This window comes from Channa argus, chromosome 4, assembly GCF_033026475.1.
Source record: "Channa argus isolate prfri chromosome 4, Channa argus male v1.0, whole genome shotgun sequence".
Classification (NCBI taxonomy): Eukaryota; Metazoa; Chordata; class Actinopteri; order Anabantiformes; family Channidae; genus Channa; species Channa argus.
Window position 1 is genome coordinate 2,351,409 of NC_090200.1, and position 64,370 is coordinate 2,415,778.

General features: G+C 41.2%; 1 protein-coding gene and 1 pseudogene across 4 annotated transcripts; both read left to right on the plus strand.

Annotated features, from left to right (window-relative positions):
• The first annotated feature begins 3,101 nt into the window (after positions 1–3,101).
• Positions 3,102–29,911, plus strand: LOC137125470 (NACHT, LRR and PYD domains-containing protein 3-like). 4 transcript variants are annotated; one of them, XM_067500973.1, is made up of 14 exons: positions 3,471–4,158; positions 12,209–12,310; positions 13,194–13,313; positions 13,507–13,629; positions 19,395–19,517; positions 23,053–23,131; positions 23,294–23,507; positions 24,140–25,997; positions 26,166–26,339; positions 26,739–26,912; positions 27,171–27,344; positions 27,544–27,696; positions 28,834–28,880; positions 29,036–29,911. In XM_067500973.1, exons 2-14 carry the CDS (start codon positions 12,276–12,278, stop codon positions 29,566–29,568), a joined length of 3,807 nt encoding a protein of 1,268 aa, XP_067357074.1. In that variant the 5' UTR covers positions 3,471–4,158; positions 12,209–12,275; the 3' UTR covers positions 29,569–29,911. The 4 variants fall into 4 exon arrangements, with proteins under 4 accessions (XP_067357077.1, XP_067357075.1, XP_067357074.1 ...); XM_067500974.1 differs by lacking the exon at positions 19,395–19,517 and having other exon boundaries at positions 3,466–4,158; XM_067500976.1 differs by lacking the exons at positions 28,834–28,880; positions 29,036–29,911 and having other exon boundaries at positions 3,102–4,158; positions 27,171–27,393; positions 27,544–27,671.
• Positions 29,912–42,657: 12,746 nt separating this feature from the next.
• On the plus strand, positions 42,658–53,953 carry LOC137125488 (NLR family CARD domain-containing protein 3-like; annotated as a pseudogene).
• Positions 53,954–64,370: the final 10,417 nt, after the last annotated feature.

Below are 64,370 nucleotides of genomic sequence, written 5' to 3' on the forward strand. Positions count from 1 at the left end.
CTCTTCACCCTGCTGATCCATGACTGCTCACCATCACACAACTCCAACCTCTTCATTAAGTTTGCGGATGACACGACTGTGGTGGGTCTCATTAGCAACAACGATGAGACAAACTACAGGAGAGAGGTGAGACGCCTGGCCGGGTGGTGCAGTGGCAACAATCTCTCTCTGAACATGGAGAAGACGAAAGAGATTGTTGTTGACTTCAGGAGAGCTCACACTCAGCACACTCCTCTAACCATCAACGGTGCTACTGTGGAGAGGGTGAGCAGCACCAAGTTCTTGGGTGTGCACATCACAGAGGACCTCTCCTGGACCAACAACACTGCAGCACTAGCCAAAAAATCACAGCAGCGTCTCTACTTCCTCCACAAACTGAGAAGAGCCAGAGCTCGCTCCCGAACTTGCCCCCCTTCCCTCTTCTGCCTCAGGCACAGAACTATAACCCCCTACTACCTCATCTGTCAGCTTAATTTAAAGAACTGCTCTTGAGCCCTCTGTCACTTTAACCAGACTGAACAAGCTTTTTTTGCACTAATTCTGTTACCTGCACTGATGTATACTTTACTGGTCTGCACTCCATCTGCCATGTGCCTTGTGCGGCTTTTACTTTATTTTACTTTATTTTTATTAGTATACTCTTCAATGCCCTTATTGTATAGTTGTATTTTTATAATTTTATATTTATATGTGATCTAGATCTTAGGCTCCACTGTTAGAACTACCTGTAAGCACCATGGATCCGAGAGAAACACAATTTCAGTTCCCTGTATGTATGTATGTACTGTACATGTGGAAGAACTGACAATAAAGCTTGACTTGAATTGAATTGACTTGATGTGCTGCTCTGACCCCCCTCCTCCTTTCAGGGTGGAGCCTGGTGGAGAACGATGGCTGAGACCAGGTCTGAGGAAGTGTAAGTGTGTTTTTAATGAGATTGATGGAAACAAAGCAGCAACATTCAACCATCTTCAAACTGCCACATCACTCATTCACATCATCAAAGTGTCAAGAAATGAACAGATGATGGATTAATAACTGCAGCTGTTTGTGTCTTGTTCTCTCCATCAGATTTCTGTCAACTCACAATCGACACAAACACAGTGAACAGGAAACTACGACTGTCTGACAACAACAGGAAGGTGAAATACAGTATGTGGAGGACATTCAGTCATATCCTGATCATCCAGACAGATTTGTCTACTGGCCTCAACTGCTGTGTAGTAATGTTCTGACTGGTTGCTGTTACTGGAAGGTGGAGTGGAGCAGTAATGTGGAAATATCAGTGAGTTACAGAGGAATCAGAAAAGAAGAAGACAGAAAAAGATTTTAGTTTTGGAAGAAACATCCAGTCTTGGAGTCTGGAGTGCTCTGGTAATACTTATATTGTTTAACAAAATAACAAAAGAACATTGATCCCTCCTCCTTGTCCTCAGTCTCTAACAGAGCAGGGTATGTGGACTGTCCTGCTGGGACTCTGTCCTTCTACACAGTCTCCTCTGAGGAACTGATCCACCTTCACACCTTCAACACCACATTCACTGAACCTCTGTATCCTGGGTTTGGGCTGTGGTATCGCTCCACTGGTTCAGTGTCTCTATCACAATAAGCGCAGAACAAGCGAAGGATTAGGAAGTCAAATGAGTTTGTGCGCTAAGAGGAGAGGAGGAACAGGTGGACAGACAGGACCGCGGGGACCTATGGGGCAGGTGCTGGAGTATCTGAGGAGGAGAGAGATAGTGAGCAATGGCATAAACTCAATATAGACTAGAATGAGAGTGAGATTCTTACTGTAGGTGGGTGGCGAGTGATGTCCCTCTAGAGAAGTCAGAGCACAGGTGAGGGATGGAGGAGAACTGGACAAAGGGCGGCTAAGAGACCAGGGGAAAAAAAGGACAGTAACAGAGCCAAAAAAACAAAATACAACAAAAATACAAAGTAGCAACTAAACAAAGTACCAACAAAAGGTGTCAGAGAAAACGAACCAGAAGTGAGTCTGTTGGGGCGACTTACTCCCTGTAATCGATTACGTAAATACGTAATATGCATCAAGCAGGGCTCCAAGCTAACGGTGTCCCGTCGCCTGGGGAGAGTATAAATTGCACCTGGGACACAAACAATCGGGATGGGGGACAATTTGGGGACAATAAAGAAAATGAGGTCACAGTGCGGACATTTAGTTGTTAAAAGTGAACTAGAGCACGAGGAAATAAATCTTTGTGTTCTGACGTCACTGTTCTTCTCTCTGAGTCTGACAGGGGACGAGCTCAGACAAGTGTCCCTGTCTGCAGCAGAGACCGCGGTCAAACCTGCTGATTTTTTTTTTTGCGTTTCATTTCCGGTATTTCCGGTACAAGTACTACGAAGGGTCAGAAATGACGCGTAAAGACTCAGGGGATTGTTGCATACTGAAAAATTACGAGATTTTCATATTTCACGTAGTTCATAAAATGTATTATTTGACACATAGTTCAAATATGACAAATATGTTTGAACAAAATGCATAATACCAGTAAAATATTATAGTATGTGAAATGGAGTATTTCCTTTGCTGATTAACACATCTCAGTATTTGAAATAGAAATAAAAGTATAAAGGGGAAAACTTGTTTGAAAGTTGTAATTTATTCATATTCATATTGAACAAACATTGTTCTACCAACATGTTTAAATTAAAATATAATGACAGGTAAACAATAACACAACATTTTATCGTGTTTTCCGTCTGATAAAGAACTTTCCGTTAAAGTTTACCTGAAACGTTAAATGGATTCCTGCTTAAATTACAGAGAACTGTCACCATAGCAGTTTTAAAGCCATTTTAATGCACAGTTTTTGAATAAAGTAAAGTCCGCCCAGCATTTTAACTAACAATACACGATACACATATATTTTTTATCGTATCAGTAGAACAATACATTCAGCCAAGTATTTCAGTATATATTTTTATTTTATTTATCTTAGTCATATTTTAACGATGTGACCGCGGTTTAGAAACGACGGCTCATTTTAACACAGGGAGCAGACACATCAGGTAAAGTCAAAGTTACTGCTTAACTTGACCGGACAACATCAGTGCTCATTCGGGTTCCGGCGTAAAAACGCTCCGCAAATTAGCGATTTACAAGAGGAAATGAGGCAAACACTCGTTAAACGATCAGAAACGTAAAGAAAAGCGCTGTGCTGGCAGTTTCCCATCCACCTAAAGCTGGAAGTCATAAAAAGATGGATGTACCACAGGTTCTGATGGACCCTGAGACAGTCACAGACAGGACCCTGTATCACCTGTAGCTGTGAGCAGAGAGTCCCCATCAGCAGACAGAGGACGGGAATCAGTCATAGGGACTGATTTCATGTCCATTCTTCTTACACTTCACACAGTTTCCATTTGATTAAGGAGACATCACTCAGTCTATGTGAGGACTTTGCTGTTGTAGACATGATGAATAAATTCCCACTCAGTTGTACATTTATTAGGCTCAGATTAAGTCAGTCTAATCCAACAATCCTGCAGTAAATCCTCCTTCATCATGTACTTAATTAGGTGGACATAATAATAGAAACAGCTTCATGACACGCAGTTGCTGGCTATTTAATCATCCTAATATGGTTGGCTGGAAGTGGGCGGAGCAAGAGCGAGCGAGACTGCTGTCATCCGGAAGACGAGAAGTGTTTAGTCCAATCCTGTGGCCCATCGCTCGGACACGCCCACCCACACACCAAACACCCAGGAGCAGAAGATGTCAATTAAAATTCACCAGCAACACTAATGCTAATGCTAATAACCCCCGGGTATAATACATTTAATAATTTCATTCACAAAATGATAGAAAACAATTAAACGTTGATCGAGTTTGTCAGAATCTACAGTGATGTGTTCAAATGTCTCCTTCTGTCTAACTAATTTGAATTTACACTAATATTAAAGAGATTTGCACATCCACTTGAAAACTGAAGTGATTAATCAATTTACAAAATATCTGATGTTAACTTCTTCACTGAATAAATGTACTTAGTTACCTCCCAGCAGTGGAATAATACGGACATAGTCTTTTCCTCCTCCCCACAAACACACGCCCAGTTTGTTCGTGTCAATGTTTAGTTTCACTTTTACCGAAGTGACGCAGAGTGTTTTCTTCATCCAAACGTCCGTCTGAAGGTAAAAAAAACGGACTTTACTGTTTCACTCGTGAACATTAGTCGTTGTTGGTTTAGTTACAGTAGAAACTGTAGAAATCTGCTGTTGAATTGTTCACGTTTTCAGACTCACAGCTTCAACTGTGAACTGCGAGCGAAGCAGACAAACATCCGCGATGTTGGGTTAATATCAGTAAAAGTAGAACGTAGTAAAAGTGGGAAAAGTCAGTAAAATCAGCAGAAGTGTAGTCAGCTGATGGTCAGTGGGTGAAGACAGAGTCATTAGTTAATTATGTATTTCTAAATGTAAATAAGTAATATATTCGGAAAGTTGAGGACACTGCGTCACGGACATGGCCGCAGGACTTCTCTTCTCTGTGGTTTAGTTATTACTGCTACCGAGAGGCTTTATTCAAATACAACTTTACTTAAATGTTTATTGTAGTTCATGTTTTTTAAAGCTTGACGCAAAATAAAGTTTTAATAACCTATGTGTCTGTTAATTGATTTAGAAGCTTTCTGTGGTTTTTAGACACATTCATCAGCTGTTGTAACTTCCGCTGTGGGAAGTAACTAAGTAGGTTTAATCCAATACGTTGGGCCACGTTAGTTCACATTTGATGTTACTTTACTTGGATATTCCCGTGTTCTGCTACTTTAAACTTTAACTCCAGTACATTTTAGATGGAAATATTTTACTTTTTATTTACACAATCCTGTCAGTATTCACTGCTGCTTTGTTGCTGAACTTTATCTTTAGACAAAGCTGCAGATTTGTTCCTCAGTTTATAAATGTAACTGTTGTGGTACAAATAAAACCTGCAGTGACTTTCAAAAGCCCTTAATAAAGCGTGATAGTAGAAAATACTCAGGTCTCTAAATTACTATTTATATACAGTCCTACTGCACTTCACTGTGAATACAGCCCACCCCCAATACCCCTTGGCCACATGTGTGTTACTGTGCGTCATTGTTCTGTGTCGGAACATCAAAGAGTAAAATCCCACGTGCTGTGTTCAAGGGTTTTTTAACATTTTAAGATTGGAATTACAGGCATCACTGTAGGTAACATTGCGCACTGATTTTTACAGAGACCTGGCTCTCAGACAAAGTCCCAGAGGACGCCATTCAGCTACAGACTCACTCTGTTCACCGAGTGAGTCTGTAGCTGAACGGTCGCGTCCGATAAGGCTAAAGGGGGAGGTGGGTGTGTGTTTGTCAACAACTCGTGGTGTGGAGATATACAGATGGTGGATGAACACTGTTCGCCAGATGTGGAGTTTCTACTGCTGAAGTGCCTCCTTATTATCTACCGAGGGAATTTACTGCTGTGTTTTTGGCCGCTGTTTACATCCCCCCGCGAGCTAACTCCACGGCAGCACTCAGCAAACTCCATGATGTCATCAGCGCGTTAGAAACGGCTCATCCTGACGCTGTTTTTATTGCTGCTGGTGACTTCAACCAGTGTAGTTTACGGACTGTATTCCCCAAATACCAGCAGCATGTGGACATTCCCCCCCGTGATAAGAACACTCTGGACCATGTTTACAGCAACATCAATGGAGCTGTGTGAAGTCCCAGCTTGCTTTAAACGCTCCACCATTTTTCCGGCCCCAAAGAAACCCAAAATCACTGGATTTAGTGACTACAGACCCGTGGCTCTGACGTCTGTGGTCATGAAGTCATTTGAAAGACTGGTTTTGGCTTATCTGAAGGACATCACTGGACCCTTACTGGACCCCTTGCAGTTTGCTTACCGAACAAACCGGTCTGTGAACGATGCGGTGAACATGGGACTGCATTATGTTCTACAGCATCTGGACAGACCAGGGACTTATGTGAGGATCCTGTTTGTGGACTTCAGCTCTGCTTTTAACACCATTATCCCATCACTTCTCCAGCTCAAACTTACTCAGCTCTCCGTGCCCTCCTCTGTCTGCCAGTGGATCACCAGCTTCCTGACAGACAGACAGCAGCTAGTGAGGCTGGGTAAACTCTCATCCAGTACTCGCACCATCAGCACCGGTGCCCCTCAGGGCTGTGTTCTCTCCCCACTGCTCTTCTCCCTGTACACCAACGACTGCACCTCTAAACACCCCTCTGTCAAGCTCCTGAAGTTTGCGGACGACACCACACTGATAGGCCTCATCCAGGACGGTGACGAGTCGGCTTACAGACTGGAGGTGGAACAGCTGGCCGTCTGGTGCGGCCTTAACAACCTGGAGCTCAACACGCTCAAGACAGTGGAGATGATCGTAGACTTCAGGAGAACCCCCCCTGCTCTCCCCCCACTCACCATCATGGACAGCACTGTGACTGCAGTGGAGTCATTCAGATTTCTGGGCACCACAATCTCCCAGGACCTGAAGTGGGACATACACATTGACTCCATTGTGAAAAAGGCCCAGCAGAGGTTGTACTTTCTTTGCCAGCTGAAGAAGTTCAACCTCCCACAGGAGCTGCTGAAACAGTTTTACTCTGTAATCATAGAATCCATCCTCTGCACTGCTATATCTGTTTGGTTCAGCTCAGCTACCCAGTCTGATCTCAGAAGACTACGGAGAGTAGTCCGGACTGCTGAACGAATCATTGGTATAGCCCTCCCCAGTCTCCAAGAACTGTACTTATCCAGAGTGAGGAAAAAGGCAAAGAAGATCACTCTGGACCCCTCACATCCAGCACACTCCCTGTTTGAACTGTTGCCTTCTGGTCGACGCTACAGAGCCCTGAGTACCAGAACGACCAGACACAGGAACAGTTTCTTCCCTCAGGCAATCACCCTCATGAACACTTGACCATCACAGAACACATAACACTATTGCACATAAGCTAATTAAAATTCATACTCATTTACTTTTCAAGTTGCACACATTACTACTGAGTTAACATTTTGTCAATTTTATATTTTGTTTAGCTTTTTGCATTTATCTTTATATTGTATATTATTCCTTTATTCTTATTATTTGTTCTTGTATTGTCACTGTCATTCTGTTGCACTGTGAAGCTTTGTCATCAAAACTAATTCCTAGTATGTGTAAACATGCCTGGCAATAAAGTTCTTTCTGATTCTGATTCTGATTCAACATACGTGGTGCATACAGGGCTGCACCCCACCCCCACTTTGGACACTCAGACCACATCTCTTTGTTCCTGTACCCTGCTTACAGACAAAGACTGAAACAAACACACCCTGGCACCAAACAGGTTAAACTCTAGACCCCAGAGACTGAGACCACCTTGCAGGACTGTTTTGCTCTGACAGACTGGGATGTGTTTAAAGCTGCAGCCACTCTGGAGGACTCTTCCATCAGTGTACAGGATTATGCTGAGTATGTGACTGGGTACATCAGCACTTGTGTTGATAACATCGTGCCCACCATACAAATCAGGAAGTTTCCAAACCAGAAGCCCTGGATAAACAGTCAGGTACGTCAAATGCTGCGTACGCGCTCTCTTGCATTTAGATCAGGCAATGAGACCGAGTACAAAGCTGCGAAGTACAGACTGAGAAAAGCCATCACAGCGGCCAAGAGGCAGTACAGAGAGAAGCTGGACAGCTTCTACTCTACTACTGACTCAGGGCGGATGTGGCAAGGCCTGCAGCACATCACAGACTACAGGACCACCACCACCAACATCACCACCTCAACAGACAGCCTGCCAGACGACCTCAACACATTCTACACCCGCTTTGAGGCCCCCAGCTACACTGCAGAGAGGGGGCCCACACACACCCGGACCACTCAACCCCCCTCCCCTCCACCCACTGTCTCAACGACCCAGGTACACAAAGCTCTGAGGAAGCAGCAGGTCCTGACAACATTCCTGGGCAGGCCCTCAGAGCATGTGCCAACGAGCTGGCTGACGTTCTCACCTCCATCTTTAACCTCTCCCTCAGCCAGTGCACTGTTCCTTTGTGCTTCAAGACCACGACCATCGTCCCCCTGCCTAAGAAGAGCCCACCCACCTGCCTGAATGACTACAGGCCAGTGGCACTCACTCCAATCATTATGAAGTGTTTCGAGAGACATTCAGAGCAGCATACCAGACACTATCGACCACCTGCAGTATGCCTACCGGCCCAACAGGTCCACCTCGGATGCCATTGCTGCTGCCATCCACTACTCCCTCTCTCATCTGGAAAATAAGGACTCATACCTTAGGATACTTTTCATAGACTACAGCTCCGCCTTCAACACGGTCATCACCCACAAACTCACCCACAAACTGTCCACACTTGGTCTGCACCCCACCCTCTGTGAATGGCTCCTAGACTTCCTGACTGGCAGACCTCAGTCTGTCAGGATTGGTAACAGGACTTCAGCCAGACTCATCACAAACATTGGCACTCCGCAGGGTTGTGTACTCAGCCCCATCCTCTACATCCTGTTCACCTATGACTGTGTCGCCTCCCACAAGGACAACATCATCCTGAAGTTCGCGGATGACACCGCAGTGATTGGCGGTGACGAGGCAGCCTACAGGAGGGAGGTGGCCAGTCTGGTGTCATGGTGCAGAGACAACAACCTCACCCTCAACACGGACAAGACGAAGGAGATGATAATGGACATGAGAAAGGAGAGGAGAACGCATCAGCCACTGTTCATCCGGGAGCTTGAAGTGGACAGGGTGAGCAGCTTTAAATACCTGGGTGTCCACATCAGTGAGGACTTCACTTGGACACCTCACGTCACACAGCTGGTCAAGAAGGCCCAACAGCGGCTGTATTTTCTGAGGAAGTTTGGCATGTCGCCCAAGATCCTCAGCAACTTCTACAGCTGCGTTATTGAGAGTGTCCTGACCAACTGCATCACTGTGTGGTACAGCAGCACTACTGTCATGGACCAAACGCCTGCAGAGAGTGAAGACTGTGCAGAAGATCACCAGGACTCCACTGCCCTCTCTGCAGAGCATCTACCACCGCAGAGTCCACAGGAGAGCTGCTTCCACCCTCAAAGACCCCTCTCACCCCCAGCACGGACTGTTCACACTTCTACCCTCAGGGCGGAGGTACAGAAGTGTGAAATGCAGAACCTCGAGACTGAAGAACTCTTTCTTCCCCTCTGCCATCAGACTCCTAAACAGCTGACAGGAGTTTGCAACCATGAACATAACATAACATAACATAACATAACATAACATAACATAACATAACATAACATAACATAACATAACATAACATAACTGTTACACGGACACAACTGATACATGGACACAACTGCTCACGAATCACACAAATTGTTTTTGAATTGCACTACCGCACTGAGAACTGCACTACCTCACCTTATTGCTCTTATTTGTTTGCTCTTATTTTATTACTTTTTTATTTTATTTGTGTTTTATTTTATTTCTATTTTTTGTAAATTCTCATCTTGCTTACTGTGTGACATTCAGAGTGGAGGGCAAAGTCAGAATTTCATTGTACAGGGAAACATGCGTTCTATCTGTGCATATGACAATAAACACTTTGAATCTTTGAATCTTTGAATCTTTGAATGGAATCTAGGAGGGTAGGAGTGTAACAAGAAAGAACAAAACAAAGCTGTTCATGTTCTCCAAAAGTCTGGATTCCAAATTTGCATTTAATTATATAATCACCACTGTTGAACAAAATCACAATAATGGCAGCATAAAATCAACCTAAATTCAAATCAAAAGTTTCATCATTTATTTTGCTCATTCACTTGTGATATCAATGATTTGGCAGCAGATGTCGCCATATTTAACTCAAATGCTTCGAAACACTAAACCATTTTCAACACAATGTCCTAATATTGATTCAGAGCTTCAGAAAGCTTCCGTTTCTCCACCAATAGTGTTGACTAGTGCTATTTACAAGATATACAGAGAATACAGCAGCTATAGCACTAGGCCCAACAATTCAATAATTTATGTATCAATAATCCACAAAAAATGCACAAAAATGTTCAAGAGGGTTTGGAGGCCGAGGACCTAGTACATGTGCTGCTGCCAGAGAAGCCAGTCCAGCTGGTGAGAACTTTTCAAACCCACTGAGCTACCAGGCCGCCGGTGTCCTTTAACAGGAGCTGCCCTCCTCCTGTGTCACCAGACCAGCTGGAAAACAGCTGAAAAACATATTTTCTCATAAATCCACAATGTAACTGTATTTGTCTCGTCTTTGACTTTTAATACATTACATGTTAAAATGTGTCGTTATAGTAGTTTAACAGAAGATCAACATTTAACGTTAACAATCTGTCTTGTAATGAATCAAATAAAAGTGAGATTTGTAATATGACAAAGTTATACAGGCTATAGATTAAACGCAAGCTGCAGATAAACCAGCAGATAGAAGCAAACATAGAACATCTGACTGGGACCCAGAATGGTTAAAGAACCTCAAACACAGCCCATGTTGACCTCACAGGTTTCAAACAAAGTTTTAAAGAATTTAGTCACCAAAGAAAAATCTTCACTTTCATTAGGTGTAAACGGAATCAGGAACTGGAGACAAGGAGAACATTTGCGAGTCTGTATGAGAATATTAATAAATGGGTCCCATATGGGAGAATTTTTATAGATTTATGTATCCAGAAAAAATAAGTGCAAATAAGTTATTTTTCATGATGAGAAAATAAGCAGTTTGTTTCAATATGCTGTGGATTTCAAATTGCAGTTTGCACCAACTTCTGAGTTTCTAATAGTTTTATTTGATACATTTCATTATGTGAATTTTATCTTTTTATTAGTTTGTTTTGTTTGTTCTTAGTTCTTCTATTATAAAGTAATTGTTTTTGCTTGACCTCCAGTGTTTTTATTTATTTATTACCCAAACCAGAATGGTAATAAGGAATTAACATTTCTAATTTTATATCGTCTATCGTAGGAGGTTTGAATCCTTCAATTTTTTTAATATATTCTTCATTTATGTGTTACAAATTAAGATGGGAAAACAGTGATATTTCATTAAAGAACAAATATATTTAGATTATAAACCTTTGATATAATCTCAAACTTATTCTAATGGCAGCATGAAACATGTCCAAGTGAAAGTAACATTAATGTTATATTTACATCCACAGCTTCTGATGTTCCGTTTTTATAAATGTAGCATGTTGACTGCATCTTCTCATAGTTTCTCTTAGCTGTTTTGTTGCTGCTTTGTATTAATACCAATGGAGTAATTAGATAATATAGCTGACAGAAACAGAACCTTAATGAATGTGAGATGTTTCCTATTAACAGTAAAGTGGGAGGTCACTTTGGGAGGGAGGGGATATCACTGTTTTAGTAACCAGGAGCCACATTGTGTTATTCTATCGTGCACTAAACAAGACATTACATTAAAACAGTCATTAAATAATGTACAGTTACTTATTAAGTCGTGTTTTCATTGACAAATTAGGCTGTGAACAAATATTTTTTATTGAACAGTAGCTGTAGTTGATGATATGAACACTGCTATTAATAATCAGTAATAAGTAGTAAGTTCAGTTGGTTAGTTTCTCCCAGTTGCAATTATAGTTCTGTAACTAAAACCTTATTTACAGTAAATGTGTCACCAGCACACACATCATGAGGAGTTTAGCTTCCTGCCTCCATCTAGTGACTGATGGTAGAAGTGGAGCAGCTGAAGGCAGCTTCCTCTGACTGCATTCAGCTCCCACTGATCTGAAGAAGAGAAGAAGGAGAAATGATGAAGAGGAGGATTAATGACGCCAGTAGATCAGATTAGTTTTAATCCTTTCTATCAGTGCATGGATTTACACTGCATTTCCATTAGAAATAAACAGATGCTGTCGATGACCAAGGAAGATATTGTCCATCGTGTGGATGCATTGTCTCTGTCTCACATCACCTATTCTGCATGACCACCACTGGCTCCCCATCCCCCACCGCATCCAATTCAAGATTTGATATGAACAAATAGTAGTAGACAGTAGTAATGGCAGCATCTGGTAAAGACTGGCAGCAGGACCACTGTGAATGGTCTAAAGAGGGATCAGTAACTCAGTCTCAATGATTTTCTAACTTCAGTGACTAAAATAAAAAAATCTCTCTCTCTTTCTTTGCTGGTGTTCTCTTTGTACCCGTGTCTATGTGGTGCCCAGTTTCTTCTGAATTTGACTTTGAACCCTGATGTGAGTCATCGGAGACCCACTGAAGAGTCATCAGTTCATGGATCCACCGTTGGACACCGTTGGACCAGGAGGGTAAGTCATCTTCAATCCCTTTATAATTTCTGCAGCAATACAAAACATGTAAGGAACAAACTCCTCCTGAAGAGCAGCAGCAAGACTCCACTTTAAAACTATTCATAGTTCAGTAGAAAAGTGTCATCCAACATGTGATAGGACAGAAAAGATGTGAAGATGACAGTGTGGATTTCAGGCTGAAACAAGCTCTGTGTTGCTCAGCTGTGTTTGGATGTGGGATCCTTCCTGATCCAAACTGGTCATATTTAGATCTTAACTCTACATAGTGTCAATATGTACACAGTGGTTTTTCTGCCAAATCCTTTCAGGATTCAGTTAAACATGTTCATAGTAGTTAATGATCAGTCAACAAGCTGCTGTGGTGGATGGTGGATGAGAGATCAGGGGAAAGAGCTGATGTTATTCTCAACATGTGCTGATGAACAATTCTTGTTGTTTTTTTCTTCATGTTCTGAGCTGATGCACACACAGTAACAATTAACAGATGTTTTTTTTAATGGGTGGTTGGGCACAGATATCAGCCAATGCTGATGAATTAAAAATATAAATTGATTAAAACTACAGACACTTAGTCCACTGATTGTGCAGAGTTGTTGCTGAACTTTGTGTCCAATCAAGTAGTAACACAGTAGTTAACACAAAGCTCTAATGTAGGAGCTCATGTATTCAAAGCTACCTGGACTTCATTATATTTCTATAATATCAATTTTGTATTTATTTATTTATTTTAATAAAGACACAAACAAATGCTCTAAATCATTTAGAGGAAAGAAAGTTCATTTATTTGTTCTTGTTGAAAGTTTCTAGATTTTCCACCAGTTTCTTTGACTGAAGACTAAAAAATGAATTTTCCTCTCTGTTGGTCTCCTCTATTTACTAGGATCTATGGAGGACCAGACTCTGCTGGACCTGAACCAGAACCCAGCTGTGTCTCCTTTAAGAGTGACGTCTCAAATAATCGTCAAATTAATTTTAACAGACGACCCCCTGCTGCAAAGAGGTGAGCTGTTTGTGTTAATCAGTGTTTTAGTTTTAGTCCAGTTTTTATAGAGAAAATAATCTGAAATCGTTCAGTGAAGAAATGTACTTTTATTGATTTGTTCTTGTTGAAAGTTTCTAGATTTTCCACCAGTTTCTTTGACTGAAGACTAAAAAGTGAATTTTCCTCTCTGTTGGTCTCCTCTATTTACCAGGATCTGTGTGAGACCAGACTCTGCTCGTTCTCGACCTGAACCCAGCTGTGTCTCCTTTAAGAGTGATGGGTCAAATATTTGGCGAATTAATTTTAAAAGACAACAATCCTCTGATGGAAAAAGGTAAAATGTGATGTCAGTGACCTCACAAAGATAGAAACATGTCCTTGATAACAGCTGGACTGTAATCAGCTGGGACCCACTGCAGGATGTGGGTTCAGTGGAAACTGACTTTAACAGTGAGTGTGTTACTGGGTTGCTAAGTTACATGGAAGTTGTAAATCTTTCCCTTGATGCTCTCCAAAAGTCTGGATTCCAAACTTGCAATTAAGTGTATAATTTATTACTGGAACTAAGGGACAATGATACAGAAGTGAAGCACTTTTACTCTGCGTGAACCAAGGCCAAAACAGCAAACCACTGAATCTGTTCCTTGAAGAAAGTTCTGCTAATTCCTAAGATGAAACAAACTAAAATAACTGGGCTAAACCTCCCTAAGGAGAAAAACAAGAGAAAACCATGGAAAGAACATGGCAGTTCACTCCTACAGCATCATTGCCCTGTAGGAGCCTCTTTCTGTACTTGACTAGCAAGTGGAGCAGCTTCAGTGCTGTTGGGCTGATGAGGAAATAGGGAGCTGGTGTGTGAAGGGAATTGGAAGGTGGGGGTAACTGCAGGACAGGTGGGCATGGCATCGTCTACAAGTGTTACTGACAGATAGAAAAGCTGGGCAGGAATTAATGAACTGATTATCAAAGGGAATTGGTGAACAGGTGGTGATGACTTTCTTAGAAAAGTCCAGCAGCCCATTTTGGAGCACGTGATTGTTGGGGTTTTTAACTCCCTGGTATTTCTGTTAGCTCGTTTTTAAGCCTCCACTTCCCAAGACATGTTTGATACTTCATTAGGTACCTGTACAATCTATTATCAGTTTTTAAATGTAATCTGTCAGAAAGGTCAGTGTGGGTGCAGTTAGATGTATGAGAGTGGAGGGGATTGGACCTAGAGGACTGGTGGAAGGATGGTTTGAGTGCAGAGTGGATGTGTCTGTGTGGAAAATCATGTGATGTGCTGTTTGATGAATGGAGTTTTCTCCATCTAGTGGGAAGAACTGTGAGCTAATGGCTGCCACCTTGTTAGAGGACAGGCTGACAAATTCATCAGCAGTGAGAAGGTAGAAAATGGAGAATAGTTTACTGCAGAGTTCTGCTGCTTTGTGTCCAAACCAAAATAGATCTAATGTCATCAACACCAATCAGTTGTGTATTAATATGGTTCAGGTGTGTAGCAAACCATCTGCTACCTGTTACCCAACTGTTGACTTCACATTTTGACTAGAGTGTCTTTTCTTTGTCAGTCTACGAAATACGACGAAATACTTCCTAACAAGATCTGTAAGGGCAGAAAACCTTCCCTCCCTGCCTGTATAACTATCTGCAAGCCTACGTGCCCATTCTACGCTCTTCCCCTGCCAGAGTGTCACAGACATTGGGGTAAACGGAGGCTTATGAGTCAAACTCAAGACTCTGCTGGTAGCTTTGTCAGCTAGTCCTCACTCCTTCTGACCTGGAAAAGAGGCAGATGATCATGGTCTCTTAACCTGGCACTCTCTGGAACCAAAGTACCAATGGATTCCACCTGTTGTTCTGGATTTTTTAACATATGGTTTGCTTGTGTACGATGCTGAAATATGCAACGCTTACTTACTTCTGACCATAGAACTAGAGATGATGTCATTGAAAGTGTCTTTAGATGGTGTGTGAATACAGTGTATTGTCTTTAGGTGGCTCTCAGCTTCCACTCATACTTACATTAGTCCCTACTATAACATATTGTACCAGTAGTACTGTAATTGCACACCAACAAGGTACTGGAGTAGAAGATATATACAGTATAATATTCAAGACGCATTAAAACAGCAACTTTGCCTAAAAATAAAGTTTCAAGGCCACTAAATATGTTGTATTTATGCTGACTTTATTAAGTCAGCATAAATCAGAGAGAGAGATTCAGACATGATGGTTTGTTTTTAGTGTTTAGTTTTACTCTCAGTAATCAAGAGCTCGTGGTGCAGAGTACATCATGTTTTAACTCCCTTTCCATAAAGGACAAATGAGGTTTAAAGGCTGTGGCTGTACATTCAGCCGAATGAATGATGAATGATTTCTTGTAGATGTTTTTACAGGCCAATGGGACTTTGTAACATCTTTCTGATGGCAGCAGTGTGGAGGAACTATGTAGGGGATGCGAGGGGTCCTTAATAATCTGGGTGGCTTTCTTCTCCACCGATCGGCTATAAAGTTCAGATAGAGGAGTCTGTAGTGATCCAGTTATCCTGCTGGTCTGATTAATCATGTGGGAAAGTTTGTTTCTGTGTTTAATGGTAAGACAGTTATTCTAAGTTGTAATACTGAAAATGAGAATGGATTCGATGAGTGATCTGTAAACCAAACTTAAAATGTCCTTGCTGACTTGAATGACCCTTATCTTCCTCAGCAGGTGGAGGCGCTGTTGTGCTTTTTTGGACACAGTCAATATGTTGTGTGAAGGACAAGCACGTGTCAATCTCTACCTTTGGTACTTAAAAGATTGTACTTGCTCCACCAACTGACTAAATATTCAGTGGTTGGTTTAGCAACGCTGAAGTTTTTCCTCTAACCCCAAAACACATTTCTTTTGTTTTTTTTAATATTCAGCTCCAATGAGTTCTCAGGAAATATCTGAGCCATCCTGTCGCCTTCCTGCTGGTATAGAGACAGAGTATGGGTGTCAGTCACGTGAGCCACCAGGGCCATGTCGTCTGCATACTTTAGAAGTTTAATTCCTCTCCTGTTGCAACAGATGCTGTTTGTGTAGACAGAGAAGATCATAGGAGACAAAACACAGTCCTGAGGCCGTCCTCTGTTTTAAACCAATGTACTGGATTTAAAACCATGAAAACGCACATGTTGGGGCCTGTCCTGTCAGAAGTCCTCTATCCATAAAATCAGTGTGTGATGTGCATGAAGATTCGAGAGACAATAGATTGTCCATCTGTACAGTGTTAAAAGTGGAGGAAAAGTCCATAAATAAAACTTTGGTTTGTGGACGTGCAGAATCCAGCTGTTTGGTAACGGTATATAGAAGTGAGAGACATGCATCCTCTGAAGTGGGTCCAGTTTGTCTTGCAGCATATTTGACAGCTGCTGACACACCCTCTGTCACCCCTCTTTCCATACATTTGCAGAGCACCAATGTCAAAGCCTTAACTTAGTCCTTAACTTAGAAGTCCTTGTCTTCTTAGGGATTGGAATTATTATGATTCCTTCCTCTGTTTTGGTACACAGCTGGAATCCAGAAGGTGCTGAAAGAGCCTGGTAAGAACCCCACCCAGCTGAGCGGAGCATTATTAAAGCACTCTGCCTCTGAGCCCTTCCAATCCTGCAGCATTGTTGGAGTTAACTTTGCCTAAGATGGATGTGACAAGTTGTTTGCTCATAGTGAGGGCTTGGATGGAGGAGCTAGGGGTTACAGAGGCCCAAGTATGAGGTCTGCTTTGGCTATTGAACCTTGTGAAGTGATTATTTAACTGCTCTGTGAAGGAGGCAGGATCTGGGCAGTCAGCCACTGCAGCTTTGGTGGCTCTGTCCATCATGATGTTTAAGCCCTGCCATGCCTCCCTCACATTACCTGTTCTTAAAATTAACCTTAGCCAACTTGGCCTCCTCCTGTCACGGTCTTGGTTAAGGGATGGACCCAAGAGAAGAGACAGAGCGAGGGTTTGCAAAATAAGGGGCTTTTATTGAAAGAGATGTAAGTGATGAACAGGACCAGCACACGAAAGGAGTTAACTTGAAAACAAGAGGGGAACCGAATTACCAGAATAAACACAGCTAAGGCTCAGGGGACAAGTTAGACTTGGAAATGAAAGAACTAACAGGCTACTGAATAAATAAGGCACAGATAACCGTTAAACCACTAAAGCGGGTAAACACAAGGGTAAAGCTAAGGGGACTAAGAAATATCAATGGATGAACTACTGAACAAAGAATAACACGTAATAATGAATAAAGTAAAACGGAGCACAACTTAAACACACTGGAAGGGAACAATACCAAAGTAACAGAGTTGGGGGAGCACATAAACACAAGGACTAAGTGGAGGCAGTCACAAAAACTCAACATAAAGCACTGGCAAACTGAAGAGCACACGAGCAAACCTATACATGAAAAAACCAGGATAAAACAAGCGGAGAAAACTAGGGACTAGACCAAAATACTGAATTAAACAAAAGGCAAAACCTCCGACCAAGACCACACAGGAAACACAGAGTCCAGGATACCAAAGTCCAAGATGCTGGAGTCCAAGATGCTAGAGTCCAGATCTCCCAAGAGTTCAAGAAACATAAGTTTCAGGCTTTACCAAAAGTCCAGAGTCTACTGTGGGGTTGGTGAGGATAATAATGACAACGAGGAAGACAGTAACCACAATGACAGTAACCACATTAACAACGACAAGGATCTGGCAGGGGAGTGAAGGGAAGACTGAACTTAAATAGAGGGTGGGACAGGTGCAAACAATGAGGGACAACGAGGGTAAAGCTGGGTAAACATAACCAGGGACAGGAAGTAAGGAGAAGGGGCCACAAAATAAAAGTCCAGGGACAGGAAGTGCAACAAGATCCTGACACCTCCTGAACCCTGAACCCTCCAGTTCCCTCACCCTTAATTTGTCTTTTTATTTTGAATCAAGCACATTTTCAGGTCCTTAGTAATCCACCTTATATTGTTTGGATATATAGTTATGTGCTGGGTAGGAGGAACAATACCTTCACAGAACACAATATATGAGGTCAGTACCTCAGTCAGTTTATTAGAGTCATCACCACAGTCATTAAAAAACAAATCCCAGTCTGTCAGCTCAAAACATCCCCTTAGTGCTTCAACTGCATCTTTATTCCAGACATTGGGTTTTATGATGGGTTCACCAGTTTTAGTTGAGATCTATATCTTGGCAGTAACAAAATAAGATTATGGTTAGAAAGGCCAAGGGGTGGGGCCTGATTTTAATGCATTAAGGATGCTGCCAAAGCACAAGTCCAGTGTTTTCTCTTTTCTGGTGGGGGCAGTGACATATTGTCCCAAACTGGGCAGATGTGGGGCGATGTCACACTTATTAAAATGCCCCAGTATGAACTCAGGCTGATCTCCAGTCTGATTGACAGCTCTATTATAACTGTCCACGATGTGCTCGGCTGCCATATTCAAATCAGGCCCTGGTTCGTACACTAAAATCACAGTAATCTGAGAGAACTGTCTGGGTAAATAATGTGGTCTGAAGGATACAGTCATTAATTCATAGTGTTTACAACAATCCATCTCCCTCACTGTGATGTGCAGATCTTACTTCACGAGTGTAGAAAGTTCCTCACTTTTGTTCTGTAGTGATCGGACATTTGACAGCGTGATGGCAGGTAGGGGTAGCCGGCTGCCCCTTCGCCTCAATCTGTTCCCTATCCCTCTTCTGAAGCCTATTTTCCTTCTTATTCGCCTTCGCTTGTCTCCCCTACGTAACCCCATAGTATGTCATCTAGGTGGAGGGCCTCCACCTTTCTGCCATATAGAATAGAGTAAAGTATAGAATAGAATATAAATTGGCGGAAATTGCTTTGTTAGAGTGGCCCACTAGAACAAACAAAAAGATTTAAATAGCATCAAAATGGCAAAATCTTTCCATCATTTAATAACGTGGATCTGAACAAAGTCAACAAATGTAGGGAGAAAACTTGTTCCCTTTAGACAAACAGAACATTGAGAGAGCAGAGGGATCTACTTCTTAAAGTTTCCAGTTTCTTTGACTGAAGACTAAAAAGTGAATTTCCCTCTCTGTTGGTCTCCTCTATTTACCAGGATCTATGGGGGACTAAACTCTGCTGGACCTGGACCTGAACCCAGCTGTGTGTCCATGAAGAGCGACCGTTCAAATCATTGTCGCATTGATTTTAAAAGACAACAACCCTCTGATAGAAAAAGGTAAAATGAGATGTTAGTGACGTCACAGAGGTAGAAACATGTCCGTGATAACAGCTGGACTGTGATCAGCTGGGACCCACTGCAGGATGTGGGTTCAGTGGAAACTGACTTTAACAGTAAGTGTGTTACTGTGTAGTTCACCTGCTTTTCTTCAACAGACACATGAGACACTCAGTGAAGAATCATGTCTCATTTTGTGATCGCTGACACTGATGGATCATTAATATCACAGTTATTGATCATATTGGAGATGATGTCATATATTGGAGATGATAGTTTGTGAATGTGAGAAATGATGTTTCACATCAGACCAACTCCCTGCTGAGTTCTGACACATTGTTAGCAAAGCTCAGTGTAGAAATCATGAATGGAGCAGCCTCCTGTTCTCAGTCGCTGATCGTCACTGATTGTGCTTCAAATGTCAAACATCAGCTCAGATCAGCTGTGATGAACCAACGTTAACACCAGGATTTAAACTGATGACAGGACAAATTCAACTTCCTGTCAGGTTTGTTCTGTCTGCAGTCAGTGGAGACACTTCAACACATCACTGCTCAGTGACTGAGTGTTTCAGTAGCTCCAACATGAACAGAGGAAAACATCAGTTTCAGATTCTCCCAGTTGATATTTGATTTACTAAAGTCATCAGACTGTTAATGTTTAAATCTGTCTAATTAAGATTTGACCTTCTGTTGCTGTGTGTACAGTATTTGTACTTTGTACATTTGGCACAAACATTTGCTAAACTCAGATTAAATAAGAGAATTCAGTGCTGAGAAATAAGTGTGTGCACCTCAGGCTGCATGACCTTCACTTGATTGAATTCTCCTTAAATTTACTACATGTTAAAACATTGTCATTAAATGTTGTTGAAGGTTTTTAAATGAGCAAACATTTCCTCCCACATTTAACTGAACAGTGTTTCACCTGCAGATAACAACAATCATGATTATTGAGTCAGACTGTGAGGTTACAACCAGAGGTTTATAAAGACTTTGTTTATTACATGTTGGATTTTATCTTCTGCTGCCAGCAGCATTTTATCTCCATCAGGTTACAGCTGAATACAAACAGTATGTAGAAAAAATGATGTGATTTCTTATTGATGAAGCTGATGGAAGTTCTCAGATACGTGTTGATCATCAGACATCAGCTCAGTTTGTTTTCAGACACTTTGTTAGAGCTTTTTCTATATTGATCCTCTGGTTTAAAGCTACAATAAACAGCTTCTATGAAGCTAATGCTACATGAGGCACCACTCTGCTCCACCCAGCCTGCTCGTTCCTGCCCCACACTCTCCCAGTCTATCTACCCACTAAATATCTGATAATGTCCTGAGCTGTCCTTTCACTTCCTGCAGTGAAGATCAGGCTACATCCAGATTTCCAATAAAAGCTGCAGCTCATGATGTCATGTTGGTGAACGGTTCTTTTTAACCACTCGGGGGGAGAAATGAAGAGATCAGATTCCTGCTGTTCTGGTTTGTGAAAGCTGTGTGAAAACAAATCCACAGTGGAAAGTGACTTTTTTAGACTTCTAAGGCTGCGTTGCCCCATTAATGATCTCTCGCCATGCAGATGTTCTCCAGGAGGCATCTACTGGGGGAAACCAGGTTTCTCTAAACCCCTACCCTGATTTCAGAAACCAGCTTTCCCGTTTACGTGACAGTTAAGAAATCCTCTAAATGAGAAATTGGACTGTGACCTGGTTACTTTAAGTGCATGTAAACACACTGAGTCTTCAGTCTGTATTAGGTGGAACATGATTTTCTAGGAGGGGGCAGGGAGGCAGATGAGGTGGGGTTGGGGTTGGTTGGTGCTTAAGCTGGCAGCTCAGCCCAATAGTTACATTCAACTGCAGTAGCTGAGTTCCAACCAGTGGAGGACAGTCAGTGTTTCTAGTGGTTACACAATATGGAGAATGTGAATACTTTGTACAAAAATGCAAAGAGAGGACTGCATCCATAAGTCATCAGCTGGTTTTGGATCAAATGTCTCTGTCATTGTGGACAAGTTGATGTCCATGAGGAATGAGAAGGTGAGGACCTGACAGGCAGGATCTGTACTTGGTTTTTAATACATTAAGATGTGAAAATCCCTCTCACATGCAGCACTGCTCAAGGCAATGTAAGGGACATCAGAGCAACCTTGTAGATGTTTGTCTTCACTATGTTGACCAAGTTAGACCCAGATGAAGCTGTTTTTTTCTTAAAGTGGATTCCCCGTCTACAGACGAGCTTTCCTCATGTTTCTGAAGCTTGCTGCTGGATTTCATGGAGTCAAGTTGTTGGATCAAAATGTAAAAACTGATCACATGGTTCATATCTCTTTTCACACTCATCAATTAAACCTCTCACTACATCAGCTGTGTCCATGTCCTCATCTCTTTTCTGAACTTCACTGTCAAGCAGTAGTGTCAGCTATAGAAAACACTGAAAACACTCTGTGCGGGTATGTTTTAGGTCCCTGTCTTCATAAGTGGCCACTGGAATTTGAATGGCAGGTAAAAGCCTCCATGTTTTCTACAGAGTCTCCTGTTTTTGGGCAGACCATCTAATATTGTGAAACTGTCCTAGCTTCACATAGACAATACCATCATTTTAACATGTCTCCATTGGCTGTTCTGTCAATAAAAGTTCAGCAGTTTGACAACCGAGCGAATAAATGATTAAAAAACCACTGTTAACTCCAATGACTGGAGCTCCGTCTGTGAGACCACATTTTCCAATTTTCTAGATTCATTATCCTGACTGTTCCTTTTGTGTCCTGTCAAGACACAAAAAAGTTATCTAAATGAAAGATATCCAAGGATGTTTAAAAGTTTCTTATCATTTATGTTTTCAAATGAAAACTGCTCAGTAGAACCAGTTTCAAACTGTAGACCTCAACTCTGAAGAAACACCACTGTGTTTTTACTCATGCTGCTAGAAGGACAGAGGTGTCTGTGAATGTGGACATTCATATATCAGCCCAGTTTCATTTTCTAACATAAGAACAGTTTTTACCATGATCCAATCTGGACTAAGTTGACAGGTTTTCATTGGTTAAAGACCCTGTTCACTTGGGGGCAGGAACCACAGTGAGCAACAGCTTTTTCTACTTTATCTTAATTACTTAAATGCATGGTTTGGCTGTTTTCTGGGTCTTTTTTCACAGTCTGCAGTCAGTACATGGATTTAATAGTGTTTTAAAATTCATGCTACAATTACAAATGTAAGATCACACAATTTTTTTTTAAAGCCAATAAACTCCACTTAAGTACAAGTGGACTAAGAACCTCCTCTTCAGATGGTCTTGGCTTTGTTGTTTGTTGCAGAAATTGCTTTGCTGCACAGTTTTATAGGAGACAATAACAGATCAACCTGACAAGCAGGAAAACCAACACAGTAAATTAAAAGCTGGTGATTCACAGTGGGATCAACATTACAAGCAGTTTTAATAAAGAGAAAATCATCTAATTCAGTAAAGTAACAAACACCTTGTGTCTCTGTGTGGACAGACATAATGTGAGCTCATTCTTCCTGGTTCCTCCACAGAGTGGACCAGCAGAGCTCAGAGGTTCCCAGTGGTCAGTCTGTCCAGCAGCATCAAACACACCTGGACTCCATATTTATGGTCTGTACATGTACAACTACTACTTTTCCATCTGTTGTGTCCACAATAATGTCCATGCTGCACTTTTTAGACCAGTGGATTGTCAGTCTGTCCAACATGGATCTGATGTTTGGCTCCATGGTTTTACTTGGATTGTGTCATTCATATAGTTTTCTGTTCCAGCTGCTGGAGGACAACATTGTCACTTTTGTGAAGAACGAGCTGAAGAAGATCCAGAAGAGTCTAGAATGCTTAGAGAGTCAGAGGGAGGATGAGGAAGTGTTGAATGGTGAGGATGAAGAGCAGAGGAGGAGCAGCAGAGAGTCATTTCTGAAGATCACAGTGAACTTCCTGAGGAGAATGAAGCAGGAGGAGCTGGCTGACTGTCTGCACATCAGTAAGAGAATTTCTGTAAAGATTTAATCTGATGGAAGAGAAATGGGAGAGGTTTTTATTTTTAAATTCAAATCCATCCAATGTTGTTTGCACATTGTTTGTATTTTCCATCTTGGAAATGTAGAATTGCGTAGTCCTGCTTTAGTGCCAGTAGGAGGGAAGTTGTTGTCCCAGTCCAATAAAACCCACAAAATGAGGAACAAATAACAAGAGTAGGATTAATCAGTTAAGTTCAAGCCTCAAGACAGCAACTTTGGCCTAGTGGTCAGTCTGCAGTACTATAATGTTGGGGGGGGGCTTCAATCAGTCAAGTTTCAGAGTTTACAGTAGGTCGGCAAGAATCGCAACACCTGGGAGAACTTTGACAAGTCAGACAAATCTGCCATTCTTCCGCGGTCTGACCCACAGAGACAACACTCAGAGATGATTAACTCCCACTCCGCTACTTGTAGTTTGTTAGATGCCCATTGATAAATATAGTGTCATACTGTGCTGCATTCCTTAAAGGCCCGAGTCACATGTGGGTAATTTGGAAGAAACTCATTTGATTATTGGGTTATCTTTGTTGTCTTATGATAGAACATCAAATAATATTCTTGACAGTGTATTTAACAGGGTTATTTGTTTTTGCAGGATCTCCTGCCATGTGTCAGGTGAACCTCAAGACTAACTTGAAGGAGAATTTTCAGTGTGTGTTTGAGGGCATCGCTAAAGCAGGAAACCCAACTCTTCTGTATCAGATCTACACAGAGCTCTACATCACAGAGGGAGGGACTGGAGAGGTCAATGATGAACATGAGGTCAGACAGATTGAAACAGCATCCAGGAAACCAGTCAGACCAGAAACAACCATCAGACAAGAAGACATCTTTAAAGCCTCACCTGGAAGAGATGGACCAATCAGAACAGTGATGACAAAGGGAGTGGCTGGTATTGGGAAAACAGTCTTAACACAGAAGTTCACTCTGGACTGGGCTGAAGACAAAGCCAACCAGGACATACAGTTCACATTTCCATTGACTTTCAGAGAGCTGAATGTGCTGAAAGAGAAAAAGTTCAGCTTGGTGGAACTTGTTCATCACTTCTTTCCTGAAACCAAAGGAATCAGCAGGTTTGAAGAGTTCCAGGTTGTCTTCATCTTTGATGGTCTGGATGAGTGTCGACTTCCTCTGGACTTCCACAACAATGAGATCCTGACTGATGTTACAGAGTCCACCTCAGTGGATGTGCTGCTGACAAACCTCATCAGGGGGAAACTGCTTCCCTCTGCTCACCTCTGGATCACCACACGACCTGCAGCAGCCAATCAGATCCCTCCTGAGTGTGTTGACATGGTGATAGAGGTCAGAGGGTTCACTGACCCACAGAAGGAGGAGTACTTCAGGAAGAGGTTCAGAGATGAGGAGCAGGCCAGCAGAATCATCTCCCACATCAAGACATCACGAAGCCTCCACATCATGTGCCACATACCAGTCTTCTGCTGGATCACTGCTACAGTTCTGGAGGATGTGTTGAAAACCAGAGAGGGAGGAGAGCTGCCCAAGACCCTGACTGAGATGTACATCCACTTCCTGGTGGTTCAGCTAAAACTGAAGAACGTCAAGTATGATGAAGGAGCTGAGACAGATCCACACTGGAGTCCAGAGAACAAGAAGATGATTGAGTCTCTGGGAAAACTGGCTTTTGAGCAGCTGCAGAAAGGAAACCTGATCTTCTATGAATCAGACCTGACAGAGTGTGGCATCGATATCAGAGCAGCCTCAGTGTACTCAGGAGTGTTCACACAGATCTTTATAGAGGAGAGAGGACTGTACCAGGACAAGGTGTTCTGCTTCGTCCATCTGAGTGTCCAGGAGTTTCTGGCTGCTCTTCATGTCCATCTGACTTTCATCAACTCTGGAGTCAATCTGCTGTCAAATGAAGAATCAACCTCGCAGAGATATGAAGATAATGAACGTAAAATTCAGTTTCTAGAGACTCATTTAGACATTCATCATCAATTGACATCCTCCAAACTATTTGGAAAAAAATCAATACATTTCTACCAAAGTGCTGTGAACATGGCCTTACAGAGTCAAAATGGACACCTGGACTTGTTTCTTCGTTTCCTTCTTGGTCTTTCATTACAGACCAAACACCTGGGGGGTCTGCTGACACAGACCGAAAGTAGCTCAGAGACCAATCAAAAAACAGTCCAGTACATCAAGAAGAAGATCAGTGAGAATCTGTCTGCAGAGAAAAGCATCAACCTGTTCCACTGTCTGAATGAACTGAATGATTGTTCTCTAGTGGAGAAGATCCAACAGTACCTGAGATCAGGAAGTCTCTCCACAGAGAAACTGTCTCGTACTCAGTGGTCAGCTCTGCTCTTCATGTTAGTGTCATCAGGTGAAGAATTGGACGTGTTTGACCCAAAGAAATTCTCTTCACAATTTTCAGAGGAGGATCTTCTGTTTGTGATGGGAGTGGTCAAAGTCTCCAAGAAAGTTGTGTGAGTACAAAGATAAAGAGTCAATTTATTCAATAAATACATTGCTGCTGTAAACTTCAACAAGAGAAAAGATAAATAACATAATTTATTACTTGTTTCCTTGTGTTACGCTGCATTTCCTTATTTGTTATCACTAAACTTGTCATTTTATACATCACTGTCTTTCAGACTGAGTCTCTGTAACCTCACAGAGAGAAGCTGTGAAGCTCTGTCCTCAGTTCTCAGCTCTCAGTCCTCTAGTCTGAGAGAACTGGACCTGAGTAACAACAACCTGCAGGATTCAGGAGTGAAATTACTCTGTGATGGACTGAAGAGTCCACACTGTCAGCTGGAGACTCTCAGGTCAGATCAAGTTACTGTTTGTCCTCAATGAGTTGAGAAAATTAACAATAAGTCTGATAATACAGAGAAACTCAGCTATGATTTGATTTTGTGTTGTTAGTTTGATGACTTACATTTTTGTCTATTAGTTGTTAATTGTATTAAACTGCAGTATTTCCAACAATGACTGTAGACAGTCCTGACACAAGATTCTAGAAAACCACATTTAAACAAACCTCACTGTAGATCATTTACATACAGAGGTGATTATTTAGTTTAACTGAGCATATTTGTGTTTGTATATTCAGCCCAGATTTAACATTTAGGTCTAAAACTGAGTTGTTGAGGACACAAAGATCTTTGTTCCCTGTTTGTCTTTATAATACAAAAGTTTTATCTTGTTCATTGTTTCCTCTCCAGGCTGAGTCTCTGTAACCTTTCAGAGAGAAGCTGTGAAGCTCTGTCCTCAGTTCTCAGCTCTCAGTCCTCTAGTCTGAGAGAACTGGACCTGAGTAACAACAACCTGCAGGATTCAGGAGTGAAATTACTCTGTGATGGACTGAAGAGTCCACACTGTCAATTGGAGACTCTCAGGTCAGATCAAGTTACTGTTTGTCCTCAATGAGTTGAGAAAATTAACAATAAGTCTGATAATACAGAGAAACTCAGCTATGATTTGATTTTGTGTTGTTATTTTGATGACTTACATTTTTGTCTATTAGTTGTTAATTGTATTAAACTGCTGAATTTCCAACAATGACTGTAGACAGTCCTGACACAAGATTCTAGAAAACTACATTTAAACACAAAGATAATACAAAAGTTTTGTCTTGTTCATTGTTTCCTCTCCAGGCTGAGTCTCTGTAACCTTTCAGAGAGAAGTTGTGAAGCTCTGTCCTCAGTTCTCAGCTCTCAGTCCTCTAGTCTGAAAGAACTGGACCTGAGTAACAACAACCTGCAGGATTCAGGAGTGAATTTACTCTGTGATGGACTGAAGAGTCCACACTGTCAACTGGAGACTCTCAGGTCAGGATTCAACAACCTGTAAAAGTGATGATGAATAAGAATTACACAGGTATAAATCTAAGCTGTGTTGGACTATGTAGAGAACATTTCTACAGTTGAATGTCTACATCTGACTCAAATACATAGAACCTGGACTGAAATGGACTTAAACACACAGAGTGTTCACAGATGTTTCCTGTGTTGTTTTGTGTGTCTGCAGACTGTCAGGTTGTCTGGTCACAGAGGAAGGTTGTGCTTCTCTGGCCTCAGCTCTGAGCTCCAACCCCTCCCATCTGAGAGAACTGGACCTGAGCTACAATCATCCAGGAGACTCAGGAGTGAAGCTGCTGTCTGCTGGAGTTAAAACTCTCAAGTATGGATGTTTTAATTAATGTTTAATTAATTTAGTAAATTGTAATTTTGTCTTAAACCTCTTCTTCTTTTCTCTGTGAGATTCACCAGAATCTCTTGTCGTCAGTTGCTCGTTTCACACTTATCAGTGAAACCTAAAGTGCTGCACGTCTATGAGATTTAATCATCAACAGAATTAACACTTTTTTTTTAATGTATTTATTTTAGGGACAATACAACTAAACACTGTAACATCTAAGGAAATCTATGCTTTGTGTATAGGCCCATTTTCAGCCCCTGTCCCTGGTTGGATTTTAGATCCAACAGTTAAGAAATAAAATCTAGATCAAACATCAGGCCTGACATGGCAACTACATATGCAACTTCAAATGGACATATATACATCAAATATGCCGAGGAAAAGAGAAGTTCTGCACCTTCCAACTCTACTTCCTTTCCACTTTCTGCTCCTCTTGTCCTCACACCTTCATGTTCATGTTCTTCTATCAGCTCACAGACGTCATAGTAGATTCTTTGCTATGTTGTGCTGCCTGTTCAGTTTGGTGCTGTTTCATTCCCAAACTAAAACACTTAGTAAGATTGTTCCAGAAACCTTGTTATGCTGCTGTTAGTGTTACTTTTCACTGTGGGACTAAATGAAACTATTAAACCCTGTAATATTACTGGAACATGTCAGACAGCATCTTTCTTTACTGCTTCAGTAACAAATGCACATGATGCTCCTCTGTTCATGAGCAGAACTGGTATTTACGACAAGTCGTTCACACTCAGCAACTGCAGGTGAAACCAACTGTACCATAGGACCAAATCCTGCTTAGTGGGTCTTTCAGTAATGAATATGACCAAGTATTCTTGTCCATATAATCTGTCATACATTCATACTTTGATCAGTGTGATAATAAACAGGTTTTTAGCTCTTTGTCCTTCAAAGTCAAACATGGACATAGACTGTGTATTGGAGTCTTTATCCTGGACTGATACGGACTCCAGTTCCTTTAGTCTTTGCTGAATGTCCATCCCTACATACAAGCCTCCATTAGAACAGAAGAATCAAACAGTGTGTGTCTGAGAGCCATGTAATGTCCATGTGTGCATGCTGACAGAGAATGTGCTGCTCTGACCCCCCTCCTCCTTTCAGGGTGGAGCCTGGTGGAGAACGATGGCTGAGACCAGGTCTGAGGAAGTGTAAGTGTGTTTTTAATGAGATTGATGGAAACAAAGCAGCAACATTCAACCATCTTCAAACTGTCACATCACTCATTCACATCATCAAAGTGTCAAGAAATGAATAGATGATGGATTAATAACTGCAGCTGTTTGTGTCTTGTTGTCTCCATCAGATTTCTGTCAACTCACAATCGACACAAACACAGTGAACAGGAAACTACGACTGTCTGACAACAACAGGAAGGTGACTCACCTGAAGAAGGATCAGTCGTATCCTGATCATCCAGACAGATTTGACCAATTGGCTTATCTGCTGTGTAGTAATGTTCTGACTGGTCGCTGTTACTGGGAGGTGGATTGGAGCAGAGTGATTGATGTTTCAGTGAATTACAGAGGAATCAGGAGAAAAGGAAACAGTAAAGAATTTTGGTTTGGAGGAAACAATCAGTCCTGGAATTTGATTGGCAATGATCGTGGATACTTTGTCAGGTACAATAAAATGGAAACATCAATCTCCTCCTCGTCCTCAGGCTCTAACAGGGTAGCAGTGTATCTGGACTGTCCTGCTGGGACTCTGTCCTTCTACAGAGTCTCCTCGGAAGAACTGATCCACCTCCACACGTTCAACACCACCTTCACTGAACCTCTGTATGCTGGGTTTGGAGTCTGGATGTCTGGTTCCTCAGTATCTCTGTGTCCAGAGTAGTGTAGAGAGTCTGGTCCTGTCAGAGAAACAGTCTCTGTGTTGAACAGATGGTTCAGTCTGTCCATGTCTGTCTCTTTCAGACAGATTCATGGATTAAATCAGTTTCTTGTAGAAACAGTTCTAAATGATTCCTTGTAAACTTGTTCCTCTTCCAGTTCTTTAAAGATAAAACTTCCATCATTACAGGATCAACATTTTGCTGACTGCTCATCAAGTCTTTTTCTGTCTTTTATCTCCACTGACATTATCAGACGTCATTAGAGTTTTGTCCAAACACATCTGTGTGTGTGAGCTGATCAGAAACTGAGTTTGTACCTTTCAGAATAAAAGCGTGTGTCCTGCAGCAGGATGTCAGTTTGTTCTTACAGTTGAGACGCTGGACGCTGAGCGGCTGCTGGTTTCTGTCTCTTTCCGGTAACTTTCCACTTTGTCATTTTTCCAAACAAAGACACTTTGTAGATTTGTGGGACTAGGACACGTGAGGAGAGAGGACAGTCCGATCAGGACAGCACGTCTTAAACTAGTGGGACAGAGTAGGAAACCAAAGCCTCACTGTTGGGACCTGAAGACCTTAAGGGACAAGAAGCAGGTACTGGGAGTCTGGGACCAACTGTTTTCTGAGTCTTGTAAGTTAAAGCCAGTCCACATCCAATAAATCCTGGTCCTGACATGAATCACTGGGTGAAGTTTAAGAACAAGAAAGAAGACAGAAATCAGACCCCCCCTCAGAACTTGCTCAGCCTGAAGGTTTGTAGTAAACTGGACTAAATATGAGTGTGTTTCTAGTGATGAATGATGAGCCAACAGCTCCACAGGTAAATCTTCCTGTTATTGTTATTCCACATACACCGATCAGGCAAAACATTATGACCCCCTGTTACTGCAGTACATGAATTATGACATGATACATGAGTTCTACTTTTACAAGCTCATCATTTTATGAACATAATTTTGGTCATAATTTTCTTCTTCATCTCCTCCCATTGTCGCCTTCTCGCTCTCCTCTTCCTCACCACACCAGCATCTCCCAGCCTCCTTCACCCCCTTGACACCTCCATCTTTTCTTCTCCTTTCTAATAAACTCTTCCTCTTCTCTTTGTCTCATATGTCTCACATGGTTCATAAGGAGCAAATTAAATACGTGTCTCCATCTGTACAGGTCTCTGACTTCAGCTCAACAAGCTCATCATTTTACTCTACTTACTACTTTACTTAATCCTACTGTGTTTATCATTGAGGTCAAAGTTCAAAATTAACTTTAGAACCACCTCTTCCTATAATGCACATCAGTACGACTCCATCACTATGATCTCAATAAGAAACCCATAGTAAAATGATCACCTTTCTGACAGTTTCATCCTAAAAACTGAGAAATTATAACTTGTAAAAGTAGAATTCAGAGTCACTGTATTGAATTGTATTAAAATGCACAGGTTATCATAATGTTATGCCTGATCAGTGTTTTGTAGTTTTTTAGTTTTGTAGCATAGAATATGGTCAAACTGACATGTTATAAACATTATTAAACTGTAGACAATATTATTTCAGTTTTTTAATTTGTTATAATAAATATATGTATTACAGAGAGAATCAAATATTTGATGCTGTCTGTAGGTAAATTCAACAATATATTAAAGACTGTCTTTAATAGTTTAGTTTATAATCACCACTTTTTGCCATATTTGTTGTATTTCCTATTCACATCGTTTTGATCTTTTTATTAGTTTAATAAATCTTTTGTCTGGTCCAGTGTCTCCCTCTGCTGGGCATCAGGATGAACTACAACATGGCTACACTCACTTAGACACATAAAAATATGTATTGTGGCATAAATACGGTTTGTTAGCGGTTAAGCCTCCACCTTAAGATTGACAGTCAGTGATTGACGTGTGTGTGTGATGAATGAATCCTAAACCAAGAGAAGTGTCAGGACAACTGTAACTGTAGAGGCTGTGTGTTGAACTGTGAGCAAAGGAAAATAAAGCCGGAGTGTAGAAGCGTTGTGTATATTATTCTAAATAATAAAATTATATGGTTTATTTCTTCATAACTACTTACTACACTGATGTCCACCAGAGGGAGACATTGGACCAGACAACAGCATCTGACTCATTAAACTGACTGACTGAGTGAATATCCATCACATTTTCTTAAAAAAATTAATTCATTCATTTAAAAAAAAGTGCCACGGGGCAGTTGTAGCTCAGTTAGTAAGGCAGGTGTCCACAGACCACAGGGTCAGTGGTTCAATCCCAGGTCCTGGCGATATGTTGAAGTGTTTCTGGGCAAGACACTGAAGCCCCGACACCCCATTACCATCACCAGTTGTGCACTGCCGGTAGAAATTGGGGAGGGTTGCATCATGAAGGGTATCTGGTGTAAAAACTTTGCCAAATTAACACTGACCCACTGTGGCAACGCTGAACTCACAGGATAAGCTGAAAAGACAAAACAAGGGGAAAAAAATCTCCAAACATAAAAAATTTATACAGATTCATTTGGAAAGTTTCAAATCAGGAAAAATAAGATGTGAAATGCTCAGTGACAGAAATGTTTCCTACAAGTTTTACATTTTATTGATACCTGTGACATCATCATTGATCACAGTGACATCATCACGACTTGAAGCTACATATTCCCAATATCTGAAAAGTTGAACACGTTCCAGTTTGAAACTGAATTTCCCCGATGATGAATCCTTTTCCACATATGAAGCCCACAGTCATTAACAGCAACATGTGAGTGAGGCACTGACTTCCATCGTCCCTGGATTAATCAGGGTTTTGTTGTTTCAGCAGTTCCACTGCAGAAGCCACGAGTCGAGCATCTGTGATGGAAACAAACTCCTTTGAAAAAGATGTAGAAGATGAAGAGGACAACAGAAAAGACACAAAAAGGAGAAAAGTAGAACATTTACAATTGAACCAAATTAGTTTTTCCCTGATTCCAGTCTGAGCTGAACATTTGTCCTGAGTAGAAAGTTTGTCTCCAACACTCCAACACAGGCTGCAGACGTGTCAGCATCAGTTTTCTGTCCACATGTGGGAAGCTGCTGTTTTCTGACTCCAACACAGATGTTCTCCCACTGCTGAGGATCAAACAACATTTCTGCTTCTTATTACATTTCTATCCTTTCAACAACTTCTTCTTCTTTGGGGTTTTCTGGCAGCCAGCATCCCATCTGTTGCATTGCTGCCATCTTCTGGTTTCTCTCTCCCTACATGTTCTATATTCTTCTCTTCTAGAGATCAGGTCTGTTCTGTTGAAAAATGAATAACATCCTCTACATTGGTTATTTGGCTCCAATATGTCGTTTAGCCCGACACTTAACAGTCCTCGTCTTCTACGCTCACTCACCATGTCCTCTGTCTCTCTGAGTACTATTTAGATTAATGTGTAGTATTTGTAGTCTGCTCATTACCACATCCTCCTTTCTGTTTCCTCCTTTTCCTGCTGCCACTCTTTGTTGATTACTACAGTGACTTTTTATTCTTTGTTCCTTCACCTGGAAATTTCTACATGGCTTGAAACTGTGCTGTGCAGTGCCGGTTACAAGCCTGGTAGAAATTGGGGAGGGTTGCGTCAGGAAGGGGATCTGGTGTAGAACAAAAAAAAAGACACATTCCTACAGCCCTCCATTCACTTTAATGTTAAAACTGTAGTTCTCTGCACCTAACACCAGATGGCACCAACATCTCATCTATTGCTCAGCTTCCGTCTCCCCAGTCCTGGTCCTGTATGTGATCTCCCTTTTCCCTCTCATCCAGCATCTGGTCTCTTACTAATCCCTAACACCACGTGTGGTCTCTATGGGCAAGTATGTGGTCTTACCAATCGCCCTCCCCAGCGATGAGTTTAGGACCAACCCGGCTGATGTCAGCACAGGTACCAGCAGGTCCCAACTCAGAACTGAGAATGGCTCCTCTGTGACATCTACAATCTGGATCCTGATTGTCCTCTTCAGCTCACAGTACAGCTGTAGACCAGATCTGTGGATTCCCCTTGGTCACCTGGTGTTTGTTGGAGCTCAGCTGGACACCCAGGACCTTTTGGAGGTGAGGACTCAGCATCCCCACAGTCAGGTCTCAAGTCCAAAGCCTTGGCAGGACCTCCAGAGACACAGCCGCCTGTAGTACTCCATCAACCTGTATTAGAAGTCAGTCCTCCTCCAGTCCTTCTCAGACAGTCCAGCAGACCTCAGTGACCCACTCTGGGTCCTGGGCCACCGTAAAACAAAAGAAGCCAGGTGATGGGTTTTGGTCATGGACAGCTTGGGCTCTGCAGCAGACCTAGTCTGGGGCACTGAAAACCCTTGCAGTCGATCCAAAATGCGGCAGAATGCCTCACGTTTAAACACCCAAAAAGGACTCATGTCACACCATTCTTCACATCGCTACACTTCCTGTAGCTGCCTGCATCAGGTTCAAAGCTCTGTCTCTTGCCTCCATGGTGATCAACTCAACAGCTGCTGCTGACCTCAACTCACTCATTCAGGTCTTCAATCCCTCCAGTCTGCTGTGCTCTGCCATAGAACAACGTCTGGTGGTCCCAGCACCACACAGCAGACACCAAGCAAAACTCTTGACCCCGCGATGGTGGGACAAGCTACTCTGCACGATCAGCAAACTCACTCCCAATATTACAAAAAACTGTTGTAAACAGAACTGTTCCGCATCTTCCTATGCACTCAAATCTGTAAAAAAAACTTCCTTTCTGCTGTTTCTTGCACTTGCATCTCATGAAATATAAACCCTTTTCTGATAGGACTTTGCGGTAATGTTTTTCCTCCTTGACTTAGATTTTTGCTGCCTTGTACCTCACTTATAAGTCGCTTTGGATAAAAGTAAATGTAACCGATGTAACACCCTATTACATGATTTTATTCCAAAACCAAATCATCTGCATGTAATGAGTGGACTCACTGATTAGAAAGTTGCTTTGAAATATTTAGGAAGAAACACAAAGAAAGGAGGAAATGAGAAAAACCTTTATTAACCCTGGTGACAACGCTGCATGCACTTTAGAGATGGTCCCTTTCGTAGCAAAATCGACATTCTCTGGTCATAGACACTTTAAGTGTAGTCAATAAAGAAGCTTCAACATCCATGTTGTCTTTAAAGGTTTTGAGTTTCAACAGAGTATCATGTCTCCATCCAGTGCAGTTCTAAACTTCATACATGACACATTAGTTTTATATCTCTCTGCTACTGGCCAGAACAGTCTCCACCCTCAGCCTACTGCTCCTGGCCCTTTTCCCCCTTTCAGAACTTTGATAAACTGGGATGGTCTGCTGTTAGACAATAACTGACCTTGGAGCAGTTCTGCAAACACTTCAAGACAAAACATATATATGAGACAAAGTTCTTCATAAGTACAATTTGCCATTACAACTAGACAAAACAAGCATTAAAAGTTAATCGTGCATTATTTTCAGCCTGCCACTTCCCTTTGAACCATCGGCTGCCGCAAAGCTTTTTAAATAAATACGCTTTAAACACGGATGGTGGTGTGAAGAAAACACTTATGTGATCAGAAACATTTTTTTCCGTGATGCGCAATAAATCTGGTGGAGAAACTGTCTACGCCACGATTAAAGACTTTACCATTTAAAGTCCATTTATCAAATTACCATTGGCTTGTACACACAAATCCACAAGACGGAACACTCTTGTGTTTGAAGAACTCCCTCAGCGCCGTAGCTGTTCACCTTTACATATTACATTTAACGTTACAGACTGTAAAAGTCAGATTTTAGGGGGAGTTCTGACTGTTCACTGATCTGACACCTGGTAACGGGCTTATTTCCCTGCTGCAGGTGTATTTCTGCTCCTCCATCGCTGTCCCGTGCGTTTACAACCATCGGAAGCTAACAGCGATACACAAACTGACATGAAGGAAAACCCGCCATATTGATTTGAATTACCGGAACTAGCTTCACTTCCATTAGCAGCAAAGCTTACTGTTGTTAATAAAGACTTAAAATATTATTACCTTTAAATAAATGGACAGAAAAATGTGAACGCGTACAACATTTTTAATAATTGAACCCAAGTGTTTTGTTGTCCAGCTCCCATCCTCCTCTTTTAGATTAGATAAACACATTTAATACATGAACCACAAACAAAAGACCTTGAGTTTGACTTTAACTATGAAAATACAAAACCAGTAAGTTATTTTAAATTTAATATTTTTAAAATCTTTACTAGTATACATTGTTTGATTTTCTTATGGACTTTTTCCTGTGAGACACTCTTTTTTCTGTTTGACAGTATCACATCATTAGAAGCAAAAGTCCATGCTGAACACTGTCATTACCATTATTACCTTTTTACATAACAGTTACATTCCAGCTTCCCTTTGAAGAACATGTTTCTGATGTACATAACTGTAACTTGTGAGGAGACTTGGACAAAAGTGTGACATGACTGTAGTTTCCATTAGTTTATGCTGTAACTATACGAAAAATAATTATACTTACAATATGTACAACATACAGGTGCTTGTCAAATAATATAATAATATAATAATATCTTCACAAAGTTGATGTATTTCACTAATTCAATTCAAGAAGTGAAACTTGTATAATGTAAACATTCATTCCATTCATTCATGATTATAACTGACAACTAATGAAAACCCCAAATTCAGTATCTCAGAAAACTAGAATATTACTTAAGAACAGTACAAAGAAATAATTTTTTCACACTCTAATCAGCTAATTAACTCAAAACACCTGCAAAGGCCTTTAAATGATCTCCCAGTCTAGTTCTGTAGGCTACACAATCATGGGGAAGACTGCTGATTTGACAGTTGTCCAAAAGACGACCATTGACACCTTGCACAAGGAGGACAAGACACAAAAGGTCATTGCAAAAGAGGCTGGATGTTCACAGAGCTCTGTGTCCAAGCACATTAATAGAGAGGTGAAGGGAAGGAAAAGATGTTGTAGAAAAAAGTGTACAAGCCAAAGTGATAACTACACCCTGAAGAGAATTGTGAAATGAAACCCATTCAACAATGTGGGGGAGATTGACAGAGTGGACTGCTGCTGGAGTCAGTGCTTAAAAAACCACTACGCACAGACGTATGCAAGACCTGGGTTTCAGCTGTCGCAGTCCTTGTGTCAAGCCACTGTTGAACAACAGACAGCTTCAGAAGCGTCTCACCTGGGCTAAAGACAAAAAGGACTGGACTGCTGCTGAGTGGTCCAAAGTTATGTTCTCTGATGAAAGTAAACTTTGCATTTCCTTTGGAAATCAGGGTCCCAGAGTCTGAAGGAAGAGAGGAGAGGAACAGAATCCACGTTGCTTGAGGTCCAGTGTAAAGTTTCCACAGTCAGTGATGGTTTGGTGCCACGTCATCTGCTGGTGATGCTCCACTGTGTTTTCTGAGGTCCAACGTCAACGCAGCTGTAGACCAGGACGTGTTAGAGCAGTTCATGCTTCCTGCTGTTGACCAACTTTATGGAGATGCAGATTTCATTTTCCAACAGGACTTGGCACCTGCACACAGTGCCAAATCTACCATTACCTGGTTTAAGGACCATGGTATCCCTGCAAACTCACCTGAGCTTAACCCCATAGAAAATCTACACTTGAAATATATCAGTCTGTGTGGAATGAAAGTATACATTATACAAGTGTCATGGTCACAGTGTACTTCCTGGTCTTGGACTTTTATTATGTGGCCCCTTCTCCTTACTTCATGTCCCTGGTTCTTTTTGCCCAGCTTTACCCTCGTTGTCCCTCACTGTTTGCACCTGTTCCCTCCTCTCTTTAACTTCAGTCTGCCCTTCACTCCCCTGTCAGATCCTCATGGTCACTGCTATCATTGTTCCTGTCGTCGTTGTTGTTAACACCCTCACCAACCCCACAGTTGACTCTGGACTCTAGGTAAAAGCTGAATGTGTGTTTCATGGACTCTTGCATTCGGGACTCTTGTTTCTCTTGGGCTTTTGTATTCTGGACCCTGTGCAGCTTTCCCCTTTGGTCTGAGGTTTGGTGAGATTCCTGTTTGCAGCTTTGTTTATCCGAGTCCCGTTAGTTTAGTTTTTCTGTTTGTTAATTTCCTTAGACTTCCCCGTGTGTTTACCTGTGTAGTGACTTATGTTTGTCTGCCCCTTATTTATCTGGTTTACCTCTTTTTGTCAGTTTTCCTTAGTCCCCCCTCCGTGTATTACCCGTTACTTGTCAGTTCATGTTTATCCCTGCCTTGTTTTTTAGTAGCTTATGCTTTACCCCGTGCCCTTTTTCTTCAGGAGTTTTATTTCAGTTTGTTAGTCTTCTAGTTTTTATCACTAAAATTAATGCTGGTTTAGTTTGAGTCTCTCACCCTTGTTTTACTTTATTCGTGGAGTTTTCTGTGTAGTTTCTTTATTGTTTCCCATGTGTTCATTCAGGTTTTGATATGTGTAGTTACCCGTATCTTTGTTTGGCGTTTTCTTGTTGGTTAGTTTCCTAAGTTTTGTCCCATTCCCTTACTCAAGACTTGTATTGGTTTCCCGTCTACGTCTTGTGTGATTTGAGGTATTCCTGTGTGTCAGGTTCCTCTGTTTTCTTTCAGCGTTGTCTTTAAGTTTTATTTCCCTGGTGTACGGTAGTGTGTTGTTAACTTGGAGTCAGTTTCTTGAACCCTCCTGGTAGCAGCGGTTTGGATGGAATTAGTGAAATACATCAACTTTGTGAATATATTCTAATTATTTGACCAGCACCGGTAGATGCCATCTATTGATTTTGGAAATTACTAGATTTATTTGAATATATGTATAAAGGTTGTCATAAATCATAGTAATTTGGTGGCAGTGTAATTGTCTGAGACATTTTTATTGAAATGTTTATTATTATGGTTCTGTTATAAGGTCTGAATTATTTTATTTCATACAATTGTTAAAATGTATTTGTAACTAGGTCTGTATGTAAAATGCAAAAATGTTTGGTCAAAGTTGAATGATCTTGTAAAAGCTTTTATTTTGATGGACGGGTCATGTGACTAGAGTTGGTGAGGGGCATCACGGTGGCATTATGGGTCAAGCCAAGGTTGATACAGAGGAAAGAAACGCGGCCTCAAAATAACCCAATTTTTTTTGTTGCCGCAAAAACATGTGACGGCTGTCTGGCCTTTGTTCTATTTGCAGGTAGGTGGAGGTGGAGCCAATTACGGTGATTGAGGACACCTGGGCAGAGTGTCCTACTTCCTATAAAACTCTGGCCTCCCTTGGTGACAAGCAGCTTGCTGGCTGGCCTGCTTTCTGCCACTCAACCTTGGCCTTGTCATACTCAAACTTTTTGAGTAAATACAAATTATATAAATGTAGACAATATCATTTCAGTTTATTTTATCACAATAACTACTAATGTAAAAGTATATATTATAGTGAGTATGCATTAGGTGATACAGGGTAAGTACAGCGGACTTACTGTGTACTTATTAGTAACAGTCGTTGTTAGGCTTTCTAATCAACACTGTGCGATCGTCTCTGCTGCTTCACAATAACAACAGTTAATGTTCAGAACAAACTGGGAGCTTAGTGAAGTAAACATGTATCAGTTAATGAGAGATGAGCAGTTCTCTGTAGGAAAGCTGCCTTTAGGTCCTACTGAACTCTGGGAAATGTAGGACATTAAAACTACACTCCATGATGTGATGTTTATGTGGACACATCAGCTGAACACATTTTAACTTTCAAACTAACAGTGAGGTGGTGTCGATGTGAGAACACAGCTCCACAAATGTTCACTACAATCATTTACCTGAGCCGTGAGATATAAGGCAGAAACTGTAGGAAACTCCTCACTTCACTCTCTTCATCTGACCATCCTGTCAGCTTCACTGGTTTCTTCTGTGGTTGTAGTTTCAGCACTTCCAGGAGGATGGAGGTCTTTCTCTCTGAGAGGTTTATGGACCAGACTCTAGGAGCTGACTGGAAAACTGACAGTAATGATGGAAGAACTCTCAGACCTGTTTTAGTCTCACAGTCCTTCACATGGGAGAACAGATCCAACAGGAAATCAGACTGATGTTTTCTATCATCACTCATGTATCTCTCATCCAAAGGGAATATTTCATATGTGCAGACTGATGATAACAGCTCCAGTATCTTCTCTCCTGTCTGCTGCACAGAACAGATTCACAAAGATCCTGCGTTGATCTGAGTCATTAAACCAACGTCTGACACTGAAACGAGAATCAAAAATTTTGTTTCAATATCAACAGCAACAAAATTCATGTAAAACTGGTTTTGCAGGTGTTTCTTCTAAAAGCCAACAAATACCTGCTAATGAGCAGAAAATGAAATGAAACATGAATCAGTGTAAAATACAACAATAACAGGATAAATCACACATGGAGTTTTTACTTTTCCTCACTGAATTTCTTCTAAAATGTTGAAGGAACCACAAACATCAGGCTACAATGGTAAATCCTCAGTATTTTTTATCAATTCATTTCCTTCAAAGCTCAAAATACTGGAGCAGGAGTTTAAACATCTATTATTCTGTAAAACTCTATCAAACTTCACACACTGATGTTGTAGCATAGTGAAGATTTGCAAAGCTCTACTTTCACAGGGATCAGGGAAACCTGGTTTCTCCAGGTAGGTTTCTGACAGAGAATGCGAATTTCTTTGCCATGTAACCAGCTTCTTAATTGGCTTTTTCTAACTGCACATGTGTAACAACAGGATGCAGATGGAAAAAACGCAGCAGAGTGAATAAAGGAGAGATGGTTAAAAGTTTGTCTAAAGACAGACAGAGAATGTAAACCCCAAAATCTGATAGTGGTGACACCGATGTTATAGGTGATGAGCAATAATGATAATAATTTAGTTCTTACGCACATGTACACAGATTTTTTAAAAATACATTTCACTGTAGAATTTTCTGTTTGTTGCACCCAGGCAGATAATTCATGCGAGGGATGTTTCTTTTTATTATTATGTATTTATGAGTATTTGGAGTTAGAAATAGTAGAATGTGAACATTTCATAAGTTACTTCTTACGCGCAACAAAAATTATTAATGTACGGTTTATTATATCTGGAGAACTAATAAATTCATTAGAATAAATTCTAAATAAACAAACAGCTGATTGACAGTGAAGGTAACTCGGCTCTCTCCGTGCGGTCACGTGTCTCAGCACCTTGTTTCGTCTCCGACAGCGTAACGCTAGTTTCACTTTGGGGCCACAGATGTGACGCATGTTCTCCTCTCCATCGAAAGGTAATGTGGGTTTTCAATAACTGCTGTTCACGATACAAATCATAGCTGCCTTAAGTTCACCTGCACTAGAAATGGCAGAAATATTCCTCATCTAAAAACTGACTTTAAAAAACGTTAAAGTCGGCGGTTGCTCGTACTCACGGCAGCTTGTGAAACCAGGAAGACGTCACATGAAACATCCTCGTCCATGCGAGTTCGTCTGCTGCTCTTTCTAAATCAATCAACTCGTAGATTTCTCTGGTCTCTCTTTATTAAAATGTTGACCCTTGTTTGAATAAACGAGTCTCCTTATGAAGTTATTCTTTTGGACTTTGAGCATTAAATAAAACAATGAAGCAAACTTACCGAGAAAACGTCTGTATTTGCCACTTGTCTTTTTTTATTAGAACTTGTTGCTGCTGATTTTAATATTGTTTTTGATATAAAGTCCTCATCGTTATAGGTGCTGTGGACATAGAGATTGTGACGATTAAGTCTGTGATTCTCAGTCCTTGTGTTTGGCAGTGAATGTCTTGGTGCCTCCATCTCAGACTGATGGTAGAAGTGGATCAGCTGATGGCAGCTTCCTCTGCAGATGAAGGATGTGTGTTTTCTCTCCACAGGAAGGTAGAAAGTGTGTGTGAATTCAGCAGCATGGATCAGTGTGAGGACAGAGAGGAGGGAGACCCTCCCTCTAAAACCACTCTGTGTGGGGAACCTGAGAGCCAGACCAAAGCTCAGAGGTGAGATGAGGATCTCTAACTGTCCATGACTCTTCTCCATGTCAGAGCTCAGCACCAACAATCACTCCACCATCATTATTCACACTCTGACCTCTGTCTGTGTTGTGTTCAAGACCAGAGAAGCTGCACAGACCAGACTCTGCTGGACCTGGACCCGATCCTGACTCTGACCACGAACCTGAACCTGGCTGTATGTCCATAAAGAGTGACTGGTCAAATGATCACATCATTGATTTTAAAGGACAACAGCCCATGGCTGCAAATAGGTGAGTTCCTGTTTCAGTACCTGCAGAGAAGTTTCATTAAACATGTTTCTGATCATTTATGTTCTTTGCTGTTCAGAAGAACCACTTTTTAACTGCAGACCTATTTTTGCTACACTCTGTCGTTTCCTTTTCAATTTTGACTTTGACTTGTTTTGTTGCTGTTGTCCAGTACAAGCCAGTTATTTTATTGAAGGTAACAGATGCTAACTGCTAACAAAGGAAAACCCCAATTTCACTGATCTCCTCCATCAAATCCTCATCTTGTAGTTTTCAGTCATGTTCAGTGGTATCAGCTGGACTCTGAACACATAGTTTGCTGAGGGATGTTTAATTAAGTTTCTTATCAATAATTTTTTCAAATCTAAAAACTGGTCAATAGAACCAGTTTCAAACTGTAGACCTCAACTCTGAAGAAACACCACTGTGTTTTTACTCATGCTGCTAGAAGAGATGAGGTGTCTGTGAATGTTGACATTCATATATCAGCTAACAACACAAGAACAGTTTTTACAATGATCCACTCTGGACTAAGTTGACAGGTTTTCATTGGTTAAAGACCCTGTTCACCTGGGGGCAGGAACCACAGTGAGCAACAGCTTTTTCTACTTTATCTTAATTACTTAAATACATGGTTTGGCTGTTTTCTGGGTCTTTTTTCACAGTCTGCAGTCAGTAGATGAATTTAGTAGTGTTTTAAAATTCATGCTACAATTACAAATGTAAGATCACACAATTCTGCTGAGTTTTTTTTTTTAAAGCCAATAAACTCCACTTAAGTACAAGTGGACTAAGAACCTCCTCTTCAGATGGTCTTGGCTTTGTTGTTTGTTGCAGAAATTGCTTTGCTGCACAGTTTTATAGGAGACAATAACAGATCAACCAACACAGTAAATTAAAAGCTGGTGATTCACAGTGGGATCAACATTACAAGCAGTTTTAATAAAGAGAAAATCATCTAATTCAGTAAAGTAACAAACACCTTGTGTCTCTGTGTGGACAGACATAATGTGAGCTCATTCTTCCTGCTTCCTCCACAGAGTGGACCAGCAGAGCTCAGAGGTTCCCAGTGGTCAGTCTGTCCAGCAGCATCAAACACACCTGGACTCCATATTTATGGTCTGTACATGTACAACTACTACTTTTCCATCTGTTGTGTCCACAATAATGTCCATGCTGCACTTTTTAGACCAGTGGATTGTCAGTCTGTCCAACATGGATCTGATGTTTGGCTCCATGGTTTTACTTGGATTGTGTCATTCATATAGTTTTCTGTTCCAGCTGCTGGAGGACAACATTGTCACTTTTGTGAAGAACGAGCTGAAGAAGATCCAGAAGAGTCTGAGTCCAGATTACCCAGAATGCTTAGAGAGTCAGAGGGAGGATGAGGAGGTGTTGGATGGTGAGGATGAAGAGCAGAGGAGGAGCAGCAGAGAGTCATTTCTGAAGATCACAGTGAACTTCCTGAGGAGAATGAAGCAGGAGGAGCTGGCTGACTGTCTGCACATCAGTAAGAGAATTTCTGTAAAGTTTTAATCTGATAAATTGAGGTGGGTGGAAGAATGAATTTCCTGGAGAATCACAATTCAGGTCTTGTACAATTGTGAGTCAGTTTGTAATGTTAAAAATCAATTTGTTAAAATTGTTTACAAAAGGTAAAAGTTGGTATTTGACAGCAAGAACATGGTGCGACATGAACAACATACAACCTGCACATATCATATGGTTATCTTGTATTTCAGCTTCACTTTTAGAACAATAAACAGTGGATATTTAAGTGCACTTTAGTGAATGGGTAATGTTGCAGTTGCAGTCATTACAGCAACACAGCAGAAGACTTTTTCCTTCCAAATCCTCTTTACCTAACAAAAGACCTGCCAACTCTTTTTACTAGAAACATTTAAGTAATGACATTTGTCAATAAATGACACTTACAGAATACAGTGCAGAGTAATTGTAATTACAATTTTATATTCATTTTCATTAAGATAATACACTAACGTTTACTCATATGTATATAATAAACCATTCCAGTTAACATACTGTCTCAAATATTAAAGAGTGCTGGTGAGTTGACCATTCTGTGAGCATTGAACCTGATTCAGGTGGCTACTGGAAGCCAGTGCAGAGAATTGTACAGTGGTGTAATGTGCTGCTCCATTTTGGATCATCTGGACAGGACTGATTGTGCTGGTGTTAGTGCTGTCTGGAGGCCATGGTACTAGTCAAGATGTGATATTACCTGAGCCTGCATGAGGAGTTTGGTTGCATATTCAGAAAGGTAGGCCAAGACAATGGTTGACATCATGGTGGTTGTTTAGAGAAAGAAAATCTGTGATTTGATTGAAGACTATTCGCTCAATGGTCTTGGCCAGAAATGGAAAAAGGGAGACGAGTCTGTAATTTTCCACAAGCAGTGGAATAATCTGGGCCTGTTTAAATGTGCTGGGTTCAGTTCCTGTTGTGAGAGATGTACTTATGAATTTTGTAATGACTGGGATTAGTGTGAGTGCAATTGCTTGAAGGAGAGTAGAGGGGATTGGATCCAGAGACCAGGTGGTAGGATGGTTTGAGAAGAGGAGGAGGGATGTACTGTCCTCTGTCCTCGGTCAGAGTGGAAACGAGAGTGTCTTCATATGTTACACCTCTATTGTTAAACTAGTCAGAAGATAGCACCTGCTGTACCAGATGACCCAAAGTTTGACTGGGAAAAATGATTCTAACTTAGATTCAAATCAAATAAGATTCTATCTTCTGTTACTAATCCTTTACTTGCAGAAACTGGGGCGAGCTCATGACTCCCCGACATCAAAAGTTGTTTCTATCACAAACCAAAAATGTGAAGATTTGTTTGCCTTTTCTTGCCATTTGCCGTTTAAGACTAGTTTTAGTCAAGATTTATTTTGCCAGCCAGGGTTAGTGCTGGGGTGGCATTCTATGTGCCACAGAGTGCTGAGTGCAACAGCTTGTATAAATGACAGCTGGAAAAATAAAATTTGCCAAACAGCAGGAAAAAAACAGACAAATCACAACCTGATTAATTTTTAAAAGGTTTCTTTTCTTTTAACTTCTACAACAGCTTTCTTCAGTTGCTGTTTGTTTTGGGGGTTCTCCCTTCAGTCTCCTCTTCAGCAGGTAAAATGGATGTTCAGTTTACGATCTGGTGATTGACTCTGTCAGTGTAAAAGCCTCCACAGTCTTTTGTTGAGTTAATAGTGTGTTTTGGATCATTATCCTGCTACATATTAAAGTTCTGCTTTAGTTTTGAGTCTTTCCTCAAAACTAAACAAAATTTTGTGTTCACCTCTGAATTCATTCTGCTGCTATCATCCATTAAGATCAGTGAGCCTCTTCCAAAATCAGCCATGCTGCCCAAAACATGACACTACCTCCACTGTGCTTCACATATGAGCTTGTATGGTTTGGATTGTGAGGAGATTCTTTCTTCCTTCACACTTTGTTCTTTCCACCACTTTGGGAGAGGTTCATCTTAGGGAATAAATTGTTTTTTCTTCATTGATCATGTTGATTTTCTTGTTGTGTATTAATTCAGGATCTTCTCCTGGGGTTTGTCAACATGAGCATAAGTCAAAATTGAAGAAGAAGTTCCAGCATATGTTTGAGGGCATCGCTAAAGCAGGAAACCCAACTCTTCTGAATCAGATCTACACAGAGCTCTACATCACAGAGGGAGGGACTGGAGAGGTCAATGATGAACATGAGGTCAGACAGATTGAAACAGCATCCAGGAAACCAGTCAGACCAGAAACAACAATCAGACACGAAGACATCCTTAAAGCCTCACCTGGAAGAGATGGACCAATCAGACGAGTGATGACAAAGGGAGTGGCTGGTATTGGGAAAACAGTCTTAACACAGAAGTTCACTCTGGACTGGGCTGAAGACAAAGCCAACCAGGATATACAGTTCACATTTCCACTGACTTTCAGAGAGATGAATGTGCTGAAAGAGAAAAAGTTCAGCTTAGTGGAACTTGTTCATCTCTTCTTTCCTGAAACCAAAGGAATCTGCAGGTTTGAAAAGTTCCAGGTTGTGTTCATCTTTGATGGTCTGGATGAGTGTCGACTTCCTCTGGACTTTAAGAACAACAAGATCCTGACTGATGTTACAGAGTCCACCTCAGTGGATGTGCTGCTGACAAACCTCATCAGGGGGAACCTGCTTCCCTCTGCTCGCCTCTGGATCACCACACGACCTGCAGCAGCCAATCAGATCCCTTCTGAGTGTGTTGACATGGTGACAGAGGTCAGAGGATTCAATAATCCACAGAAGGAGGAGTACTTCAGGAAGAGATTCAGAGATGAGGAGCAGGCCAGCAGAATCATCTCCCACATCAAGACATCACGAAGCCTCCACATCATGTGCCACATCCCAGTCTTCTGCTGGATCACTGCTACAGTTCTGGAGGATGTGTTGAAAACCAGAGAGGGAGGAGAGCTGCCCAAGACCCTGACTGAGATGTACATCCACTTCCTGTTGGTTCAGTCCAAACTGAAGAAAATCAAGTATGATGGAGGAGCTGAGACAGATCAACACTGGAGTCCAGAGAACAAGAAGATGATTGAGTCTCTGGGAAAACTGGCTTTTGAGCAGCTGCAGAAAGGAAACCTGATCTTCTATGAATCAGACCTGACAGAGTGTGGCATCGATATCAGAGCAGCCTCAGTGTACTCAGGAGTGTTCACACAGATCTTTAAAGAGGAGAGAGGACTGTACCAGGACAAGGTGTTCTGCTTCGTCCATCTGAGTGTTCAGGAGTTTCTGGCTGCTCTTCATGTCCATCTGACTTTCATCAACTCTGGAGTCAATCTGCTGTCAGGAGAACAATCAAACTCCCAGAAGTTAGAAACAATGTAATATGAAATTGCAGAGAAATCGTTTTACCACAATGCTGTGAACAAGGCCTTTCAGAGTCCAAATGGACACCTAAACCTGTTTCTCCGCTTTTTTGTGGGCCTGTCTCTGGAGACCAATCATATGCTTTTACGAGGCCTGTGGACACAGACAGGAATTAGCTCACAGACCAATCAGGACACAATTCAGTACATCAAGAAGAAGATCAGTGAGAATCTGTCTGCAGAGAAAAGCATCAACCTGTTCCACTGTCTGAATGAACTAAATGATTGTTCTCTAGTGGAGCAGATCCAACAGTACCTGAGATCAGGAAGTCTCTCCACAAATGAACTGTCTCCTGCTCAGTGGTCAGCTCTGGTCTTCATCTTACTGTCATCAGAAAAAGACTTGGACGTGTTTGACCTGAAGAAATATTCTGCTTCAGAGGAGGCTCTTCTGAAGCTGCTGCCTGTGGTCAAAGCCTCCAAAAGAGTTTTGTAAGAAAACAGCTAGATTTACCAATCAGTTATTTCAAAGAGGGAAAAAAAATTCAATATTGTATTTTTCATTTTTTCTTTTTACTCCAGGCTGAGTGGCTGTAACCTGTCAGAGAGAAGCTGTGAAGCTCTGTCCTCAGTTCTCATCTCCCAGTCCTCTAGTCTGAGAGAACTGGACCTGAGTAACAACAACCTTCAGGATTCAGGAGTGAAATTACTCTGTGATGGACTGAAGAGTCCACACTGTCACCTGGAGACTCTCAGGTCAGGATTCATCAAACTATTAAACTAATTTTCATTTAAAATTTCATTTACAAGTGTAAAGTGCATTCAGTCCCTTTTTTTTTAATTCTCATGCAGCACTGTTGGTAAAACAAAGTGAGTAGTAATAAGATGTATTTATTGGAGGCAAATAATTTCTCCTGTATGTTTCACTAGGGGCCTCAAAGAAAGCCCTCTGGCATGTCCCTCTTCTAACAAGCTGTTTTCTAATGGCATATACGATAGGATATTACTACCAATCAAGATTATATCAGTTATGAAAGACTATGTTTAACTATATTATTTTCAGAAATATTGCTATTTAAAAAAACTGAATTGTAATAAAAATACGTTTAACACCTTCTATTTGAAAGACTTTTAAATGCATGAAGCCAAAAAAATGGAACTTGCCATGGGTAGGGAGGAGCAGACAGAAGAAATGTGCAATTCAGTTTTGTTCATACAAAACCCTTCCTGAAGGGCTGTGTGGAAGTATGACCACATTCAGTGTATTTTTGTGGACCAAATAGACCTGAACTGAAAACAAGAAACACTGCACAGATGGTTCCTGTGTTGTCTTGTGTGTCTGCAGACTGTCAGGTTGTCTGGTCACAGAGGAAGGTTGTGCTTCTCTGGCCTCAGCTCTGAGCTCCAACCCCTCCCATCTGAGAGAACTGGACCTGAGCTACAATCATCCAGGAGACTCAGGAGTGAAGCTGCTGTCTGCTGGAGTAGATGATCCACACTGGAGACTAAAGACTCTCAGGTATGAAGAGGACTACTGCAGCCATAGACAATGTCTCATAGAGGAGGAAGGGCTGGAATGTTTTTTTTAGTGGCAGCTGATGATAGATCGCTAGAAAAACAAGTTGCATAAAAAAAGTTTTCTCACAATCGTGATTGTAGTCGTTCGTCTCTACACAGTGTATGTGTTACACTGTTTCCTTTACCAGATCGTGAACTTTGGTTTTATTGAGAATACAAATACTTGGTTTACTTTATTTTCACACTTTATCAGCACAAAATCAGCTTTCATTCATTTCAGCTGCGAGACTTCTAATTCACGAAACATCTCATACTGGTTTTACAGTGAAGGAACTGAGCAAAATAGCACATTTACTAGTAGTTTACTATAAAGCTGTCAATTCAAGCTCGGACAAATTGTGGTTGAGAAAACTCTAAAATTGAGTATTCCGTTTTTCTGCTAAGACTTGTAGACTTGGACTCATCTCCTATGTGTTCCCTGCTGGAACAGCTTCCTGTGGAAGCACTGCTCTAAAGACAGGGCAGTCAGAAGGTCTGCTGAGGTGTGACAGCAGAGTTCAAAGGATGCATTTGGTCACCATGATGAAATTGCTCTCACAAATCCCCTCCTACATCATTCAGTGATAACTAAAAGACGGTTGGGATTCATCAGGGCTGAGCAGTAAGATTTTTCAACCCAATTCACAATAAAGTCATCTCAAGGAACTTTAAATAATAAAGTCAAAACTATATAAAGATATATAAAGAAAACCCAACAGTTCTCCCTTGAGCAAGCGCTAGGAGAGGAAAAACTCCCTTTAATGGAAGAAACCTCCAGCAGAACTTTCTACCTTCAAAACATAACATCAAACCAGCTGCAAGTGCTGGTGTCATAGCCAGAATGTCTTTTCAGTCCCTGTGGCAGTGACCTCATTCCCTCTACCACCTTTGTTGTTTAGTATAAGGTTACTACTCGACGCCTCCTTTCTTTGTGAGCAGCATGTGCTTTGGCATCTCGTTTTCTTCCACGACCTCCTTCGATGTTGTTGTGTGTATGCAATTGATGAGCCTCTGTTGGTTGTAATATACGTAGTTAATATATTGCATCCACAGGTTGTCAACAATCCATGACAGAGACTATGTGGAAGAATATAGGTCAAGCAAGTGTAGGATCAGCCACACTTGTTGTTGCCCTGGAATTATGGGTGAGTTGCTGACTGATCTCTTAATTGTGTTAATTGTGCCATAGTTCACTGATCATCCAGCAACCGTGGTGAAGAAAATAAACGTGCACATTCGGATCATGCCTTGTAGGTCATCTTCCACAGCTGTGGTCTCCTTGTTGAGTCACACAACAATTTTCTCCACCTTCACTGCTGTATTAAAAGTCAGTAGTACTTGATGTGATCCTGTGAAATGTCTCTGCTTCCAGTGTTTCCTCCGGTGGTCCTTGATGAGCACCCGGTAACCTGGTTTGAGATTGTGCAGTCTGCTGGCTGCAGGGGTAGACAGGGCTTCTTTCACCTGGGGACACTATAGTTAAAAGAGCACATTGTCATGACAAACTCGTCAGAGTTGCAAAGAAATGCATTCTTTGCAAACGTTTTGCTACTTATCTAAGCAGCTTCTTGAAGAAGCTGCTCAGGTGAAATGTACTAACTAAAGTTTCCTGTGTTTGCACAAGGAAAAAATGCAATTATTCTGTCAAATTTTGTGGTGCTCAAACCCACAATTCCTCATAAAGTAAGGCTTTTTTTAGACTTGTTGACTTTCATAGGTGAAAAAAAGGCGAAACGTTTCTAACCAAGGTAAAGAAGTCCAGTTAATATGATTCAACCTTCAGATCACCAAGCCTAGATGACTGAGAACCTTCACCGAGTTCAAAGAAGGCATTGTGAGAGAAGGAAATTTCTCTCACACCAGCTCCTGCACCTTCTCCACCAAAGAGGTGACTTTTCACATGCCTACAACCAGCCCATGAAACAGGGATCAGCACGCCTAGGCCCTGACCTTGACTGCCACCCAGGATGCATTGCATCTGACCCCAATTCTTGTCCCCGGGGGACACAAAATCTTAGAACCCAGTTAAACAACCAGCATGTTGATGACCCACCTGGACAATAATGAATGAGTCCTCGAGTAAACTGCTCTAATCACACTTTGACATGTGCTTACAAAGATCTAAACAGGTTCACAACTGACACTGAAAGTACACAGTTGTAATTTCTCCCTATGTGCATAATAATTCTACCATTGGAGATAAAACACTGAACTGCTGACAATCACCAACAACAAACGTATCTTATCAGATAGGAGGAATATACATACATACAAATCAGGCTTTTAACAGAGAAGTCAGAGTCCATAGTATACAGAGTGAAGGAGAACATGGAGAAAAATTGCTGCTGGGAAAGTAGAGCCTTTATGCCATTGCTACTCTGACCCCCCTGCTCCATATCAGTCCAAGATAAGGTCTCCAGTTCTTTTAGTCTTTGCTGAATGTCCATCCCTACATACAAGCCTCCATTAGAACAGAAGAATCAAACAGTGTGTGTCTGAGAGCCATGTAATGTCCATGTGTGCATGCTGACAGAGAATGTGCTGCTCTGACCCCCCTCCTCCTTTCAGGGTGGAGCCTGGTGGAGAACGATGGCTGAGACCAGGTCTGAGGAAGTGTAAGTGTGTTTTTAATGAGATTGATGGAAACAAAGCAGCAACATTCAACCATCTTCAAACTGTCACATCACTCATTCACATCATCAAAGTGTCAAGAAATGAACAGATGATGGATTAATAACTGCAGCTGTTTGTGTCTTGTTCTCTCCATCAGATTTCTGTCAACTCACAATCGACAAAAACACAGTGAACAGGAAACTACGACTGTCTGACAACAACAGGAAGGTGAAACATGTGGAGGAGGATCAGTCGTATCCTGATCATCCAGACAGATTTGATACTTGGCCTCAGCTGCTGTGTAGTGATGGTCTGACTGGTCGCTGTTACTGGGAGGTGGAGTGGAGGGAATGTGTTGATATATCAGTGAGTTACAGAGGAATCAGAAAGAAAGGATACACTGATAACTGTGTGTTTGGTAGGAACGATCACTCCTGGACTCTTGGCTGCTCCGATGAGGGTGGATACTCTGTCTGTCACACTATGAGAGGACTGCCCATCTCCTCCTCCTCTGCCACCTCCTCTGTGTCTAACAGAGTAGCAGTGTATGTGGACTGTCCTGCTGGGACTCTGTCCTTCTACAGAGTCTCCTCTGACAAACTGATCCACCTCCACACCTACAACAGCACATTCACTGAACCTCTGTATGCTGGGTTTGGACTCTGGTCACCTGACTCCTCAGTGACTTTGTGTCTAGTGTAGTATTGAGAACATAGACAGCCCATCCATTAAGCTGGGGACACACCTGAAGACTAGCAATGACTGTCAAAGACTGGACAGTTCAAACATAAACACTGTTTCCACCAACTATCACAGATTTCTAGTCTCTAACAGTCTACGAGCAGCTCACAGCTGTTTCACTGACAAACTGTGGGCAATACACTTAACAACTTACCGGGACATCTGAATGTCCTGGAGATAGAGCAGAAAAGTCTTTCGTGTTCTTGTGCCAAAAGAAATATGGCGGCAAGCAGGAACCTTGACTTTTAAACTTAACAATCTAAGTAAAGTCATCATTAAAGACAAAAGACAAAAAACAAAAACAAATGACAAAATCATGGACGTGAAGACGAGAACGACGCACATTATAGAGCCATGTAAAGCTGTAGTTACTGTAGGTCTCAAATCACATTGGTAATTGGCTGTACATTCGTTAATTGTGCTGATCTTTAGATAATATAGTTAGTTGCGTAGGGCCCCCGCTTGTGGCATCATTAAATAAATAACTATTTATATCTAATTATTTGTTATTGCAAAAATGAATGTTCAAAAGTGCAGTTTTCTTTCTGTTTTAGTCTTTTCTGCAGTGCTTGGCCTATGTGATTTGTATATTTAGTGATATCTACTTCATAGTAAACACACTGCACTGGGCAGGAAACTGACTGTTCTTCTGTGTTCTGATTTGCTAAGGGAATTCAGTGAGTGAATAGCTGCATTGTTTTCTGTTACCTGAAGCCTCAGTCATGGTATCTGTTACTACAAGCTAAAGATCAACATGCTATGCTGTGTTCAAAATACAAAATAATTAAATTTTTAAGAAATAAATGAGTCAAAAGAAGCATGTAAATAAGAAGGACAAAGATACACCAATCAAGCATAACATTATGACCACCTGTGCAATCTAAGACAATCCAGAACAGCAGCTCTGCCATGAATTCTACTTTTACAAGGTTAGAATTTCTTAGTTTTTAGGCTGAAACTCTCAGAAAGGTGATAATTCTACTATGTGTGTATTCTTGAGGTCGTACTGCAGTACATTATAAGAAGAGGTGGTTCTAGTGTTGTGGCCATCATATTTAAAATGAGCGAGGGGCCTTTCAGAGAAGCTTTGCCTGTTTTGAGCTTATCTGTTCAGTCTGTCCATGTCAGTTTCTTTCTCTTTCAGATTTACATGTCAAGTTTAGTTCTAAATGATTCCTTTTGAAGGAGGTTACAAGAAGAAGGCTAATGGCAGGTAGTGAACTCTGAACAAAAGGCTAAACACAAACTATCAACTCAACTAAACACTATGGAAATTAACTTAAAGAAAACAAAGCGGGTCAAACGTCACAAGCAAACAAAATAAACACTAGGGAAACAGCTGAGAAATAAATTAAAACACGGATGTGAAACATAAACTGCTAAACCCAAAAGGACAAACTGGAAAAGACCAAGGAAACTAACAAACAGGAACAAACAGGAACACACCAAATAAAATAAGAGATGGATGAGAAACAAACTACTAAACAAAATGAACAAATGGAAAAAGACTAAAGAAACTTATAAACAGATACACACTGAACCTCAGACCAGACCAGGAAAACGGAGTCCAATATCCAGGGGACAGGACTGCTACAATCAGGTAAACCAAGAGAGTTCAGAGTGTTTGCAGGGAGAGAGGAGATGAGGATCTTCAGGGCAGTTGTTACCATCAGCAGTGTTAGTACCACAGTCTGTCAATCACTGCTTTCTAACAAACCCAGTCACTGTCCCCACTGTTGTATCATTGACAGGTTTCATTGATTGACTTTGGATTAAGTTTAAAAATAGACTCACTGACTCATTAATAGAGTCGACTGTGTTTTATGATTGTTTGATTCTGTGAGAGAGGCAAACATCTGGAAACATCTGGAACAAGGAGCATCCAGCGCTTTTCAAGCTATTTTCAAACACGTGTTTTATGTTTATCTGATGGTTTTTGTTCAACGTCTTCATTTTTTAGTTTTAGCTTTAGTCATAGCCAGGACAGTAACTCAAAATTAATTGTTTCACAAATCATTATTTTTTTACCATGTAATTAATTAACACACTATTCTTAATAATCTAGTCAGTGTCTGTGTCCCCTGTTTAACCTGATCTCAGGTGACTTTCCCGACCCCTCCCACTCTGGGCTGAGCGCAGGTCCAGTCACCTGAGTGAAGTGAAGGAGCTGGATGCTGAGCGGCTGCAGGTTTCTCTCTCCCCCCTACCGGTAACTTTCCGCTTTTTAATCCTCTGCTTTTACACCGACAACGAGTGTTCAAACATCATTTCACCTCCAACATGTCAAATGAAGAGTTTAAAGTCTGCAAAGACGTCGATGTCCTGCTGAGAACACGTCTGTCCTCGGCTTATTTTTCCCGGTTTTTAAACTGAGTTCTTGACTGAAAAGACACAGAAATCGGTTTTGACCTCATTCTAACTCACAATCAGATGAACGGCTTCTTCTGTCCTACATTTTGTCTGAGAGAGTGAACCACAGACCTGCCACACAGGAACTAAACTCACTTCCTCTTTCTTCTTTGTGGTTTATGTCTGTTGGCAAATAACTCATTTAAATAAAACATAAATTTTAAAATCTAACATACCATTTAATTTTACATGATATGTCCTTTAACTCTTGGTATTTGAACTACATTTTTACTGATACTCCTGTACTTTTATACCAGCAGTAATTGGGATTTTAATAGTATTTTTTTTAATTTTGGAACTTAGCAGTGCTGGATTCAGTTTGTCCTGTTTCTTCAGTGAATTGATAAGTTTTATTTCTTTCTGATAACTTTTTGTTTGACCACAGCAGAAAACCTAAAGAACAAAACTCTGCAATAACTGTTACTGACATTGTAAAAAAAATCTGAACAGTTTTCCTGTGATTATAAATTAACAGTATTTAAGAGTAACTTCTGTTCTCTCTGCTCCTACAGCAGAAACAGCCTGATATTAAAAGTAATTTTTAATTTTGTGCATCAAATATTGAGAATGGTGTCATCAGACAACAGAGAAGTTTAGAAGAACATTATAATAATCCTACATTATTTCATTGAGACTTTCTCACTTAATATTTATATTAATTTCATTTTATTTTTTTTTATTTTTTTTTACCAGCTTCTGATTCTCTTTTAGTTATGTGTTATATAAAGCCTATTTCAGACATGCACTGGAATCCTGATCTTATCCTGACGTTTTTAGAAGTGGTTGTATGTGTGAACAAAAATGTCTGAGGGAAACGGCTTTATATACTTGAATTTTAATTTTGTGCTTTCAGGTCTGAAATGTGCTTGAATTTTGGATAAAGTGCTTGAAACAATACTTGAAAAAGTAACTGTGTCTTTCACAATAAATAGCAGTGCGACCAAGTAGTTAGTTTTTTTAGTAGATGGAGAAATAAACTAGTCTTAATTAAACTGTTACACCTGGGTCTCCGTGTGACTGATCGGTCAGTCCGTTTTCATGTGTGACCCTGACCGACCCCAACACACTGCGCCCACATGCCAAGAGGCTGTTGTTTTCATTAGCGTTGGCTCGAAACGAAAACCACAACACATGGATAAAGAGGACCAAATCCACACACAGCCTTCTGCAAAAAAGACCTGCAGCTTTTCACCGTAGCAGTGTCTGCCCTTAGCTTTTGGTCTGAGGTTTGGTTTCCCATTTGTTTTTCCCTGTTTGGTTCACCTTAGTTATTTAGTTAGTTCCCTTGCTTCCCCGGCAAGGTTATAATTTAGTTATTCTTCCATCTCCAGTCTGTTTAAGTTCATGTTCTCTTTTACTTTGTTTATTTAGTTATTACTACGTGTGTTCTCCTGCCCTAGAGAGGGTGTCTGCTTCCTGAATCTGAACTCCTCGTGGAGTGATTTTTAGTGCTTTCTCTTTTGTCAATAAACCCTCATTCACCATAACACCTCCCCTCGCCGTCTCCTGTTTTGGGTCCTACTATAAGTTAAATATACACAGTAGTGTGGCAGAGAGAGGGAGACAGAAAAGGAGAGACAACTTTGGATAATGAAGACACAAAGTTAATGTCATACAGTGGTGACAATTGTGGGGTGAGAGGAGAGGAGAGAGGGACAAGAGGAGGAAAGGAGCTCAGTGAATCGGGGGGTGGGTCCCCCAGCAGTCTAAGCCTATGGCAGCATAACTATAACTAACTATATGCTTTATTAAAGAGGAAGGTTTTGAGCCTAGACTTAAAAGTAGAGAGGGTGTCTGCTTCCCGAATCTGAACTGGGAGCTGATTCCACAGGAGAGGAGCTTGATAGCTAAAGGCTCTACCTCCCATTCTACCTTTGGAAATTCTGGGAACCACAAGTAGGCCTGCATTCTGAGATCGAAGTGGTCTACTGGGATGATGTGGTGCTATGAGGTCTTCTATATATGATGGAGCCTGACCATTCAGAGCTTTATATGTAAGAAGCAGGGTTTTAAATTCTATTCTAGATTTAATGGGAACTCAATGGAGAGAAGCTAGTGAAGGTGAAATATGATCTCTCTTGCTAGTTCCAGTCAGCACTCTTGCTGCAGCATTTTGGATTAATTGCAGGCTCTTTAGTTACTGGGGCATCCTGAAAGTAGGGAATTACAGTAGTCCAACCTAGAGGTAACAAATGCATGGACCAGTTTTTTGGCATCACTTTGAGACAGGATGCTTCTAATTTTAGCAATGTTCCGTAGGTGGAAGAAGGCTGTTCTAGAGATTTGTCTTATATGTGACTTAAAGGACAGATCCTGATCAAAAATAACTCCAAGGTTCCTTGCAGTAGTACTGGAGGCCAGACTTATGCCATCTAGGGTAACAATATGGTTGGACATCATATCTCTGAGATTTTTGGGCCCAAATACTATGACTTCAGTTTTGTCTGAGTTTAGAAGTAAAACATTGTGGGACATCCAGGCCTTTATGTCTTGTAGGCTTGAAGTTTTATTAACTGATTATTTTCATCTGGTTCCATAGATAAATATAGCTGGTTATCATCAGCATAGCAGTGGAAATTTATGGAGTGTTTTCTAATAATGTTGCCTAAAGGAGACATATATAAAGTAAAAAGTATTGGTCCTAACACAGAGCCTTGTGGATCTCCATAGCTAACCTTTGTGTGCATGGAGGATTCATCATTAACATGAACAAATTGAAATCTATCAGACAGATAAGATTTAAACCAACCTAGTTCAGTTCCTTTAATACAAATTTCATGTTCCAGTCTCTGTAATAAAATGTTATGATCAATGGTATCAAGTGCAGCACTAAGATCTAACAGAACAAGTATAGAGATGAGTCCATTATCTGAGGCCATGAGAAGATCGTTGGTGACTTTTACCAGTGCTGTTTCTGTACTATGATGAACTCTAAATCCTGACTGAAAGTCTTCATACAAATTATTCCTATGAAGGTGATCACATAATTGTTTTGCAACTCAAGGATTTTAGAAATAAAGGGGAGATTAGATATTGGTCTGTAATTGGCTAAAACACCTGGGTCAAGACAGGGTTTTTTAAGTAATGGTTTAATTACAGCTACCTTATAGGCCTGTGGTACATAGCCTGTTTCTAAAGATAGATTGATGATATCTAATATGAACGTATCTATTAAGGGTAAAGCTTCCTTGAGCAGCTTAGTTGGAATAGGGTCTAGCAGACAGGTTGTTGGTTTAGATGAGGTAATAACTGAAGTTAGCTCAGAGAGATCTATGGGTAAAAAGCAGTCTAACAGGGAGTGGGGCCTTATCGATGATTCTAGCACTGCTGTACATGAAGATCTATCTGTAATATTTGGGGGGAGGATCTGGTGAATTCTTTCTCTAATAGCTACAATGTTATTCATAAAGAAAGTCATGAAGTCATTGCTGCTCAGAGTTAAGGGAAAACTAGGCTCAACAGAACTATGGCTCTTAGTCAGCCTGGCTACAGTGCTGAACAGAAACCGGGGGTTGTTCTTGTTTTCTTCTATTAATGATGAATAATATGCTGTTCTGGCATCACAGAGCTTTTTTGTACATTTTTAAACTATTTTTCCAGGCTAAATGAGATTCTTCTAAATTTCTGAAACGCCACTTCCTTTCCAACTTTCGTGTTGCCTGTTTTAAGTTGCGTGTTTGTGAACTATACCATGGAGATCACCTCTTCTGGTTTACTGCTTTCTTTTTCAGAGGGGCAACACTATCGAGTATTGTACGTAGTGAGGCTGCAGAATTGTCAACAAGATAATCTACTTGTGCAGGAGTAACATTAAGGAGACTACTTTCCATTGTATTAACATATGGTGAAGCAAATGATGAAACAATAATTTCTTTAAATTTGTTGACAGCTTTTTCACTTAAGCATCTGCTATAGTAGAATTTTTCCCTAACTGCTATATAGTCTGTTATTGTAAATTTAAATGTTTTTAGAAAATGGTCAGACAGAAGAGAATTGTGAGGAAATAATGTTATATTATCCGTTTCAATGCCATATGTAGGGACAAGGGACTGGAGGACGGTACACGATAACAAATAATAGTGGTTTTTGAGTTTTTCAGTTTGGGTGTGAAAGGTTAAGAGTAAGACTCTCAAATGAGTTATAACTATGTTTAGGTCTAAGGTTTATTGATAAGTTAGAATGGAAGATTGCTGCAACTCCTCCACCTCAGACTGTGCTTCTAGGAACATGATAATTAATATGACTCATTTAAACTGACATATTCTTCCTGCTGCAACCAAGTTTCAGTGAGACAAAATAAATCCAAAACAGAGATTTAGAAGAGAGAGATCTGATATTTAATAATCCACATTTAATAGTTCTGGGGTTTTGTTCTGTAAGAGGAGTAGTCTCAACTTTTATTAGGTTATCATGATTAACTCCTCTTGTTGTCATTTTTGGTTTATGTATCAAGACCCAATATGACCAGCACCTGTACAATGAGTTTGGTTGTGTATTACGTGAGGTAGGGTCTGATCTTTCTGATGTTGGAGAGGGCAAATCTGCATGATTTGATCCTTAAAGGTCAGTTGGTCGTCGATGACGACCCCCAGATTTCTGTCCTCCTTAGTGGGGACAATCCCTGTGGATCCAATGTTAATGCCGATGTTGTGGATCCAATGTTGATGCCGATGTTTTGTTGTGTCAAAGGTTTGTCTGGGAAGACAAGGACTTCGGTCTTGGAGAGGTCGAGCTGAAGATGTCTCTCTGTCATCCAAGCAGAGATGTTTGAGAGACAGGCAGAAAGGCGTAATGGAGTCATCCGGTGGAAGGGACAGGAAGAGCTGTGTGTCATCAGCATAGCAGTGATAGGAAAAGCCATGTGAGTGGGTGATAGAACCCAGGAAAGTAGTGTAGACAGAAATAAGAAGAGGACCAAGAACTGAACCTTGCAGCACACCAGGCGACTAAACCAAGAGGCTATGAGAGAAAGTTCTGTGCAGCAGCAGAGAGAGAACAGCAGACAGGAGAGAAGATACTGGAGCTGTTATCATCAGTCTGCACATATCAAACATTCCCTTTGGATGAGAGATACATTGATCTTGATGATAAGGAGGAGGAATATGAGGATGATGAGGATGATGATTATTATAATATTACAAAATATCAGTGTGATTTCCTGTTGGATCTGTTCTCCCATGTGAAGGACTGTGAGACTAAAACAGGTCTGAGAGTTCTTCCATCATTACTGTCAGTTTTCCAGTCAGCTCCTAGAGTCTGGTTCATAAACCTCTCAGAGAGAAAGACCTCCATCCTCCTGGAAGTGCTGAAACTACAACCAGAGAAGAAACCAGTGAAGCTGACAGGATGGTCAGATGAAGAGAGTGAAGTGAGGAGTTTCCTACAGTGTCTGCCTTATATCTCACAGCTCAGGTAAATGATTGTAGTGAACATTTGTGGAGCTGTGTTCTCACATCGACACCACCTCACTGTTAGTTTGAAAGTTAAAATGTGTTCAGCTGATGTGTCCACATAAACATCACATCATGGAGTGTAGTTATAATGTCCTACATTTCCCAGAGTTCAGTAGGACCTAAAGGCAGCTTTCCTACAGAGAACTGCTCATCTCTCATTAATTGATACATGTTTACTTCACTAAGCTCCCAGTTTGTTCTGAACATTAACTGTTGTTATTGTGAAGCAGCAGAGACGATCGCACAGTGTTGATGATTAGAAGTTCAGTTGTTCCTCAGGAGCAGTGATTAACTGCTGTGTTTGTCTGTTTTTCTACTGACCTGCAGCTTTGTTCTTGGTTTCTTAAATCTCAGACATGAAGCAGGAGATTTCCTGCATTAAAGAACAGCCACAAATGGCTCTTCCTGCCTAAACACATCAGGGTTTTAGAGTTTGATTTACAAATCATCTTACAAATATTTTTCTAAATTGGTGAACTTTGACTTTATCATTTCTCTGATCAAATATCAGTGATGGATGCTGGATCAAACACTCATTCAGTGGCTCCTGTGACTCTGATACAGACAGTAAAGTGACTGGAACTTAGTCGAATGTTTGAATGACTTTATTTTTCTGTAGCTTCACTGAAATGAAATTACACGTCACATGGAAGTGAAAGTAGAGCTTTGCAAATCTTCACTATGCTACAACATCAGTGTGTGAAGTTTGATAGAGTTTTACAGAATAAAGGATGTTTAAACTTCTGCTCCAGTATTTTGAGCTTTGAAGGAGATGAATTGATAAAAATACTGAGGATTTACCATTGTAGCCTGATGTTTATGGTTCCTTAAACATTTTAGAAGAATTTCAGTGAGGAAAAGTAAAAACTCCATGTAGGATTTATCCTGTTATTGTTGAATTTTACACTGATTCATGTTTCATTTCATTTTCTGCTCATTAGCAGGTATTTGTTGGCTTTTAGAAGAAACACCTGTAAAACCAGTTTAACTTGAATTTTGTTGCTGTTGATATTGAAACAAAATGTTTGATTCTCATTTCAGTGTCAATAACTGGTTTAAAGTCTCAGGTCAACCCAGGATTTTTGCGAATCTGCTCTGTGCAGCATTAGAGAGAGAACAGCAGACAGGACAGAAGATACTGGAGCTGTTATCATCAGTCTGCACATATCAAACATTCCCTTTGGGTGACAGATACATATATGTTAATGTTGCAAAATACCAGTCTGATTTCCTGTTGGATCTGTTCTCCCATGTGAAGGACTATGAGACTAAAACAGGTCTGAGAGTTCTTCCATCATTACTGTCAGTTTTCCAGTCAGCTCCTAGAGTCTGGTTCATAAACCTCTCAGAGAGAAAGACCTCCATCCTCCTGGAAGTGCTGAAACTACAACCAGAGAAGAAACCAGTGAAGCTGACAGGATGGTCAGATGAAGAGAGTGAAGTGAGGAGTTTCCTACAGTGTCTGCCTTATATCTCACAGCTCAGGTAAATGATTGTAGTGAACATTTGTGGAGCTGTGTTCTCACATCGACACCACCTCACTGTTAGTTTGAAAGTTAAAATGTGTTCAGCTGATGTGTCCACATAAACATCACATCATGGAGTGTAGTTTTAATGTCCTACATTTCCCAGAGTTCAGTAGGACCTAAAGGCAGCTTTCCTACAGAGAACTGCTCATCTCTCATTAACTGATACATGTTTACTTCACTAAGCTCCCAGTTTGTTCTAAACATTAACTGTTGTTATTGTGAAGCAGCAGAGATGATCGCACAGTGTTGATGATTAGAAGTTCAGTTGTTCCTCAGGAGCAGTGATTAACTGCTGTGTTTGTTTGTTTTTCTACTGTCCTGCAGCTTTGTTCTTGGTTCGTGCTGCCGATATTAGCATTTGTAGCATTGCCATTACTCCAGTGTGAGAAAAACTACAGTCAAAAATTGTTGTTAGTTAATATTCATAGTTTATACATAATATTTAATGTAAATTGAGGTGGTAAAAATGTTAATTCATTTAAAAAATGTGTTTATTTCAGTTTAATTATTCAAGAAGATGCACCATGTTAGTACAAAGGTCCTTTCATCAACATAAAAGGTGAATTAGTTTGTTAAAAAAATACTTCAATATTTAAAATTACATTGGTGCAAAAACGTTGCATGAAGAACATTTGTACTAGCTCACTGTGCATTCAATAATATGTTGATGAAAAAAATAATGTTTTTTCTCTTTTTGCCATCTCAAACAGGTGGATGCACACTTTTGGACCTAACTGTGAGCCTAGAAATAAATACATTGGAAAAGTAGTGAGATTCCAGGAATGTAGCCTCGGGGTTTTGCACACACAGCGTACAGTCCTACAGCAGCTGATAGAGACCTAACAGAAGTTTTATACTAGTGGTCTGGAAGACACACTTTTCTGAGGGCTTACATCCCACCTTTGATCAGTGTCTGTGTTTGATTTAGCCCCAAGGCTTCTGTAAAACACTCCACAAGCCTAAGACTGTGTGTGTGTGTGTGTGTGTGTGTTAGGATAAATGTGTGTTTGACTTGTGTTACTGTATGTGCATTTTGGGTCCAGCTAGATGTAACATACATTGTGTGTGTGTGCGTGTTCCTGCATTGCCTGTCTGGAAATTAGTTTGATAGATGTAAGTGGTGCGTGTGACTCCCATGTTGCACCACTCCACCCCTAACATCCATCTTCAACCTCTCCCTCAGCCAGTGCACCGTTGCTTCGTGCTTTAAGACCACAACCATCATCCCCCTGCCTAAGAAGAGCCCACCCACCTGCCTGAGTGACTACAGGCCAGTGGCACTCACTCCAATCATTATCAAGTGTTTCGAGAGAGTGATGCTGGCCCACATTCAGAGCAGCATACCAGACACTATTGACCCCCTGCAGTAGGTCCACCTCGGATGCCATTGCTGCTTCCATCTACTACTCCCTCTCTCATCTGGAAACTAAAGACTCATACCTAAGGATACTCTTCATCGACTACAGCTTTGCCTTCAACACGGTCGTCCCCCACAAACCCCACCCACAAACTGTCCACACTTGGTCTGCACCACACCCTCTGTGACTGGCTCCTAGACTTCCTGACTGGCAGACCTCACTTGGTAACAGGACTTCAGCCAGACTCATCACAAACATTGGCACTCCACAGGGTTGTGTACTGAGCCCCATCCTCTACACCCTGTTCACCTATGACCGTGTCACCTCCCACAAGGACAATATCATCCTGAAGTTTGCGGACGACACCGCAGTCATAGGACGCGTCGCTGGCGGTGACGAGGCAGCTTACAGGAGGGAGGTGGCCAGTCTGGTGTCATGGTGTGGAGACAACAACCTCACCCTCAACACGGACAAGACGAAGGAGATGATAATGGACATGAGAAAGGAGAGGAGAACGCATCAGCCACTGTTCATCCGGGAGCTTGAAGTGGACAGGGTGAGCAGCTTTAAATACCTGGGTGTCCACATCAGTGAGGACCTCACTTGGACACCTCATGTCACGCAGCTGGTCAAGAAGGCCCAACAGCGGCTGTATTTTTTGAGGAGGCTGAAGAAGTTTGGCATGTCGCCCAAGATCCTCAGCAACTTCTACAGCTGCGTCATTGAGAGTGTCCTGACCAACTGCATCACTGTGTGGTACGGCAGCACTACTGTCATGGACCAAACGCCTGCAGAGAGTGAAGACTGCGCAGAAGATCACCAGGACTCCACTGCCCTCTCTGCAGAGCATCTACCACCGCAGAGTCCACAGGAGAGCTGCTTCCACCCTCAAAGACCCCTCCCAACCCCAGCACGGACTGTTCACACTTCTACCCTCAAGACGGAGGTACAGAAGTGTGAAATGCAGGACTTTAAGACTAAAGAACTCTTTCTTCCCCTCTGCCATCAGACTCCTAAACAACTGACAGGAGTTGCATCCATGGACATAACTGTTTACATTGATTTACATTTTGCACTTGCACATTCATTTTTTAAGAACTGCACTACGTCACTTTTATTACCTTTACTGCTCTTATCTGCTCTCTTCTTTATTTTATTTGTATTTTATTTTGTATCAGTGGCTTTTGTTCTGTTTTTTTAGACTCTTCAGCAACAACATTGTGGACAAAACTCCCTTTAAGAAACAGAAGTTATCTTTGTTGTCGGCACAGTGGAGCTCTTTAATGAATCACTTACACTTCCTCAGACCTGGTCTCAACATGCAGGATCCACCATGATCCACTCTGGACAAAGATACACAATCAATTCAGTTAATGTCCATCATTATATTCTCTATTATATATACAGTTTATTTTATTTATTTATTGTCATGTTCAGATCGTGTGGACGCAGCGGCTCCTCAGAAATGTGTCTTTTTATTTGCATTTGTCTTTTTGTCCTGTTTTGTCACGGACACCCATCCTACAGATCCTATAAGCAGGACTACAGTTTCTAACTGAAGCCACAGGAACTAACGGTTGTCATTGTTACTGCTGTTTACATCCTGCCAGATGCAAGCGTCAGCTCTGAACAAACAGCAGAGGGCTCATTCATATCATTGCTGGGAATTTCAACCAACAAGCCAGTTTTCCCCAATTTCCATCAACATGTCAAGTGTCCAAGGAGGGAAACACACTTGATCATGTACACTCAAACTTTAAGCCTGCCTCCAGAGCTAAACCCCTCCCTCACCTGCGGGTCCTCAGGAGAAAATACCTGCTGCTGGCTTTGTATCAGGCCTCTGTGGAGAGCGCTGACATGTTGTACGGGTGAAGGTGATAGATACAGCTCAAAAAGTCACGAGCTGCCCTCTGCCCTCCCTGGAGGATATATGCAGGTCTCGCTGCCTTAGTAAAGTCAAGGCCATCACAGATGCTTCACATCACATGTCATCACTCGTTTGACCTGTTGTCATCCGGATGACGCTTCAGGTCATTAAAGTCCAGGCTAACAAACCGTTTGTTCCCCTGGGCCATAAAAAAA

Coding starts and splice junctions, on each gene's coding strand:
- LOC137125470 (XM_067500973.1), top strand. CDS start 12,276: ATGGATCCACCGTTGGACACCGTTGGACCAGGAGG. Junction 19,518..23,052: donor CAACCCTCTGATAGAAAAAG/GTAAAATGAGAT, acceptor GTTCCTCCACAG/AGTGGACCAGCAGAGCTCAG. Junction 23,508..24,139: donor GGCTGACTGTCTGCACATCA/GTAAGAGAATTT, acceptor TTGTTTTTGCAG/GATCTCCTGCCATGTGTCAG.